The sequence below is a fragment of the Nyctereutes procyonoides genome, unplaced genomic scaffold, assembly GCF_905146905.1.
Source record: "Nyctereutes procyonoides isolate TBG_1078 unplaced genomic scaffold, NYPRO_anot_genome, whole genome shotgun sequence".
Classification (NCBI taxonomy): Eukaryota; Metazoa; Chordata; class Mammalia; order Carnivora; family Canidae; genus Nyctereutes; species Nyctereutes procyonoides.
This window is the reverse complement of record NW_026575047.1, coordinates 18,214,241-18,286,329: the sequence shown is the minus strand read 5'-3', so window position 1 is coordinate 18,286,329 and position 72,089 is coordinate 18,214,241. Positions and strand designations below refer to the sequence as shown.

The window sequence follows — 72,089 nt, the reverse complement described above, 5'->3', positions numbered from 1 at the left end:
CACATTACTTCCATGCTGAGTTATTGTCAGCGCATCCCAGTGTGGGACTAATATCCAGGAATACTTTTATCACCCACTGGGCTTGCTCAACGGGCATGCAAATATGAAGTTGCAGCAGCAGAGGTCGTATCACAATAAGAATGTGTCCTGTGGCATCTGGCCAGGTATCCCAGTGCAAGAACAATTGGGTCACAAGCTAATCCATGGAAAATTCTTCCAGCCATCAAGGCACGTAACATTGTAAGCAGGGGACCCATTCTCATCAATACCTGGTCCAAATGGAAGTTCTTTCCTCTCAAGAATCTACCCTTTTGTTTGTTCATTTGTTTTGTTTCTTAAATTCCACATGTAAGTGAAATCACATGGTACAGACAAACAAAACCAGACTGTTTAATACAGAGAGCTGGTGGTTGCCAGAGGGGAGGTAGGTAGGCGATGAGTGAAATAGATAAAAGGGATTAAGAATACACTTATCATGATGAAGCATTGAGTAATGTATAGAATTGCTGGATCGTGATATTTGTACAGTGAAACTAATACAGTACTGTGTTAATCACACTTCAATTAAAAAAAGGAATCTACTCAATAATGCAACAAATTACAAATGAAGCATATATATATGTCTTTCCTTTTTGAAGGAATTGCATGAAATCGATTTTTTTCCCCAGCATTTCTGTATTTATAGGATCCAAATCTGTAGCAGTTCTACAAAGGTGAGTGCTTCGGTGTGTGAAGTCACCAGGTTTATACATCCAATTATTAAAATTAAAAGACAAATTTTAATCAACCACTCTAGAGGAAAGACTGGCTTGTCTTTTTAGTCTCTCTATAAAAAAAATAATGAAATTGTTGCCATAGAAAGAAGCTATTAAAGACTCTGCATCTAAAAAATGCAGAAAATGAGCATTGTGGAGATGGCCAGCCAGTTTGCTAAGAGATACTATGATATTTTTAGAGATTTTATAATGTTTAACATATCTATTGGCTTTTCAATTTTATAGTTCATTGAAATTTCTTTTCTCCTTTGAAATAAATATTCACATTTTCACATAATCATAGTTGATTTTGTGTTTGTATTTTTATAATCACTTTTTAGAGACTCTTTCCCTTTCCCAAATATATAAGCTTCAGGTTTCATAAAACCTGGATTTAATCCTGACTGAATTACACGGCATTTTTTTTTTTTTTTTGAGAGAGAGAAAGAGGGAGAGAACTACTGGGTGCCAGGGGTGGGGGGTGGGGGTTGGTGGGAGAAAGAGAGAGAGAGAGAGAGTCTTAAGCAGGCTTCACACCCAGCATGGAGCCTGCCACAGGGCTTGATCTCACAACCCTGAGATCATGACCAGAGCCCAAATCAAGAGTCAGACGCTTAACCAACTGAGCCACCCAACAGCCCCTACACTGCATTTCTGAGACTCACTTCCCACATGGCTGCCTGCCCATCCTTCTTGTCCTGCCTCCCCTTCCAAAAAGGTTGTATTTCTCCTCGATTTCTTTTGTCATTCTCACTTACCAGGATAATCTCCTATTTAATCCCAGCCAACTTGTCTGCCCATGTATTAAATTCTTGTAAAATCAGCAGCAGAGATTTTTGCAATGCCTGACAGGCAAAATACTTGTAGGCATATTCAATTTAGTCCAATTAAAAGCTCAAATGAAACCAATTGTTTCACTCCATTCTTTATGAGGGAAGAGAGGCCTTTAAAAGAAGTTAGCCAGAAGACTCTTTCACTTCAAACATTCAGGTCAGCCATTTTCTCACATTTTACTTTTAGTAAAAAGAAAGTTCTGATCAGTAAGGTTGAAAGCTTCTGCTTATTTAAAAAAAAAAAAAGTACATACAACAAACCCAGGCTGGGTTGCACAGACTTATATGAGTTTTTAAGGAAGTGGAGGAGGAAGGCATCTAACAGCTCTGCAGCAAGTATACGAGGTACTAGGCTAGTCTACTTGTTTTCTGCATACAATTGAGTTACTCTTGTGTAGACTCATGATGCCCTGAGGCTCTGGGCTGAGGTCTTTCTTTCTTTCTTTCTTTTTCTTTCTTTTCCTCTTTCTTTTTTTCTTCTTCCTTAGTTCTTTTTTATTTTCCTACCTCCATTGAAACACAAAGTTGTGACTTTAAATATACATGTATTCATTTTTTTAAAAAGCTTTTATTTATTTATATACTTAGAGGTGGGAGGGGCAGAGGGAGACAGAATCTCAAGTAGACTCTGCAGGGAGCACAGAACCCCAAGTAGGACTTGATCTCAGACCCTAAGATCATGACCTGAGCCAAAATCAAGAGTCAGAGGCTTAACTCCTGAGCAACCAGGTGCTCCAAATAGGCATGTACTCTTATAAAACATGTAGTTTTGTTTTGTATGTATGTATGTATGTATGATATGTGTACCTACTTTATATGAATGGCATGTGATATTGTTTCCTACTTTTCTCACTCTGCACTGTTTTTGAGACTATCAGTATTTATTTACATGTGTTCTTTGTATGGTCCTTATAAAGATATTGAAAATATCTCCTTTCATTCTGTTAATTACTGCTAACTTTGCTGGAAAAAACTTTTTTTTTTTTTTTTTTTGGTGCAATCCAATATATCACAACCTTGCCACATGGTTTATATATTTTCAGTCTTATTGAAGAAATCTCTCCCTACCCAGAGGTCACAGGGATGGTCTCCTACATGTCCTTCAGTTAGCTTTTAGTTTTTTCCTTTATACCAGGTATGTGTCTTCGTAAATGATAAAAGATAGAAAATCCAGCTTATTTTTCTCCAAAGAGTGATTCAGTTCTCTTCAAGCCATTTCCTGAGTGGCTTTTCATCCATTTATGTATGGCATGGCCTTTCTTACATCACATGAGGCCATATGTGCAAGGATGCATTTCTGATTTGTCTATTAAGTTTCATTGGTCTGTTTTCCTTTGTTTCTCTAGCATATTACTAAAATGAAATCACAGATATCTAGAAACTGAATAAGACACCACTAAATAACTCTTTGGTTAAAAAAATAAAAATGATACGAACTTCTAGGGCATGCAGGTGTAAGGAACCAATGGCAAACTCTGGTGGGAACTTAAAGGCAGCCTTCACTACAAGAGGACTCCAGGAATCCTTCTGCAGTATTCGGTTTGTCCTCTCTTTAAAGGAGACTTTCCACCACGGAAAACATAAGCCTTCACCAAGAATGGTAAGTGCAGATCTCTTGATTCTTTGTGTTTACACCTGTTGAGTCCCCAGGTGCCCTCCCATATTTTCTGCATTTTCTTCAAAGGAAGACATAATATCAGTAGCACTTCTTCTACTTTCAAAGATTAAAATTACTGAGTGGCAGAATGTAGAAAAAAAAGGTGGGACTTTGGAATACATGTGGATTTATTTATATATAAAACAAGGAATTAAATTTTTAAGGACTTATTTATAATCCTATATGTGTAGTTCTTCCTTAGTTCATTGATTCATATGATATTTTTCATTGAGCCCTTCCCAAAAAGATCACTAGTGAATTTAAGCTAATTCTCTTGGAAGCATTTTTGAGATCCTGTACTTTTTCCATAAATAATTTTAAATACTTGCCTTTTTCAACTCTTCCCTATAAATCATTTACTAATGAATAAAAAAAAGTGACATTCAGAAAAAAAAATAAGACAAATAACAAAACACTTGGGGCTGAGCAAGCAACAGGCCCATCTCAGGATTCCCACCACCCTATGTGGCATCTCTGTTTGAATCAGAAAGAGGCACGTGTTTCCAGCAATTCCATTCCTGAGGGGCTATGAGAAGTGAGCTAAAGGTCCCTTTGGGCGAAGAAACAACATTCCTTCATTTATGCAGGGCCTCTGTACACCCCTTTCCAGGCCTGATGGTAAAGTAGATACACATACATACATACATGCACTGAGCAGAATGCATTACATTATGGGGCCACTTCTCCTGTGTGCCAAAATTTATGGGACCCAATTAAAGCAGAACTTAGAAAGAAATTTGTAAGTTTAAACACATTTTAAAAACAAGCAAATAAGGGAGTTGGAAAACAAATGAGTTAGGCAGTTTTCTCAAGCAGTTAAAAAATAGCAAAATGCAAACCTAGCAAGAAAGAAGGAAATAATAAAGATAAGGAAATTAATAGAATCAGGTACTAATAGAACTAACACAAAACACTCCAGAAGATAAATTAACAGAATATATTTAGCTGTTTTGGAAAAATTGAGATGATAGACTTCTGGGAAAACTGATCGAGAAAAGGAAAGAGAAGATAGAAATATGTAAAAGGTAGACTAAAAAGGAAAATAGCTATAGGAACAGAGATTAAAAGAGTTTTGAAATGCTATTATGACTATTTTCAAATAAATGTTGACTTAGAAGAACCAGATACATTTCTGGAAAAATGTGAAAGGTAAAAATTGGTGAAGAAAGAAATAGAAAGTTTAAATAAAATGATTATTTAAAACCCTAATTACTTAATAGCTATTAAAAACATAGACCTCCACTGTCCAAGATTTAGCCCAAGCAGTTATTAGAGGAATTTTACCAAGCTTTCAAGAATTTCTATCTAAGTAATTTCAGAAATTTGAAGGAAAGGGGTTCAATTCCACTGAGAGGCTGAATATATAAACAGATAATGGCCATATCACTGGCAAATATAGAACTCTGGCCCACAATATGCAATGAGAAGCCCAGGAAATGAAGTCATTATTTATAGTAACCATCCCAGGAAGCCAACATACTAGCTGCAAGTGAGATTTGTAGGAAGTCAGACCACTATCTCTAATAAACAGTCCAGGAAGCCAAACAATACCTTCTATAACAAATCGCCTCAAATAGCCTGGAGTTGATTAATAATTGACAGCTTCCCTGATTTTTGCCCTCACTTTCAACTTAGGGCCAACTGGAAAAAGCCAAATGTGTAGCCCTAACCAATCACATAGAATGCCCTGCTTGTACTTGGCCTTCCCCTGTCTTCCACATGTCAACAGCCTCCAATCAAGGAGTACTTGAAGTCATTTTTTTTTTTAATCCACCATAAAGCTTTCCCACTTTTCTGCCTGCCTTCAAGTCTCCGCCAAAACCCAAGTGATGGTGATGGACTCTTTTGCTATATTAAGCTCTAAGTAATAGCCTTTGCTTGTTCTCATCTAGTTGGTCTTCATTTGTTTCCACACGGTTTAGGAAGCTAGTGAAACTGTGATCAGGAAACTGTAAGTTCATTTCACTTATTGTCACAGATACAAAATCCTTAATAAAACATCAGCTACACAAATTTTATATTTTATTAAAATATGCATATTTATATATCCCATGTATAAGCAGCCTTTATGTAAGAAAAGCAAGACTGGCTTCACATTTAAAAAAATCTATCACTGTAACTTACCATATTAATGATTTGCCCAAATAAAAAAGTCCTATAACAGAAGTCATGCTTATTGGAGGCATTTTGGATACATTTCCATAAAGATCACAATAAGACAAGAATGCCACCAATGCTTAATACAGTGCTTCAGAAATAACCCAACAGCATAAGATAGGAGGAGAGCATAGCAGTTATGAGGATTTTGAAGGGGGGGGAAGTAAATAGTTATTATTGCAGGTATTTTAATTATCCTTACAAAAAGAAGACCGCATAGCATCAGCAGACTAAGTAACAGAGCTAATAAGATAGTTCAGCCTGTTTGCCAGATACAAGATCATCTTATAAAACCAATAGTATTCGTTTATAACAGAAACTAGAAAATATAACAGAAATAAGAAGGGATGAGTAAGCTCACTCCAAACATTTGTGATACCTGGGGCAGGAATACAAATGAAAACCATATTGTATATTTAAATATCAAAAATTTAAAAATCAAAGCTATTTAAATCAAGCTATAAAATGGGAGTGGATTTAACAATATCTATCAGCAAGCTCACCATTTCCTTATCTCACCACACCACCATGTGAAAGAAGAGACAGAAGGCCAACATTTCTTTCTGCCACTAGGCCAATTGGCACATGGTCAGGCCAGGATCCCTGGAAATAGGCTCCCAGACAGAGATTTGCATGCAGGTGGTTTAATGAGGAGCGACGCCTATGGTATAGAGTGCTCCTTGCATGAGACTGTAGGAAATAGGATTAGGCAGGGGGAGAAGCTGAGACACTTTATTTTTGGAAAAGTTCATGAAATATTATTAAATGTGTTTATAAAAATAAAGCCATCACAATTCTAGTATTTCATATCCATTTAGTTGCCAAGGTAAAAACTCAATATCACGCTTCATGCATGTTATATCTAACCCTACACTGTTTTGCTTTGTTTTTCATTTTCAGCAGTTTGATTATGATGGGTATGGGGAGGGGGGATTTCTTTGGGTTTATCTCAAGACATTGTTTTGGGATTGAGCCAGCTACTTGAATCTGATGGGTTTTTGCTGTGGTTATTGTTTATTTGTTTGTTTTGGCTTTCAATAATCTGGGGGCGGAGGTTCAGACATTATTTTTTAAAAGATTTCTTCGGGTCTGCACTTTCTTCTCTCTGTTGGCACTCCAGGAATATGAATGTTAGATTTTTTATAATTCTGCTGTGGGTCCCTAAGGGTGTGTTCATTTTTTTTCAATCCATTTTCTCTATGTTGTTCAGATAATTTATATTGATGGTGAAGTCATTGACTCTGTCTTCTGTGATCTCTGCTATTGAGCTCATCCTCTGAAATTCTTTTTTAAATACCTAAATGCACAGCATGGAACCCAACACAGGCAGGGCTTGAACTCACAGCCCCGAGATTAAGATCTAAACTGAGATCAAGACTCAGATGCTTAACTGACTGAGCTACCCAGGTGCCCTATCCAGTGAATACTTTTTATTTTGGATATTGTATTTTTCATTTTAAAAATTTTCATTTGATTCTTTTTTTGAAAAATATCTTTTATTTCTTTGCTGAGATTTTCTAGTTTTCCATTTGTTTCAAGAGTATTCATAATTGCTTTTGGAGAATTTTTATGATCGTTCCTTTAATAAAATCTTTGTCAGATAATCCCAACACTCTTTAGGCATAAGTATCTGTTGATTTTTTTTTTCTCATGCAGGATGAGATTTTTCCTGATTCTTGATATGCCAAGTAATTTTGGATTGTAGCTTAGAAATTCTGTGTGTTATGTTTGAGACTTTGGTTCCTCTTTAAATCTTCTATTTTAGCAGGCAGTCAACACATTTAGATTTAGGACACACATCCTGGCCCACTTTTGTGGGCTGTGGTTTAAATGTTAATTTAACTTTTGAACCTTTGCAATGCTATTCTGGTCTGCCCCACTGTGCACTGCTGAGAGGCCAGTCTGCAGGCTCGGTGGTACTCTACATGGTACTTAATTCTCCAAGCTTTTGCTGTGTTGATTATGGTCCGTGGCTCACTCAGAGAGGAGTCTCTTTTTTTCTGCTCTCTTCTCTTCTCTTCTCTTCTCTTCTCTTCTCTTCTCTTCTCTTCTCTTCTCTTCTCTTCTTTCTCTTCTCCTCTCCTCTCCTCTCCTCTCCTCTCCTCTCCTCTCCTCTCCTCTCCTCTCCTCTTCTCTTCTCTTCACTTCTCTTCTCATAATCCTCTCCCAACTCTCTAGTTGAAAGCAGAGGGTAAGCAGCCTCTTTGCTGCTTAGTCCTGGGTAAGCATTGTGGACAACGCTCCTGCCCACTGTCCCTGCTGCCACTGCACCAGTACACAGAGAAAGGGGAACCACTTAGTGCAGAGTATAGGATGGTGATTTGGCTCCATCCTGTAGACTCTACAGCATGGTGGGCGGTGGGGGATTGTTGCATCATTTATGGTTATGGTCATAAAGACTAGGGCAGTTATGATCATAAAGGCTCCATCAGTTATGGTTGGACAGTTATGGTCATAAAGGCTCCATCCTGTAGAGCCATCCTCTTCCTGGTTATTTGTTGAAAGAGAGTGGATTTTACTTGGGTCTTTTTTTTTTTCTCTCTCTTTACCTCGCAGTGGTTCTAGGTTGTGAGCTGTTCTAGTTCCCACACCAGTCTATATGGCAGAGAACAAACAAACAGAAAACTACCCCAAGGAATTTGCTGCTGGGTTGTCCCTCAAGTCCTAAGTTCTCTAGCTGGTCTCCCATCTTCTCTTCATCATTTGGAGTCTATTGAGAGTTGCTTTATATGTCTTATTTTAGAGTTTTCTATAGTAATTAGCAGGAGGAATAGAGTGGAATGCTTTTATTCATATCTTGACTGGAACCAGAGACTCTTTCCTTAAGACTTTGATTAATTCTGTTACGTCTTTAACTGTACTTATTTTTATAGTTGTTTCTGACAGTTCAACCATATGGATTTCTTGTGTTGTGCCATTTGCAGGGACAGCTAACTTCTGAATTCAGTATATGTTTCCTCATGTATTTTGTTAGTTTGACTTTGTAAATCAAAGTAGGGCTTTCTCTGTGTCATGGGTTATGAGTATGTTCTTCTAAAAGTGTTTGGTATTTGCTCATAGCCAGGGATTTATATAGAAAGTCTCAGTTTCAGCTACTGTAATCAATATCATGTGGTGTTGGTGAAAGGAGGGACACATAGAATAGTGAAACATGAAGCCCAGAAACTTGACCTATATGTATATGGTTAGATGATTTTTTGACAAAACTGTAAAGGCAATTTGAAGAAGAGTGACCTTTTCAAAAAGTGGTCTAGATGGGGCGCCTGGTTGGCTCAGTCAGTTAAACGTCTGACTCTTGATTTTGGCTTAGGTCATGATCTTGGGGTCTTGAGATCAAGCCCTGCATCAGGCTCTGTGCTCAGCAGGGAATCTACTTGGGATTCTCTCTCTCCCCCTGCCTCTTCCCCCACTCATGCTTGCATTCTCCTTCTCAAATAAATAAATAAATAAATCTTTTTTAAAAAAGTGGTGCTGGATGGGCACCTGGGTGGCTCAGTTGGTTAAATGTCTGACTCTTGATTTCAGCTCAGGTCATGATTTCAGGGTTGTGGGATTGAGCCCTGCATTGGGCTCTGTGCTGGTCATAGAACCTGCTTAAGATTCTCTCTCTCTTTCCCTCTGGCTCTCCATCACCACCCACTTCTAAATAAATAAATAAATAAATAAATAAATAAATAAATAAATAAATAAATAAAGTTCTGGAACATATTTAAAACAGTGGACCTTGACTCATATATTATATACAAAAATTACCTCCCCATGTGTCAAATGAAAACCTAAAGTAACGAAACATTTAGAAGAAAAAATAGAAAATTTTTGTGATCTTGGGTTAGGCAAAAGTTTCTTAGAACACAAAATGTATGATCCATGAAAGAAAAAAAATTGATAAATTAAATTTCATCAAAATTAAAAACATTTGCTTTTCAAAGATACTGTTGAGAGAAGGAAAAGACAAGTCATATACTAGGAGAAAATATTAGCACTTACATAGAGATTTTTCAAAATTCAATAATAAAAAAACAAAGAACCCAATAAATAAATAAGCGAAAGACTCGAACAGACTCTCTACTAATGAAGATATATGGAAGTCAAATAAGCACATGAAAAGATGCTTATTGTAAGTCATGAGTGAAATACAAATTAAAAGAACACTGAGATACTTTTCCACCCATTAAGATGGATAAAACAAAGAAAAACACAACACTTGACCACACCAAGTGCTGGCAAGGTTGTGGAATATACATTGCTGGTTGAAATGCAGAATGGTACAGTGACTCTGGAAAATAGCTGAACAGTTTGTTAATGGAACTAAACATTACTGTGGCACCTGGGTGGCTCAGTTGGTTAGGTGTCAGACTCTTATTTTCACTGAGATTGAGGCCTAGGTTGGGCTCTGTGCTCAGAGAGGAGTCTGCTTCTCTCTCTCTCCCACTGCCTCTCCTCCTGCTCATACTTTCTAAAAGAAATAAATCTTTTTTTAAAAAAAGAACTAAATATTACCTACCACATTTATCAATCTTAAGCATTTGCCCAAGAGAAGTGAAAACTTACGTTAACACAAAAACCTTTACATGAATATTTGTAGCAGGGTTATTTATAATTGCCTCAGACTGGAAACAATCCAAAATCCTTCAGCTGGAGAATGTATAAGCATATTGTGGTATATCCAAATAAATAATGAAAAGGAACAAACTATTGAAACATATAACAACATAGAGGAATCTCAAATACATGCTGCCAAGCAATAGAAACCGAACTCAAAAGTCTATAATCCATTCTGAAAAAGGCAAAAGTACAGGAAAGCAAAATAGGGCTAGAGATACAGATTAATTGCAGAGGGCTATGGGAGATCATTAGGGAGGATGGAATTGTTCTGTTTTTTGAAAAAAATTTAATTTAAGGGGCATCAGGGTAGCTCAGTCAGTTGAGTGTCTGATTCTTTTTTTTTAAATATTTAAATTATTTATTCATGAGAGACAGAGAGAGAGAGGCAGAGACATAGGCAGAGGGAGAAGCGGGCTCCATGCAGGGAGCCTAATGTGGGACTTGATCCTGGGACTCCAGGATCACACCCTGTGCCGAAGGCAGGCACTAAACCGCTGAGCCACCCAAGAATGCCAAGTGTCTGACTCTTGATCTCAGCTCAGGTCTTGATCCCAGGGTTGTGAGTTCAAGTCCTACATAGGGCTGTACCCTGGGTGAGAAGCATATTTAAAAAAAAACAATTTAAGTATAATTGGCACACCATGTTACATTAGTTTCAGGTGTACAACATAGTGATTTGACAAGTCTATGTGTCACCACGAGTGTAGCTACCATCTGTCACCATACAATGCTATTATGATACCATGAACTATATTCTCTATGCTGCGTGTTTCATCCCTGTGATTTATTCATTCCATAACTAAGAGCCTAGATCTCCCACTCTCCATCACCCATTTTGCCCATTCTCCCACCCTGCTCCCCTCTGGCACCTACCAGTTTGTTCTCTGTATTTATGTTCTTTGTCTTAATTGTGTTGACTGCATGACTGTACGTGTTTGACAAAACTCATTGGAATGTGCACTAAAAAGAATAATTTTATTTTATGTAAATGATTCCTCAATATACCTGATGCAAAAAAATGTATTAAGCCTCATTTATGGAAATTAGCAAAATGTTGTCCTTCTGTACCACGTGGAGTGTTGTGGCTGTGCGATTATTGAAGAATTAGTAGTGTTTTTGCAGTTAGACCTGGGATGGTAGGGGCAGGCATCCCAGAAAATGACTCCATATAAGCAAACATAAGCATGTGTGGGACACTTTAATAAGAGAAGGCACCAAAATGACCCGGAGGTTACCTAGACCAGAACCAATGTAAGAGCTAAGAGAGCAAACTCGAGTTGGACAGTCTGAATTTGAACCTGGCTCTTCCACTGCCTATCTTTGAGACCTTCGGCAAGTTACTTAACTTGACTATGCCTCAATCTCTGTATGTACAAAGAAAATGATAATAGTCACATGCCTTGGGTGCTAAGAAGTAAACAACTAATACAAAGTGCTTAGACTCATGCTGAGCATATAGTAAATGCTCAGTTAATGTTAGCTACTATTACCCACTGGCTCCTTCAACCCACCTAAGTACCACTTTGTGCCCTGCCCTGAGACTGGACTTTGGACACTTGGAACAGAATCATCTTTGGATGATTTGAGATCTAGTGAGGGAAGGAGACAGGCAAACAGACAATGCAGAGTGATAAGTGCTAATAATTGACGAAAACACAGGATTATGGGGACACAAAAGGAATGAAGGAGAAATTGATCTCTGCAGAGAAGAGGAAGTAGAATTCACCCAAAAAAAGCCCAAAGAGAAGGCAACTTTTGAGTAGCATTTTGAAAGATAACTAAGAGTTTGGAGACTATCTTCCTGAATACCTTGTGTACCTTTTAAAGACAGAGCCCAGAGAGTGTTTTGAGGATTCTTTGGGGGAAAAAAAGAACAAGAAAAAGAAAAGTTTAATAACTATAGGTGAGACTTTAAAGGGAGTAGGACTGAATTCAGTAGAACCAGAATCGCATGATCAAAGTTTTATTTTGGAAGGATGGTCCTGGTGTGGAGGACGATGGTCAGAGTGAGATAGTCAGTGAGGGGACTTCTCTGATAGTCCTGAGGGATGGGCTTGGGCAGGGAACCGGCTATGGACATTCAGGAGAGATTTCAGAGGGGGCTAGCTGGATGTGAAGGGGTCAGAAAGATGTTAGTGCCTGAGCTGGGACCAGAACTCAGATTTACCTAATCTGTCAACCACTGTATAATGATGTCTGTCTCGCGTGCTGCGGAGGGTACAGAGGTGAACAAGTCTCACCCCAGCCCCTGGGGTTCTCATTCTGGTGGGGAAAAAGTCTTAGACAAATAATCAGAGGGTAATGAGTGATTTCAGGGAGGGTAGGCCCAAGCTGTAGATCATGAAAGGGGTTCGAGGATGATGTGGGAGAAGCTGGATTGAATGTGTAGTGGGATTTTAGTTTGTCGAGGGATTGCACGAGCACAGCCATAGAGGCAAGTAACTGACAGGGAGGCAGCTGGACTTTGCTGGGGAGATGAGATCTGGAGCAGGGGGGCAAGCCTTGAAGGTCCTCAACAGCTTCCTCTTTGAGTTCTTTAGAGCTGAGTTCTGAGCCTGATGGGTTCCCAAGAGTAATGGTTACTTGTATGTCAACTTGACTGAGCTACAGAGTGCCCAGATTAAACATGATTTCTGGGTGTGTCTGTGAGGGTGTTTCTGGCTAAGATTTACATTTTTGAACCTCTGGACTCAGTCAAGTAGATTGCCTCCCCCATGTGGGTGGGCATCATCCAATCCATTGAAGGCCTGAATAGAACAAAAAGGTGGGGGGCACCTGGGTGGCTTAGTCGATTAAGCATCTGCCTTCAGCTCAGGTCATGATCTCAGGGTGCTGGGGTCAAGTCCCATGTTTTGGGCTCCCTGCTCAGAGGGGAGCCTACTTCTCCCTCTCCCTCTATCCTCCCTGCTCTCTCTCAGATGAATAAATAAAAAAACTTAAAAAAAAAAAACAAAAAGAACAAAAGTGTGGAGGAAGAAGGAATTTGCCCCTTTTGCTTTCTGCCTTTGTGCTTAAGTTGGACCATTGGTCTTCTCCTGCCCTTGGACTAGGACTTACACCATTGGCTCCCATGGTTTTCAAGTCTTCAGATTAGAATTAGATCACTGTTTTTTCCATGTCTCTGGCTTGCAAATGGCAGGCAGATCATGGGAGTTCCCAGCTTCCATAGTCAAGTGAGCCATTTCCTCATAGTAAATCTCTTTCTGTGCATACATATTCTACTGGTTCTCTTTCTCTCTGGGGATTCCTGACTGATACACTGGGTCAAGAAGCATGAGAGATATGGTCTAGGAACCTGAAGAGCCAGCTTCTGTCTTCTATACTTAGATCACTCTCGATGCCCATAGGAATGCATAACCAGGGACATAATAAGCCGAAGCACTCAAAGTAATAAACACGTCTATATTTAGTAAGAACTGCCATCCACCAAAGTAATAAATTCAAAAAGAATTCTAATTTATAGCATGTATCACTCTAATTTAGGGGTCGCTGCCTTTACCAAACACCATGATTATGACTGGATCAGAAATAGGAAAAAGTAGCAGGTTCAGTTTACACATTTTAAAATGAAATGTAAGGATGCCCAAGTGGCTCAGCAGTTTAGCACCACCTTCAGCCCAGGGCGTGATCCTGGAGTCCCGGGATCGAGTCCTACATTAGGGCTCCCTGCATGGAAACTGCTTCTCCCTCTGCCTGTATCTCTGCTTCTCTGAGTGTCTCTCATGAATAAATAAATAAAATCTTTAAAAATAAAATAAAATGAAATGTACCCTCGAAGAGCAATTTGTTGTTTTGTGCACATACAGGTTACTCTGGTCTCTTAACAGTTTAACTTATATATCTCTAGGTATGTGTTTTTACTACCATCTCAACTTGTCCTTCCCATTTAGTTTCTTTTTTAAAAAATATTTATTTATTTATTTATTTATGATAGACATAGAGAGAGAGGCAGAGACACAGGAGGGAGAAGCAAGCTCCATGCAGGAGCCTGAGGTGGGAATCGATCCCAGATCTCCAGGATCACACCCTGGGCTGCAGGTGGCACTAAGCCGCTGCACCACCATGGCTGCCCGAACTTGTTCTTCCCAGAACAGAGTCACTTCTTTCCTTTTAGGCACACTAGAACTGGTAACTTGTCCCCAGTGAGGCTCCTAATCTCTTCTTCAATCTGACAGCAAATAGTGGACCAATGATTATGTATTTGTGTGTGCATGTGCATACACACGTGTGTGCTGAACATCCTTCAACCATTCCTCAAAGACTTTGATTTCTCATAAAATTTGCATTTGTCACCCTTCAGATCACTTACCCACCTCTCTCATGTACTATCTCCTTGGAAGAATGGGTCTGCGGGGCACCTGGGTGGTTCAGCGGTTGAGCGTCTGCCTTTGGCTCAGATCCTGATTCTGGGGTCCTGGGATCTCCCGCATCGGTCTCCCCACAGGGAGCCTGCTTCTTCCTCTGCCTGTGTCTCTCATGAATAAATAAAATCTTCAAAAAAGAACTTTAAAAGAGGATGGGTCTGCTTTTGAACTCAGCAAATGTCATATCACTCATAGTGGGAGGATTATAGCCAATCACCTGGACTAATCCAAGCCAGTGTTCCACTGGGATGTAGCAGTGACATATAATACATTGAGTTTACAGTCAACTATCTCAGTGTAAAAGCAAGGAAGTTTCCTGGAGAAATCTGATGGAGAGTGCTCCAACGTTTGAGTTCAGCCTTCTCCCCAACTCCTTCTCTTCTCCAAGTTGTGGAGGGGTCATGTAGTAAGTGCCAGCCAGATATTTTTTCATGTTATGCTAAAATGAAGTCCAGGCTCAAGGTGGCTGTTGTGAGATCTAACAAGCCAGTATCTTAGTTTCAATTACATTTAGGGGCAAGGGGAGAGTAAAGATGTTCTTACATTTTGCTCTAAATAAGAACTCTAAATCCCCATCAGAAACTATTTGTTGTTTCTATGATGCTGAGAATATACCAGTGTCCACGGACATGGCTTACAGGCTTGAAAAGTTTATTCAGAATCATTTAATGCAGTTACTGTCCTGTTCCCCCACTCCCCAAGTTATGAATCCTAATCTTTAAAAAAAATTAAATATTATATATATTATACATTGTATCCTTTAATACAAGGCACTGTAAATCCTTTTTGGAAGAAGGTGGGGGTCATAAACAAAAAATAAATATTCCAAGAATGTATTAGGAAAGTTTGTGGATTCAGGGTGGGTTGTCTACAAGTTTATAGTTTGTGGCTTAGAAGACTTTGTGCTGCTGTTATCAAAAACCCAGAGACATAACTTCAAGGCTAAGTTAACTCATTCCATGCCAATATCTGACAGATTTGTTTTGTTTTTCTTTCTCTCCAACAATTGCCTATCAAAGAATGACTCACTTTGAAATTTCTAAGTACTGTCTCTTACATGTTACATTGCTAAGTTTTGCTCCTAGTGATCACTGCATGTATAGTAATCACATGATCATGCTTAATATTCTGATGGTTTTATTAACAAGTATATAATACATATATTGCATACTGTATATAGTATATGAGGACTGTACAGTACAAATTTATGTTCACAGTTTGACATGACAAAATGTCATTACTGAATTCCCATTGGACTACAGAGTAGAAACAGAGAAGGTACATTAAACATTCACATCTTTAGTAAGAAAGATTACCAAAATGTTTCAGTATTTGCAAGTATACTAATGCATGCTAAAAACCTTTACCCATTCAGTCTTATTAGCTTATAAAATATATTACACTTTATTAAAAATTTCTGCATAGTTTATACAAGTATTAAAGTATTGTAAATGTAATAATCCTGCTATACTTGCAGGTATGGTTTAAGAGATGCTAAGCAGAAAGATTATTTTGACCCTCTAACACTAAGTACATAACAGCAAAAAAAAAAAAAAAGTGCTAGTATTTGTAAAACATAGTATTGTTGTAGCCCTCGTTTAATGCATGTAAAATGGCTTTGTAAATGTATTAAGTGAATTTGCGATCATTTAGAACTTGTTAACCTCGACCAAGAAGAGAATAAAGACAACTCTGAGCAACTTCATGTATAACAGCAATTCCTTCAAGATGACTGTGTATTTTCTAACCAAATTATTTTAAAACCTTACATCTTTGAGATTGTCTTTAAAACAATCTAATCAGGAATGACGTGCAGACATATAGTATCAGCAATAAAGTCTTTCAAATTCCACATTAGTGCAACACTGATAGTGCAGATGGGTGTTTAATAAAATATACATTTACATCTATAGTTCCCCTATAAATCTGTTCCAAGGCTCTTGAAACTTCCATGTATTTAGCATTTCCTTAGTTGAACATAGCTATGCTGCTAACATGTTCTCCATACCAGATGATTTAGAATGTTAATGCCCATTTATGATGTAGATTCACATTTTAGAACTCTAAAATATGATGGATCCAGCCTTAATTTTTCTGACTTCCCCAAGATGACACTTGGACAATAAAAAGAAACTCTATAAAAAAATTTATACAACACTAACTTCATGTTTACAAATCATTCTCATCAATGTAAAATATTGCAATTAAAACCACCATAGCAATATGGCACATCATTAAAACCACATGTTCACGGGCATCTTATCTTGTATTTGAGGTCTTCCACAATTAACACCTAAAAATGTCTAAGAGACTAAATTTCTCAACTATCATAGTAAAATACAAATATATATAAAAAAGGAAAATTTGGTTAAGAGCCAATTGGTAACTAAAGTATACAGACCAGAATGGGAACAGAGAATGGCCTCTCTGGGTTGCTTTTCTTTCAGAGTTAAAATGTATCTTTGTTAATGAACTGTTAACATAACCTAAGTAAGCTGAAGAGTAATGTAAGTCTTTGCAGGGTCTTGCTTGCTCTTTTGAACAAAATTTAAATATGCATAACACATCAAATTTCATGAGAACCTACAAAGCTTTCTATCAACTGGACTCACACTCAAAGCTAATTATGCAAAGATGATCAATTCTACCCTTTCTTGCCTTTTTTCCTACCTTCTATATGGGTTGGAACACATACACAGGTCATCTCCATCTCCTTGCATTTCAACTCGATTCTTCAGTGTGTCATAAAAGAATCACTTCTAGAAATAAACACTTTGGCATAAATGTGACTGAGCATTTACAGTACGGACAATACCTACTTTATCCCTCAAATCATGTCATAGTTGCAAAAACACAAACAGAAAAAAAAGCCCAATTAGGAGATTTTAATATTCTAAATTTCGCAGTGCTTACAAAAAAAAAAAAAAAATCAAAACCAAGTGCCAAGAAGATAACAAATCACTTTGCATTTCTCAACTACATTTCCTTTCAGCTGGTTCAGAGGGCTGAGTGGGATCTCTTAGGTGCACAGTCCCTACAACTAACTTTTATTAACATAGCGTCATCAAAGTAAGCTCCCCACATGATACACAGGCCTCCAGAATCACTCATTCACTGATGTTTTAAAAACAATTGAACAATGTGCTCCTCCCAGTAAGGTTGTGCTGGATCCTGAGTTGTGGCTGGGATGAATCGTCAGGATTCCACTCTTCTCTTCTCTTCCATCCTTTATTGAGGGATGAAGGCGCATTTGGTGATATGCACCTACATTTGACCACCGTCGCCCACTGTCTTCAAACTTAGGACCAATGACATTTCTATGCATGAATTATTTTTATTGGCATTTAGACTATGGTGCTCAAAAGCCAGCTTTTGGGAAAAAAAAAAAAAAAAAAACTTCCCCCAAATAATGACGCTATTTATTTTTAACATAAACACGAGTCATTTTCAGCTTCTTCTGATGGGATAATTGAGAGTGATAAATTTCCAGCTCTTTAGCAGTAGATGTTGGGGAGATTGAGCTATAAACATATGAATCCCTGAACTGTGGTTTTCGTATTTTTCAGAAATCTTTCCCCCAAATGAAGGTATGTGTGCTTCACAACTAGTTGTATTTACAAATAGTGTCACTCAGGTCTTAAATTGAATGCATCTACTAAAGCATTAGCAGATACTTATTTATGGTATGTATCACAGACACAATTGACAGCCAACTTGGCACCTTACAGTTCACTCGGAAGAGTTTCTGTATAAAAGCTGTATGATTAATTTGATACGGGAATACAATTACCACTCAACGTGTCCCCGTTTGAAAAAAAAAAAAAAAAAGCTGTTAAGTAGGTTGGGGAAAAAAGGACCATCCAGATTCTTACCCAAAAGATTTCTTTCTTTTTTTTTTTAAACGATTACTGGGCAAATATTTTTGTGGTGTCCCTACAATCAACGCTTGATGACTCACATTAAGGACATTGGAGGAATAGTGACAGGTACATGGATAACTGTCAGTTTTCGGCTTTGCTGTATGGTTCTGAACAGTCGGAACACAAGAGCCTGGAGCTCTGGGAATGCACTGCATAGCTAACCAAACAAACTGAAACCTCACCAAAGAGCCCTAGCCCAGGAGGAAGGGCCAGCTTCCTCCTCGGCCCCTGCCGCTTCTCCCCTGCGCAGTGCCCCTTTGTTCTGACTCCATGCTAGACAGATAGAGCATCCAGCCCTTAAGTGACACACCTCACCTGCCTGAATCAGCAGCTCTGGCTCAGCTCCAGTGGTGGCTGAGACCTTCTTGTCAGCTGCAGCCACAAAGGAGTGTAAAGGACTTAATTTAGATAATGTGGGAAATCCAAGTTGACAAGCAGGATCTGTGAAGGGCAATGGAAGAGTGGACGGTCCTACCTGAAATCTTGCTGCACCTCTAACTAGGCTGTGAAAGGGTGTCCACCCTTTTTGCTGGCGAGCACAAAATACGATCACTGGGCACAGAGGTATGAACGTCCCTGGCAAGGACTAGCAGGCTGGATACTGTATTTCTAATACATTTACTTTGACATTCTTTTGAGAAATACATGGAGAAACTGACAATTGGTTATTTGAAGTTTACATGTTCCCTTGTTCTCATTACATTAAACGTATCTGTAAGAAGGGTTTGCTTAGCATCCCCGGAAAAAAAAAAAAAAAAAAAAGTGTTCACATTCTTTAGGTCTGACCCGTGGTAAGGAGAGGAGGATTAGAGAACGTCTACTACTGACCATATGGAAGTTTGAATGATATAAATTCAGAGATTCAGACCAGCTGAACCAAAATTAAAATGTACATGTAAAAAATGAGTTAGATAATGGGTGGGAGGACAGAGAGAGAGCCGGGAAGAGTGGGGAGCCAGGCTGAGGTGGGGGACGGAGGCATTCAAACTAGCATGTGGCGTTTCCTATGCAGGGCAAGGTGGTCAGAACGGGAGAAGCTGCGGTCACAGTCTGGACACTGGAAAGGTTTGATTCCAGTATGTTTTCGGAAATGTCTTGTTAGTTCATCGGACCGAGCAAACTTCCATGTGCATCCTTCCCATGTACATTTGTAGGGCTTTTCTCCTGCAAAAAGGAAAAATGGGAGAGCTTATTTTTTTTCCCTGAGGGCAAAAGGCGATTCATTAGTAAAAAAAAAAAAAAAAAAAAGAAGAGAGAGAAAGAAAAGAAAACATTGGTGAAATTAAGATCTTTGAGCTAAAACACTGGGCAAATATTATTTTCAAGGTAGGTCCATCCATTTGTTTCCCAAAAAACACAGCGCCACAGAAACCACAGCAAGATAAATGAGAAAAGGATGGCTTAATTCTCTTAATATTTAACTGGCACTTTGCCAATGAGAAAAAAAATTTTTTTAAGAGTTCTTAAAGCATAAAGCCACTGAAATCCATTCGGAGGAGCTAGCAAATAATATTTTGGTTTGCCCTCAATAGTAGGGATGAATAACTTAAGAAACAACTCGTGATCTGTGTTTATCTCCAAGTCTTAAAGTTACTGGGGTGCTCAGTTTTATGTATTGCTTTCCACTTAATGAAAAGTCCAAATTGAAAGTCTGTGGGATTTTCTTATTATTTTAATAGTTTCCTAAAAATGAGAAGTGTGCCAGACACTGGCAGGGATTTCAGCATCTTTTGTTTAGTCAACAGCAATTACGCTTCAGTATAATGCTCTAATTCAGACATACTAAAAATACAGCAATTTCTCCCCACCCCGGCAGAAGCCAGGTCTCTCCAACCCCCTCCTGTGGGATGATGACAGGCAGGAACAGGAGCTCCTTGGGGGAAATCATAGGGAGAGCCAGGATGAAGACCCTTACAAATAAAAAGGCCATCAGTGGCAATCTGAAATGTTTGCATTAGTAATCATGGGCAAATGGGCATCACAAATCAACTCCCGTCTACTATCCCTTGTTTTCTAGAAATTTTAAGGATTGACATTCCTTGCTATTTCAAGAAGATATTCAGACTTGTATTACCTGCTTTGCTTCACAGAACATAAGTGCTGAGGTTATTTTCCCTATACCTCAATTGTTATTCAAATATTTAGTGTCTGGGGCAGTTGGGTGGCTCAGTGACTGAGTGTTTGCCTTTGGCTCAGGTCGTGATTCTGGGGTCCTGGGATCGAGTCCCACATCAGGCTCCTAATGGGGAGCCTGTTTCTCCCTCTGCCTATGTCTCTGCCTCTCATGAATAAATAAATAAAATCTTTAAAACGAACAAACAAACAAAATATTTACTGTCTTTTTAATCTTAGGCTGAAAGTTGGTAACATCCACCTCTCAGGTTCTGTCAATGCCCTTGGTGGTGCTTTTACTAGTTACCTTGGCATCACCAATTGGATGTTCCTCTAAACACAAGGTGATCACCCTAGTTCCCTCTGTAATAACAGGGACAGCCCAAGAACTCAGCTGTCCACAAGCTGGTGTCCCCTCTCCCAGGGAGTCACTGAAAAACTTCACTTCCATACCCCTATTTCCCTTCCCTTTTCTCTTCCAAATCCCAGATTTTTCTTTTTGTCAACATCCCTCATTCAAATGAATCATAAAAGCTCAAAAGCAAACAAACAAACTACATTCTGAGTTAAGGAAAAGGTGCACCCAGGACAACTGCTGTTGTACTAGAATTTCACATGGAAGGGGTTTGAGGTCAGGTCAGCTGGGACTTACTGTCAACTGTAACCACCAGTACTGACTGGGATTAATCAGGCCATGGAAAACATTTTTACACCGATTCCTTGAGATATTTTGCACATGAATGTTCAAGAGCAAACGGAACAGTATTCCTCACTGCTGTCATCATTTTTGTAAGATATGGCTGCCTGTTCTGTATTCAGTCCTGGGCAGAATAAATAATACCCCGGGACAAATAGGGCAGGCAATGGCATAGAGGTTCCCTCAGTTTTAGAAGACATGAATCCCCCAAAGACCTTTACTTTTCTGTATTTGTTCTGCATACTGAACTGTGGGGGTTTTTTGTTTTGTTTTGCCATTGTGAATTTGATGATGTACAACACTTATTAAATGATGGTCCCTACGAAGGCCACATCCTTGATGAAACAGGCCTATGGCTAGGAGCCCTTCCCCTCCGTTCCAGCAGCCTTTCCAACCTTTTCTCTCTCCCTGAAACACAGAATATAGAGAACTCCACGGGACTGGGAGGGACCCTGTCACGGAGATAACCCAGAATCGAACGGAAGTATAAAAATAAATCTTGAACCAAAAGTTCGTTTTTCAGGACCAGCAGAGAGCTATATAGCCCAACTCGGCTGGCTTGCACAATGTCTGGACCATTTCATTAGAATCACCTTGGAAAGCTAGGATATCTATTTCTAACATCCTATTTTGCTATTTGTGAAGAAGAAAGCTGGAGGGAGTGTAGTATGTCTGATACCTGTGTGTGTTCTTCTGTGCGCTTTCAGGTGAGAGCTTTTAGTGTACACCTTGTTGCATCCGTCATAGTCACATCTGTGTATCCTTCGTTTCCGCTGGGTGTCCGGGGACTCCACAGGCAAAGGTCTCTTCCCTGGTTGTACTATGACTGATGGATGATTCCTATGAGAAAACCGACGTTAAATATAAGGTATCAGGTCAAAGTCTCTTCCTCTCCTTCAGTCTACCAAAGGCATTAACAACACTAGGCGAAAACAAACGAACAAAAAAACAAACAAAAAAAAACCCAACAGAATAAACAAAAAGAAAATTAGCGGATCAACCCAAGAAGCACTGCTATATTCATTCAACAAACATTGAGTGAGCACCTACCATGAGCCAGGCACTGTGCTTGGCACCAGGACACAAAGATGAATAAAAACAGGGTTCCTGCCCTCGAGGAGCTCACACTCTAGGGGGAGACAGACATGTAGATAAGTAATGACAGCAAGAAGGGTTAGGTGCTATGCTAGAGGGAGATGCAGGTGCTAGGAGAGTCTCTCGCCCTCAGTAAAAAATTGCCTGTTCAGAAAATCTCATGGTACTTTATAAAGCCATGCTGAACCCTGTTACCCTGTCTTGTCACTGGCTGCCCTGAGTGTCACTTATTGCTCTTTAGGGAAAAAGGTAAAAGGCCAAATTCCTAAATCTCTGGCAACCCCCACTAAGTTATCTACATTTTTAGCCTTTACATAACGGGCAATTAATTAGCTTCTCTTCAAGATCACCAATTCACATTGGAGTTTCAAATTTTGGCTCTTCAAAAATCAAGAAAGAAAAAGAAAGAATGGCACTGCTGAGTTCACAACCTCAAATACCTGTTGCTGGTATTCCTGCGTGAGGGCGAATTTTGGTTGGTGCCATGCTAGCTGTCAGGCAAGGAGGAGTCCCCTCAGCCCCGACAGTGGCTCTCAGGGGCCCCTGGGTCTCCCAGCTTTCCTGGCTGCTCCCCCAGACCCATGCCTGCGTCGGCACACCTTTCCAGGGTGGGTTTGCAATCATGTCAAACACTATTGCTCTGAACTTTCTTTTTCAGAAAGGGATCTGGTGGAAAGAGGAGGCAGATGGGGAAGGGCTGGGGAAAGTCTGCAAGCCTTCCTCGGGCTTCCTCTGCTGATTAATGTCTGTAATTAAAAAATTCTAATCTGTTAATTTGCTTTCCTAACGACTAATTACTTGATACATCACAAGCTTATGGAACTGGCCTCAGACGGTAATGAAAACTTCTTTGTCTTTTAAATTGGAATCTAAAGTTCTTAAAAACGTTCCAAATAACATATGAATTTTCTGTACAAGCATGGATGAAGAGAAAGGGAATCTGATGAAGGCAAATACTCAAGCTTGGGAAATTAAAAAAAAAAAAAAAAGAAAGGATAATAAAATTTCACCATAAAAATCAAAAGGGAGCCCCTGAAATGAAACTTGTTTGGATCTGGGTAAAAATCTCAACATATGTCCCTTATCGGTAACTCTTCCAGGTAGGCTAAGAAGTAACTAGGAAAAGAATAAAAGGTGCATTGACTTTAAGTGACTCTACTTATTTCTCACTTCTATTATTAGCAAAGAAAACTGGCAGTTGAGTCTCACTTTACCTTCCTACCTTGATGTTTAGTGGGGGTGATATAGAAGAATAAAATAGCCAAGATGGAAAAGTGAATATGGGTGGGTGTGTGTGTGGGAGGGACAAGGACTTCAATTCTATATATATGTACAAACAGAGAGAAAATAGAAAAGTGACAGATCTATGGACACGTACAGTTTTCAGACAGCTGAATCATTAATTTAAAATCCTTCAATAGAAAGAAAAGAGTTATCAGCTTATTTTTAACTTTCCACCTTAATGCCATGGATTGAAAGGTTTCATCTTCATTAAGAGAACTTCAAGAAATAAAATGCTGGGGGAGAAACTGAATGTTTAAATACATCTCTTCTGCCTCTGGGATACCGGGGGAGTATCCCAGGTGATTTTAGAAGTCTCTCCCAATTATTAGATTTTATGGGTTGGGAATCTGTCTAATAGTCTCTGTGCAGCAGTTACGATCGCTTTTCCCAGCTCGTTTTGCATATAAAGGTATGTTAAAAGGCTGTGTGCTCCAAGGTCAAATCCCAGCTCTGTCACTGATTGTCCTTGTGACCCTGGGCAAAGGATTTACCCTTCTGTGCCTCCGTTGCTCCTGTAAAATAGGGATGATGGGAATAATATGATCTCAGGAGGTTGTGAGTAATGTACACAAAGCAGGATAACATCTGTTCCAGATGTAAACCCACTAAACGGTAGCTGTTAATATTTTGAGGTTCAGAAACCCATTTGCAAACTTTGCCCCTTCAGCTGCTTAATTTCATAAGGTTTTTTTTGGGGGGGAGGGGGAGTCCCAACACTAGAAAAGGAAATCTCTGCTCAAGCCAATGTCTACCTTAACAGGTAGCATCACTGAGAGCCCATGGCAGCCCCATCTCTAAGAAAGCCAGATGCTGGCAGAAGGTGGAGAGCGGGATCTTGAGATCTCGTCCTTTTTGGATTCTCCACTGCTCACTTTCAAAAAGGCTATTTGGGACCATTACAGCCAAGAAGTTAGAACAGCTCTTAAATATCAGATACCTGGTCATTGTTTTGAGTTAAGCCGGACCCTCTTAAGTTTGTTAAAATTCACACACACAATTAAATGAGGAGATCGGATCCTCAAGCTTTTTGTTCTAAAGACATTGCACATGTGTAAATATTAAAAAAAGGAATCTGACTGACAGTTGAGTGCCTTTAAAAATAATTCTGAAGCTGTAACTCTTACATTCCAGCAAATGGATTTCAAAGCTGTATTTTAAAGTCTGCCTTCGGAAAGGAAGGCCTTCCGGAAGGCAAATATTGGAGCTGCCTCATCGCAATGGTACTATGCGCTTGGTTTCCATCGATTCTTTCCTGGCTAGCTGGTTTCCTATGTGGGCTGTGACTGGGCACACGCCAAGACATTACTTAATCACATCTGTGAGAGAATTACTTAAAGAGTACATGTCCCAGTTGTGGCTAATCTGTTGAATTTTTTGAGGAGCAAAATGCATTCTTAGGTCAGCATTAAAATAAGCATATTACTCATTAATCATTAAAAGCCATTGAGCTTGAGATCATCAAGAACTTAAAGTAAGCAAAAAGCATTTTCTTTTCAGCAGTATTTAGAGCATAGAACATTGCTTTCAAATATTCCTCTTTTATAATGGTTTACATTGTAATTCGTAACCACCTTGGAATAACCCTTTTCCGGTCAATGGATCATCCCTCTCTCTGTGGGCACTTGGCTTTATTTAGTTGTAAGGCATATTCATCACCTGTGCAGGAATAATGACAAGTGCAAGTCATGTTGCCAGTTATCTTGCCAGAGACACCTGGCATCATAAAAAAAAAAAAAGAGGTAACTTAGCCTACAAGGTGTGTCTATTTTGGCCAGTTCTTCTGTGTCTCCTTTCACCTGAGAGTGGGAGCGGGACGCACTGGTTAGACAAGGATGTGGCAAGATGAGTCCTCACTGGGTGGCAAGAGATCAAGCCCGGACCCCCTCTGCTCTTCATAGTGTGATTATAGGCGAGTTATCTAATGTCTTGGCTCATCAGTCTCCTTTTGCTCTGACTCCCACGTGCTTGTTGCGGGGGAATGAAATAATTCCTTTGAAAACATGTGGGAAAGTTTCATTGGGGGGGGGAGTGCATTATGCAATTGTGAAAGGTAATAATGTACAAGTTCATCAGACACACTCTCTCCCTGCTGATGTGGCTGGTCGTAGGATTCAGTCTCTTCTTCATTTATCAGTGAGGAGGGGACAACCGCCTCCCTCGCAAAATAACTTACTATGATTTGGTGCAATGAGCCATTAACATGACCTACTAAGAAGGTACCTACTTGGGTTGAATGTGGGTAGAATTAGAATGTACTCTAAGTTCCAGAAAACAGCTGTTTGAAAGCCAGAGGATTCACACTCTGTTGCACAATTAATTGGGTAAGGGAGAGGGGAAAAAGTGGAGTAGAAACGAGGGCAACACTGTTTCAAGTTGGGAAAAAAGTGCTACGGGAGAATGATGATGGAAGGCACCTGGAGGGAACGAAAACTACCACCTCTGTACTAGGAAGCTGGCCATTATGTCCAACCTTGAAAGTGCCCCAACCCAAGACAATTACAAGAAAAATAATTACAACTGATAAGGAAAATAAAGAGGAAACGGAGGCACCAAGATTAAGTGACTCGGCCAAGGTCATCCATATAGTGGAGAGCAGAGCTGGGATCCAAGATGTCCGATCCAAAGGTCACCTTCTTGGTTCCTACAAACACAGCCTCCAGTGTAATCACTGGTAGAAGGCAAGGCTACCTATTGTAGTGAATCCCATCAGTGATGCTATTTAGCTTGTGTATGACACCGTCACATTATAGACCTAAAATAGACCACTGTTCAGTGCATGGATGTAGGCCAACACAGAAGCTTTCCTCCTGCATGGCAGTTCTAAGGCACACTGAATATTTTAAGGGCTGATGTGATTAAAAAGACCAGAGAATAACGGGTCATTCCAACACTGAACTTGTCTGAGCTACACGGACAACTTTCTGTGGCCACCACGATTTACAGGTCTTTACTGGAGTGACTTCTTTGGGCTGTGGTTGGCCTGAAAATTCTGATTCAAGACACTCCCCATCACAGAAACAGACTACTGGAAGGGCGAGGTGTGTCTTAATAACTAAAGTTTTCATGATCCAACCTTAAGTAGAATATCTACAATCCCAAATTCAATCCATATTGGAATTAAGATTATGGGAAAATTATGTATAGTCTGGAAGGATTAAAAAAAAAAAAAAGAATCCCAAAACACCAGGATAAATCATGAGTGATCCAGATGCTGCAAACTGGCGTCAAGGTCATAAAGCAGTCCACATAGCAGAACACATTGCCTCTGGAGCGATTTCCCCATTTTTCCCAGTGGCTGCCCCTACTGCAAGGTATTCCTGGCAATCACACCACAACACCACGAGCTGGAAGCCTGTGCTTCCAATCCAGGTCCCAAGATGCACGCTGCTACGCAAATGTCGGGTAGACCTGAACATACTTACTCTTGCAACAGTGCTTGCGGGGGGGACACTGAGTTCATTAAAGGGGGTGACATTTCTTCAGGATAATAATCTGTCCTCTGTGGTTCAATCCCAGGTTCTATTTTAATTTTTTTCTGTAATATAGGCTTCTCATATGATTCAATTACAGGTACTAAAAAAATAAAAATAGAAAAGTCACTCCATGTACAATTTACCAATTTCAGCTTTTAAAAGTCTACTGCACAGCTTCTATCTCTAACACCGGATTATTTGTTTGCCTTTGCCAAAATTACAGCAGAAACAAATCTGGGTTTGGGGTGGGGGTCGGGGTGGAAGGGGACGACTCTCATTTCGCCCCCACCACTATTCTACTAGCAAGCAACATGCATAGGAAGCTGGACTTTGAGCACCTCAGTCCTCAAACGGTTCTACTTTAGGATTTTGGGTTAACCTCTTTTTAACCCTTTCGTCTCCTGCCTACGGCGAGCCAGTGAAGGAGGCGGCTTTTAGCAACCATTACTTATCACCACCAGCAGAGGCGAGTATTAGATGCCGTTTTAACAGAGCCACATCCGCATTCAATAAAGCAACATAGAAAGTTGGGATTTTTACCGGCCCGAAGTTGCCGATTATGCAGTGAAAGTAATGATTTTATGGCATTAAACAGCTTGACTCCTGGGAGCTCTTCCAGGATCAACACTTAAAAAAAAAAAAAAAAAAAGGCCACGACCAGGGAAAGGAAACGATGCCTGGGGCAGGGGTCCCTGGAGGGCCCGAGGCGGGGCAGGTGGGGGGCAGGTGGCGGGGCAGGTGGCGGGGACAGGTGGCGGGGCAGGTGGCGGGGTACCTTGCATGCTGCTGTTGGAGTTCTCCATCTCCTCCGACAGGGAGACCATGAGCGGCTGCTGGAGGTGGCTGGTGTACATGAAGGGGACCGGCTGCACCACGACGGGCTGGATGACGGGCAGTATCCCGGGGCTGCGGATGCCGTGCCGGGACAGGGCCGCGGCCATCACCGGGGGCATGGACAGCGGCACCCCGAAGGGCTGCACGCCCGCGGGGGGCGGCGAGTACTTCTTCACGGGCGGGCTGGAGGAGGGCAAGCTCAGGCCGGGCGAGGCCCTCCGGTGCGACGGCTGGAACTTCAGCGACGACGGCGAGTTTCCCGCCGAGGGCGGCGAGCTGCGCTTGTTCACCGTCAGGTCCACCGGCTCCATCTGCATCCCGTGCGACAGGCCCTCGGGCGTCTGGAAGAACTTATCCGGTAGCGGCGTCGAGTAGATGACTCCGTACTTGTTGGGCTTCATCGGCTCCATGTAATTAGACGGGTAGGACTACCGGGAAGAAGGACAGAGACGGCTCAAGCCACGGGCACAGGTGCGCTGCAGCGCCAGCTACCGACGCCGTCGCTACAGGGCGCTCCCGAGGGCGCGCACCCCGCGAGCGCTGTACCTGGATGTATGCTGAGCCCCCCAAAAACGCTGAGGACAAGCACCCCGCAAGCGCTGTACGTGGGGGGTGCATGCTGACCCCCCCAAAAGAAACGCTAGGAGGAGCGCTGTACCTGGAGATGTATGCTGACCCCCCCCCAAATGCTAGGACGCGCAACCGCGAGCGCTGTGCGTGGAGATGTATGCTGAGCCCCCCCCAAAAACGCTGAGGACGCGCAACCCGCGAGCGCTGTACGTGGATGTATGCTGAGCCCCCCCAAAAGAACGCTAGGAGGACGCGCACCCTGTGAGCGCTGTACGTGGATGTAAGCTGACCCCCCCCAAAAATGCTAGGAGGACGCGCAACCCGCGAGCGCTGTACCTGGATGTATGCTGAGCCCCCAAAAACGCTGAGGACAAGCACTCCGCAAGCGCTGTACGTGGGATGCATGCTGACCCCCCCCCCAAAAGAAACGCTAGGAGGAGCGCTGTACCTGGAGATGTATGCTGACCCCCCCAAAATGCTAGGACGCGCAACCCGCGAGCGCTGTGCGTGGAGATGTATGCTGAGCCCCCCAAAAACGCTATGAGGACGCGCACCCCGCGAGCGCTGTACGTGAAAATGTATGCTGACCCCCATAAACACTATGAGGGTATAATGAATGTCCGGGGTAACGATGTTACATGAGACATCTCAGGGTTTTTTTTTTTTTTGTTTTTAAATTCATGAGAGACAGAGGCAGAGACATGGGCAGAGCGAGAAGCAGCAGGTTCCCTGTGGGGACCCTGATGCGGGACTCGATCCTGGGGTTCTGGGATCACACCCAGAGCCGAAGGCAGACGCTCGCTCAACCACTGAGCCACCCCAGGCACCTCGAAATCTCAGATTTAATTCTATGATGATTCCCATCCAAAATATTAAGGTTGAGGTTGATACCTGGCAAAAATTTTAAAACAGGTGATACACAGAAGATTTTTCATGGGCCTTGATCCCTAGGAGTCAGCGGGGCTTCTCAGTGGGCAGGAAATGCGGCTTTCCCCCTAGCGGTGCGGAAGTGCGCAGTTCTCACCATATGCTTGCGCGTAACACAGAGAAACGGAGCTGCAGTACATATGGAGGGGCTTCCGCTGCCGACCAATCGATGCCTAGGGTGACCTGAGCAATGGTCCTGTTTGCACTGGACAGTCTGGTTTCAGCACTAAAAGCACTAATAAGCCCTACTACATCCCAGGAGACACTCCGTCTCAGGCAACTGAGATGGCCAGTCACTCCCACCCACCTATATATCGAGGGCCACCCACTATCTCGTAATTATGTCCTTGGCCCCAACTCATTCAACGGTCTTATTCATGGTTTGAATGAAACTGCAGGTGGTGACTTGATGTCCAAATTTGTGCATGACACAGAAGTCTAAGAAATAGCTATATGACTCAAATAAGGACACGTGGTGCTTGAAGTGACTACTTACACACAAATTGAAGCGTAGTGTTTCCTCCAAATCTAAGCTCTGACGATTGACCTGACTGATCTTCAAATACCTTTCTCTCATAGAGAGAAAACAGTCATAATCATTGCATTCTATGGGTGTAGTCCTCGGCCATGGAATTCACTAGAATTACTTCTATTCCTTAACTAAAATTGAAAAAAAATTCTTTGCTGTAAGATGCTTTAAAAAAAAATTAGACTCAACATAAACTATTTTCTTTACTCGTAGGTATTTTAGGGAAACTGAAACTTTTATTAGTGATAACATGTCTGCTAAAACTACTTGCATTTAAAAACTTTATATTTTAAAAATTAATTTATAAAAAAAATAAAAAAAATAAAAAACTTTATAGTCAAATTGATAAGCAACATACTATGCCTTGCTTTCAGTTCTAAAATCATTTTGAAGCAATACTAGCTCATGGGACAACGACGAAAACTTACCAATGGGGTCTTATCATTGAAGAGTTTACATGCATGAGAAATTTCCAGACTGTCTCCAGTGCCCCAGTAGCCACTACTGTGAGTTATAAATGACGGTGGGACAGCAGTAGTTTTTACTGGGATTACAACTGAGATCATACCCCTTCTTCTCTGGGCCTGCACTAGGTAGGTGCATCTTCACCTGGCTATGCATCCCCCGTGCGGTTTCTAAAACTTCCTTCTCTGGACCTACCAGGCAGAAGTATCGGACAGTATGGCCGATATGGGACCAGGCAGTATTTATCTTTATCTGCTTCTGAAGTCAGTTTCTCGTTAGGATTGTGTGTTTTGTTCTTCTGCCTTTCTTTATCCCTGTCAATGCAATCTCTATCATCTAGAGCAGTGATTCCTGCAACACGGTGCACATCTCTCTCTAGGGGTACCGGAGACACTTTATAGGTAGTACACAAAGAATACAGTGCTTTAAAAGAGTTATATGTTTATTTAAATGCATAAGAAAAAAACTTTTTACAGTGCTGGTACAAACTTCCTTTTCAGAATAAATTCATTAAAAAAGCAATTCTACAGAAGAAGGTAGGAAAGCTTACTAATATTTAGGGAGAAGTGCAGGTGCCATGAGTATAAGGCAAAACTTGTCAAGGTGATATTGAAAACCCACATTTTAGGAGGTTGTGAGGCTAAAATTAAAATTGGATTCAGTGAGATAAGCCATGTAATGAGCTTAACACACACTGTAGTGCTAGAAGTCTCTTCTCTTTCTAGACAAGAAGTGGCACTGTAATGGGTCTGATCCTCTCAATCAGGGCTTCTCAAACTTTACTGTGCACAAATGTACCTGACCATCTTGTCAAAATGCAGATTCTGGATTTCTGGAGTGGCCGGCCCTAGGTGCACAGACCTCTTTTGAACAGCGTAGCTCTCAATGACAAAGAGAGAATAGAATAAAAATACTAATTTTTAGTATTAAAATTTGATAAACCATTCAAAAACAATTTAAAAGTGCAGGAAGAATTTTTCACTAACAATACTGCTTAAAAACAAGGATGTAGGGATCCCTGGGTGGCGCAGCGGTTTGGTTTGGCCCAGGGCGCGATCCTGGAGACCCGGGATCGAATCCCACATCGGGCTCCCGGTGCATGGAGCCTGCTTCTCCCTCCGCCTGTGTCTCTGCCTCTCTCTTCTCTCTCTCTCTCTCTCTGTGACTATCATAAGTTAAAAAAAAAAAAAAAACAGGGATGTGAAGGATATAAAATCAGGAAAATATTTATTTATTTATCTATTTATTTATTTATTTATTTATTTAATTTTTTAGACTTTATTTATTTGAGAGAGAGAGCCCATGTGCACACATGAGCAGAGGGAGGGGCCGAAGGGAAGGAAGAGGGCAAGAACCTCTAGCAGACTCCACAGAGTGTAGAGCCTGACGTGGGGCTTGATCCCAGGACCCTGAGATCATGACCTGAGCTGAAACCAAGAGCTGAACGCTTAACTGACTAAGCCACCCAGGCACCCCTATAAATTGTTGTTTTTAAAAACAACAATTGTTTTGAGTTATGTATCAAGAATCAAAGGAGGAAAAAGAATCTTCCTTTAGAACCAGGCACACATAAGTACACCACAGGGTAAGAGGCCCAAAACATACAGCCATACTAATATTAAATATATTTACACTTAAATATGAAAACAGGTAATGTTAAGAGGCACCAATCTGCTAACAAAACAAAAAAATTCTAGTATGTTCAACAAAGGTTTAAAGAAATAATTAAATATGGGGAGAGAAAGATTTCTCCTAGTTCTAAAGGTTAACTCACTTTATAGAATTTTCAAAAGGGCAAAAAGTTCTTGTATTAGAAACAAAAAGTTAGGAGATGGGAGGCGCATTAATTGTTTCTACTCACCAAATGTAGCTTCTCCCTTATTTTCAGCCTTATTCTTCAAAGACCTCCCTATGACCTAGATTTTAATGCCAAGTTATTGGCAGCTAAATAGAAAGCAGAATGAGGACACATTTTTATTGCTGTCATTGCTGGATTTTTCTAACTGTGGGGTGAGTTTAAGGAAAGTAGGAATTTAGAACCTGGGAGATTTGCAAATTTAATAATATTCTCAGGTTTCTGAAGCCATAAAGAAAGAGAAAGCCACACATAAAGCCAAGTTTTATAAACATTATGCACTTTTCTGCTGACTTTGCTCCCCAATGAATGCCCCCCGGCCCCCCATACCCAACCATGCAGTTTTTGCAAGGCTTTGGGGCTAAAAGTAGGGAGACACATTTGGATACACATCACAGTAAACAATTAACTATTTCCAGTCTGACGGCCTTGTAAAAGGGTGAAGAAATGTGGTTCCTCATACCATCTCACTAGAAATTTCCATAGTGATGTTGATCAGAACCTTCTGTAAGATGTGTTTGCTTTAATTATTTGGATGGAGCACATGAGCTACTACAATCAGCTTGCAAACAATCTGGTTCTCCACAGTGTAAGGACCAATACAGGGTTTGCTCTGGGCATGTGCCTTAGGTGAGTACACCCTGGTAAGAGTAGCTTCTCCTCTGTTCCAGACTTTTCCTATCTTCTAGCAAAGCAGTGCAAATAAGGGCCGCATTAGTCCCAAATCCCAATCAGAGGCAAGTGTTGAAGAGGCAGCAAAAGCTCCTCTGGCCACAGATGGCTATCCAATCCCCCTGTGCACACAGCTTACCCGAGGAGGCCTCATATCCTCGAACAGAGCAGCCTGAAGACAAGGCTCCAGCAAGGGTCTCTCCCATCTTGCGGCCCTCACTGGGGGTGGTCATGAGTTGTGCTTTTCAAAAAGTTCTCTCCTGTTGTAATATACATTCATGTGTTCAACCTCCACAGCATGTGTAATTTCTTTGCTGGCAGCCTCCTCTTATGTGATGAATGAATGAAGTGAATCAATGCATACTCTGAGCAAGATTTTACTACATTATGGATAGCATCAATTCTTTTGATTCTCAAAAACAAGGACTTTAATTGTGACAGGGAAAAAGGCACAGGGCTTGGACGATTTTTCCAAAGTGAGCACTTTAATCATCTCTTGTTTTACTGGGAATCGTTTTGGTGAATTTTCCATCACAAGACAGTTGGAAGTGGATGGACTGACTGACTGCATGAAACATGGGCAGAGTCTCTATTTCACTGCTTATTAATATGAAAACCGAGCGAACATCCGTGATAGGGCAATGGCAAGTCAAAAGCATCTTCATACCAAGGGTGGGGTTCCCACTGCAGAAAGGCGTGGTGCATTTATAAACACACATTCTGGAAACAGCAAATGTCATACTCTTCTACGCAAGCTAAAGTAGAAAGCTCTCTTTCTACCAGGCTCAGAAAGTCATGAAAGTTTCTGTTAGAACAGAGGTACTACTGATTTTAAGTAAAATCTCAACCTGTAAAGAGTCTGTCAGAGGATAATTTTCATTACAAGAAAGGAAGGGGAAAAAAATACACTTTTTTCCAAAAGTAATCTTCCTAAAGGAATAAAACATGAATACTTTTAAAAAACATTTTCTTTCTCACTTCCTGATTTAAATTCTTTCATTTCCGACCTTCTTTGAAAATATATTGGTAAAAGCAATTCTTTGATATGTGCATTGTATATTCACATCTCATATTTTGCATATTTTCATTTCCAATTTTACAAAAAAAAAAAAAAAGGGCTCAGGGAACTGCTGGTGGTTTGCCAATATCACACTGATAGTAAGTAGAAGAGATCCACAGCACGGGGAGCGGATGGTGGTCTATGCTGTTTCCACATCAGGGCCATCCAAAGCCTTACTGTTTGCCTCAAAGCACAAGGGTTAGCAGAGGAGGGTACCGAAAGCTTACATTTCATTAAGAGAAATGACACTTCCTTATTTTTTCTAAACTTTAGCAAAATACCAAATAGGTAACTCAGCCTTCAGGTCAAAGGTGGAATTAAAAAAGAAAAAAAGAGGAACAAGGGAATAATAAATTAGGCTTAGTGTACTCCACCTAAAGAGACAGAAAGGATAAAATCTGAAGATTCAAGAGTGGAAACAAAAGCTTTTTATTTAGTTTTGTAAAGTAAAGTAATCACAACACCCCACACTACCCAAATGTTCCAGTTAACTGAGGTTTTGCTGAATTAAGAAAAAGAAATGTAATTGTAAGGACTGTCACTAACTTTTGATGAAATGATCTCATCAAATTCTTTAAGTGTTAGCTCGAAGTTGAAAACTAGAGCGTGAAGGAGAAAAAGACCATTAATTGCAAAAATACTTCTATATATTTTAACTTCACATATTTATGTAAGGTAACAGCATTATAAGTATATCTGTTACTTCAAATTCATTTTATTTCCTTTTTTTTCCAGTCAAGTGCATTTCCTTGCACTTAATTATATCACACCAACTTAGCAACGCGGATCTTCATTTGAGCTTTAAATTGGCTCTTCAGCCATATTTTCATGCTTGATTAAAAGCATTGGAAGTATACTGAATATTAAAACGCATCAAAGATGGTTCTGCATCATTTAGAAAATTAATCATATTCTCCAGTACTAAAAACCTATTCATATTTCAAGGATATAATTAATAGGGAAATTTTATAGCTCAATTTTCCTCCAACGTGATCACGCGATAGTTTGGAGTAAGGGGGCTGATGAATATGGTGACAGCACCAAATAACATCAGAAGTCAATTTAGTTTTTGATTAATGAAGTTCTTATTGCTCAGTTATTATCACCTTCAGACACTTGGGTTATCCAGCTCGCACGCTGGAATGTAAATGTTATTTCCTCCAAGCCACTTGGACCTCACTTTTCATTGTACCCAGTGGTAAACACTCCGCTGGTTCAGTCATGCCCATGGCGACTCAGCTCCAAGGGCCTCCGGGTGACCCCTGTGTCTTGTATAAACATTTTTGGCAGGAGCCTCAGTGGCCGATGCATAAGGATGATCTAATTTTGCAAGCGTGTCATTACCAACCTTCAGATACACAACTCAGCCAAGTTTTTCCCCTTGTGACTATTTTCCAAGCCCATGGAAGAAACGAGCAAGGCAGAGTGGGAGCCTTGCCCTGTTATTTCCTATTGGCCCATCCGATCGCCAGGAGTCCAAACCACTCCCTGCCTGGAAGTCCCTGGACCCCTCTCTGTCACCGCCCCTGTCCCACTTCCATAGCACAGCACCAGTGCTGGCCCTCTATAAACCCCTGGACTAACTCCTAGCCGCCTGTGGCCCAGAAGCTTCCCGAGGGGTTGGCTTTGCACTAAGGTGTTGAAAAAGACAACAAGATTCCCTCCCAGCCACAGACTCTTCCATAGTGGAAAGGAATCCCATCCTCATGGCTAGGTCCTCTCTCGTTAGCTTCTCCTCAACCATCTCACTCAGGCACAGCTCAGTATAAGGTGTTGTCATCGGCTTTATTCTGAATATGTTTGTATTTTATTTTTTTAAAGATTTTATTTACTTTAAAAAAAAAAAAGATTTTATTTACTTATTCATGAGAGACACAGAGAGAGAGGCAGAGACATGCAGAGGGAGAAGCAGGCTCCCCATGGGGAGCCTGCTGTAGGACTCAATCCCAGGACCCCGGGATCACAATCTGAGCCAAAGGCAAACACTCAACCACTGAGCCACCCAGGTGTCCCCCGAATACGTTTTTAGATGCAGAGCTGAGAATTTTTTTCTTTCCCAGGTTTCATCTTTTATTTAATCAGCTCCAGGAAGGACATGCTGAATACCACAGGACACAAAACGGAATATTTTTTTTCTTCCAGTATTGAAAAAAAAAAAAAGGACATTCACAAACATTTTTAAGAAAATATTCTTTATAATTGGGCTGGTGATCTTGAGTAAAGAACACCTCATGGAAACACATTCTTGATGCAGATTTCTTGTAAAAGTACAGCTGAAAGCTTCTTAACCATGATAAACATTGAGTATGGGATTTTTTTTTTTTTAATATCCTGGATGCACATTAATTTTTAAAAATCAGTCTGGTCAGGCTTTTTTTTTTTTTTTTTGAGGGGGGGGCAAACCAATAATCCCAAGAGCCCCAACAAAAAAGCTGGTAACTGAGGAGTTTTTATAAACCTCCTTCTGTCATGACTAGATTCACCTGTGACCCAAGTTCTATGCTGATCACATCTTGGGGGGCCTGGGGTACTGGTCTTGAGGAGACATGGATCCCATCTATTGAAGGGTATATGGTATTAAAGGTGTTAGGAGGGTGTTTAGCTCAGTTACCAACCGTGGCTTTGAGAAAAGTGTGTTTACCAAATGCCTGTCAAGTGATGAGTAACTTTAAGGAATAACACAACACACAATAATGTTATTGCCACTTGCAGTAAATAGGAAGAGGTGTTCAATTTTGGAAAACTTACCACCGACACGGAGTCCATGACCTCTTGCTTGACAGGGACCGGGTCAAACATGAGCATTCTTTTAGTTAAGCTTTCTAGGGTGCTCTGAGGTTTAGCCTAGAAAACAAAACAAGGTGTCCAAATAAGTCCCAAGGTCACTTTAAACATAAGTGAGTAAAAATAAAACCTAATATTCCTCAAACCCATTCTCTGCTCCTTCCTCTCCCCTGGCCCCAGAATGGCTGGAATTTATTTTCCTTACCTATGAAAGATGCCATTTTATATAATTAAAACCAGATTCCACGGTCATAAGTAGATGAGAGCCAACTGGCATTTCTAACTCCAATACATAAACCCTGACATTTTCTGGAACAATATGTACAGCCCCTCCTGAGCAGCAAAGCTTGCATAACATTGCTGTGCAATTCACCATCAGTTCACATGATATATGAATGTTAAACATTTTTCCTTATGTTCATTACAGACAAATCAAGAAAAAAAACAAGACAGGCAAAAAGAAAACCTAGAACCAACCACCATTCATAACTTTGTTTTTATCCTTCCAAACTCTCTTTTAAAATAGATTATAGTATACATACGATTTAGTACCCATAATTTCACTTGACAACGGATTCTAAAAATGTTTCTTTTTCAGTAAGTATGGTTCCATACTGTGGAATTCCGTGTGCCACTGTGTGAACACAGCTTTTTTTTAAAGTATCCCTTTTTACTGGGCACTTAGATTGTTTCTAAATGTTCATCATTATGGATGGCAGTATCTTTATACTTATGCCTTCCTGCACACCCTTAATTTATTGTTAAATAGCATAAGGGTAAATCTCACATGGAGGAATTCTTGGGTGAGAAGCATGTACATTTTCCAAAGCAGCTGATCTATCATCCAGCAAAAATGCTCTATTATTTCCATGAATAAAACAGAACCCATTTCTCAACATGCCCACCTGCAATGTGCATTACCGCTTAAAAAAAAAAAAAACTTGGTTTGTCAGTTTCAAACTGGCAAACTATTTTTATTCTAAATTGATTTTGTTGAAGTCGAATTTTTTCAATTTTTATTTTCCATTTGCATGTCTCCTCTAGAGAAATGCCTATATTCAGGTCTTGACTCCTTCCCCATCCCCAGGCTGCCCATTGTTTCCTAACCCACTTTTTATACATGAAGACTCATTTTTTGGTATTCACTCCCAATTCTTCATTAGGAAATAAGCTAATCTATAGCCTAATGTAAAGGAAATGTCCATCTTAATCCCATTTGGCCTTTCTCTTCTCTTCTTCTGTTGTTATGCTCGTGTTATCCGTCCCTTTTCTTCTGTGTTCTGTACTAGTTCACTGCTGGCACTAATCTACATCAAGCCAACTGCTTCCTCACAAAACAGAATATTCACTTTGCTCAACATCCAACTGCATTTCACAGGTTTGGGAATCACTGCCCAGCTACTACCCAGATCTTCGACAACCTGCTTTAGGCACCTACTATCCAAATTTGGTTTCAGGCTTCAGAGCTTTGGTTGAAGGCAAGGTCTTTACTGGACCACTTTGGTTTGTGTGGGAGAGTGAACAAGTTCTGGACTGCAATCTACCTGAAAAAGCTGCAGAAGTCTCTGGTTCTAGGTTACCTCCTGTATTTCAGGATTAAAACTCACCAGCCCCAGCCCCACCTCCACAATAGCAGTTGTATCCACGCTCTGTGGGTTTTACTACGAAATCTTCACATACAATTATAAAAGTAATACTGTGTCGTTCTTGTGCTCCCTTGCTCAGTTGAAGAAAGACTGTTCTGGGTCTCATGACAACACGTGAGTATCGTCATTAACTCAACATAAGGCTCTGACTTCGAATTTTATTTTCCTACACCACAGTATGTATTATAATCTGTGAACACAATTTGATACCAGGCTGCTCAAATCAATGGTGCTAATACCCTCTTATGTATGCCAGCAAAAACAAACCCCAACAGCCAGTGAAAAATGGATGATTTCATAATGAAGGATGAAAACCCCTTTTGTGTCTTAGGATCTATTATTAACCAGTTCCCAGCCTAGCAGCTGCAGAGATGGATATGGTTCTAAAAAATACTGTCCAGTGCCTCACAGCAGACTATAAACAAAAGATGTGAGATCTTCTGCTCACATCAATGAGGTCAGGTAATTCAGTAGCCCTGACCTTTGGCTGGCCACCCTTCCCCCAAGCCTTTTAAATTTAATTTAATGGCTACCCTTCCCCCAAGCCTTTTAAATTGAATTTACTCTTAGATTCATCCACTTGACTGAAGGGTATCTTGATGCAAATTCTTCTAAATATAAGCAGTCCTATTCTCAGGTGCATTAACAAAAAGAGCTCTGGTCTTGGTCTCTCTTTTTTTTTTTAAGATTTTATTTATTTATTCATGAAAGACACACAGAGAGAGAGAGGCAGAGACACAGGCAGAGGGAGAAGCAGGCTCCCTGCAGGAAGCTGACATGGGACTCGATCCCAGGACTCCAGGATCATACCCTGAGCCAAAGGCAGAAGCTCAACAACTGAGCCACCCAGGTGCCCCGGTCATGGTCCTGAGACTCGAACAGGAGAGCTGCATCCTAGCTATGAAATTTAAAGCAAAACAGAACCCTTTGCCCTGTAAAGAGTTTGTATCAATAAACACATACGCAATTTCTGGATATACATAGGTGTGTACACGGCACTAACACTGTTGGTTCCAACTTCAGGAGCAAAGTCAAGCATTTGTCTCTTTGCCAACGTAGGTAGGCTTTTAGAGGTCGGTCCCCTCTGCCCTTTAAAAGACTCAGACTGAATTCAGTTTAAAAGTGACTAGCAGCCTACATCCTGCCTGAGAGCTCACAGAGGGGCTTGCCACTTCCCAGCTGCATATAGTGCAAGTGTATGCCTCACGGTACCTTACAGCCTTCACTACCAGTAAGAGCACACAGTGGAATTAGGACGGGCTCTGGTTCAAATTCTAACTCCACCATTTAGCTCATAAAGCCATTAACAACTTTTCCTAATGCCCAGAGCCGTGGCTATTAAATCCATTTAGAAATGAATGACACATTAACCTACTCTATCTCTTATCATTTAAAGACGTTATTTAAATCGCTTGCATTAATGTTTATGCTTTATCTGAATTTAAGGAAATGAATGCTCCACAACTTGAAATCATAAATGAAAAAGGTAAAGTCTAATATAGAGCATCTGCCCTAATAAAAAATTTTTTCCTAATAAAATTTTTATTAAAAAATAATTGTGAAGGTATGTTTATAATATGTTCAAAACTGTACCTCAAGAGTAACTCAATCCCTGGTGAACTGATAGTTCTCATTATAGAAGTATTTCAGCTAGTGAATGAAAAAGGAGTGGTACAATTAGAAGACCTCATTTTGAAAGACTTAAACAAGGCAACGCTGGACAAAGTCTGCAACATTCAAATATCATTATGAATAGAACGAAACTCACTCACTGTCCATTTGCACGCTGAACAGTATTCTGTTCCCGACCTGGCTGCCTCTAAAAGGACCGATCATACTTTCAGCGGTAGTCACAGGATATGGAACAAGAGGTGAAGGACGTGCAAAGAAGACTGTACACTCTTAAACTGTCAACCAGACTGCCCTTCTTGGGAGGGGGTCACGGGGTGGGAGAGCTTTAAACACACATCTGTGTGCCAATGTTTAAATGTATCAATTCTAGAATTAAAACTCAATCAAAGCACAGGAGGGAAGCTAAGCCAGAAAGAAACCAAATTTAGGAAGAGAATGGAACACAGGAACACAAATCAGGCATTTGTTTATTTATGTGCAGAAAAATTCTATAGTCTGTAACTAACTCCTGGGCCTATCTCTGGTCCTGACCGTGTCTTTGGGTTCAGGTGTAGGATAGGAGGAGTGACTGCAAAGTCTCCAAGGTGCCTTGCATACGACTGAGAAGTAACTTATGCATTGAAAGAACTAGAACGCAGTGGATCTTGTTACACGTGGACAGCTCAGGCTCGGGGGACACTAACATCCTCGGTACAGTACACTAAATAAAACACAACCGCGCAGGAAAGCTCTTACGCCACACGGACCGCAGTCTTGAGCAGAACCAGGAGGTGGCGCGCTACGACAGGTATTAGGGGCTAAGGACACGCGGGAAATGGGAGTTTGCCGACCTCACCGTCCTTAAACCCAGTGGGTTTTAAGCGGGCCCAGGAATTCTGTTAACCACTTTCTGTGGGTGCCACGGAGATGAGAAGTCCCCAAACGTGGTTCTGTTTTTTGTTTTTGTTTTAATTTTTGTCCCACACTGCTATTTTCCAGTCATTAATGCATTTACATCGTAGCCCTACTGAACTTGCCAGAATGATTTTCCATAACCGGAACAAATGTCATCCCTCCCTAACTGGGTTATTTTGCTGGGAAGAGCCATCCGACTGAATTTTTCGCCAAAGAGAAGAAACACATTTCCCTTCACTCTCTCTACTTACACTTCTGACTTTTCCCAAATTAAGACATGGGTCAGATTTTTTTGTCAAAATGCAAAAACGTGTGATTTAGGTATTTAAAAGCTTTGGTGCATCATTTACATAAAGTTTCAGAAGGAATGCAGTTCCATCTCACACTCTTATCCAGTCCACCAGGAGGCCTACTCAACAGCTGATTTAGGAGGATACAAATGAGCTGCAGAGCTCAGAAGTAAGCACAACTCTTGATGTAAGAGGAGCCTATGATGTCACCAAACCTCCTTTGAAAGAAGCTTGTCTTGAAGCAGGAGCAAGTTTTATTATAGAAACAATCTTACGATTGTCCCTTACTTAGAAGCATCACACACACACACACAATGTGTGTGTCTGAAGCTAAGTTTCTTGTGATACAGCAGGATTTGCTCCTGACCTTCTCCCTTCTTGGGTACATTCCAAATCTCACTCCTCAGATCCTCAAAGGGTCCCTGCATTATCCTCCCCCAACCCAGCCTGACCCTTAGACTCCAAATGACCTGCCAGCCTCGGAGCAATCTTTGTCTCCTGCTGACCTCAGCAAGGTGTAAGGAGAAAAACAGTAGGAACAAAGCATGACGTCATCTGCAAGCGCCCTTAATTTTCCCAAGGGTTTGGATGTTAAAAGAGAAAGTGTACTCCCCCCTGCCCCCACCACCATTTACTGCCCAAAGGAACTGGGGAAAAAGAAAACACTAAAAAAAAAATTGTGTGTGTCTGTGTGACTCCTGGTCAGGAGAAGGGCCAGGCCAGGCAAGCAGGGGACATCTCTGCAGCTGAACTTCCTTTCAAAAGAAACACTTCTTTCTTCACTTCTGTACCCAAATGCTTTTAAGAGCTCCTGAGGAGTCACATTTTTATGGCAGTTGCCTTGGCCAGAGACAGGGCGGGTGGGGTGGGGGCAGGCAACAAATGTGGGAGGGCATTTTTAGGTTGCAGGCTGCTTTCAGAACAGCCAGATGCTGGCCCCTACCTGGAAATGTGCATTTTCCTAGGGCTGGATGATTTTCACCTATCTTAGTCTTCTATTGTTGGTTTGAAAGGGGGAAAAAAAAAAAAAACGCCATGGAGCATTTCTAAATCTTTGCCCCTCACAAACTGGGTTGGCCATTTTGCATCAAAATGTTTTGTAAATGGAAAGAAGTTAATTATTTAGTTTTAGATTAAATATAATGATCCAGTGAGCAAACAATCCGCCCTCTCTCCTCTCTCTGCTAACAAGCCACCCAATTTTACTTTCCTGCCTCCACCCATCTGCTCCACCCTATGGAGAGTTGCCAAGGCGAGTCCAACTTGTCCAAACAGGACATGGCTTCAGATAAGATTCTGTCCACACCCTGTACCTCGGAAAAGACCAAGTGAAGCAATTGATTTTGCATGTAAATAGGGACAGGTGCAAAGGTAACAACCAAGCAAAATCCCTACACGTTTGCAGACTGAGGCCCAGCTAAAGCAGGGCTGGGGGGTGGGGGGTGGGGAAACCCAAACCCATACTCTCTATAGGTAAACTCTCAAGTTCAACGCTGCCACCTGGCTAGTAGCATTCATTCCACACCTTTCTGAAAGACATTTTCGCAAATGCAAATCATTTCGCCTACTAAGGTTACGCGCTTGTTTTCCTTCTTCAGGCTCTCTGGCAATTCTGTGTTTTAGTTTGAAGGGCACAGAACCCAAGATCAATTGAAAAAACGCCCATACTGTGTAATAATCCTGCTGTGTACATATCTTACAAGGCCGGCCGCAGCCCTCACAATTCTCTTCCGTGAAGCGTTATATAATCAAATCCAGAAGGGCTGCGCGAGGCCACACGGCCTCTCATCTGCCTCTGCGCTGGTGCCCTATCACTGGAGACCCACCCCGCTCTCCCCCAAGGGGCCTCCACCCATGGGGCCCCACCCAGCAGGGAGTGGGAGGCAGGGAGGGACCAACTGGCTCGGGTCAGCAGCCAGTTCCTGGAAATTCCGGCCTGAGCAGGGATGGCTGGGACCTTACAAATAACCAGAAAGAGGGACGCCTGGGTGGCTCAGTGCAGGTCGTGATCCAGGGGTCCTGGGATCGGGTCCCCCATGGGGCTCTCCGCAGGGACCCTGCTTCTCCCTCTGCCTATGTCTCTGTCTCTCTGTTGTCTCTCATGGATAAATAAATACAATTAAAAAAAAAAAAAGAAAAAGAATCATTAGGGCGGTGGCAATTCCTGGGCTCCCAAGGAGTCTCCATTAAAAGCTGACCTCACAGGGCCACCAGACCTTTGGATATGAAACCATGAGCTAATACTGCCCCCTCCCTTCAAAAGTACACGAAAAAGAAAGAGGAAAGCATTTTGGGCCACTGCCATGGGAGAGAATTAACTCAACATGTCCCCAGCACAATCCTCCCTCTCCGGCTCCTGCCTTGAAAAGCCTGCCTGCTGCCCCCCACCTCCCCGGTGCCTTATTTTCTGGTCATTCGCCATGGAAACCAACCTAGAGGTCATCTTTCAAGTCTTCCTCACCAACTTTTCTTTCCATTCCTGCTACTGCCACTGGGGGCCAGGCCTCCGGTGTAAGACTGTGTCACTGGGTTCCCTCCACCACGCTCCCCACGGCGTCCCTGGGTCCCTCCAACTCATCCTGACCCCTTGCCGCCCACATTTCTCAAAGCCCAGCCCTCACCGGTCTGGCCCAAGCTCGCAAACCTTCCTCCAAAGGGGTCCCCGGGGCTTGCAGAGTGGGTTCAAGTGCCCATGCTCCCCGCACCCCGTCTCTAACCGGCTGCCCCTTGCTCCAAGGGCCCTTCACGCTGGCCGCCCCGTCCATTCACCCCCACCTCCCACCCCCATGTCTTTGTTCATTTTTGGCTCCGATGCTGGGCAACCAGCATGGAATGCCCCATCCCCTTCCGGCTTATCTAAATCCTCCTAATTCTTCAAAGACCTGCTCAAGGCCTCTCCACTCCGTGCAGCCAGCTGATTGCGCCCCAGTTGAGCTGAGGCCACCCCTTCTTACCTAGATGGGCGGGGCCTGTTAAATGGTTTGTGGCAGACCACCACCTGGATGGGGAGCATCGCCTTCCATATCCTTAGGGGAGCAGAGGGGGGCCCCTCCCATCTTCCCCAAGGGGGGGGGGGTCAAGCTTGCTCACTAGAGGGAAGTTTTCTGCCAGGCATGAGGGGTGCTTCCAAGAGCACTCAGCCCAATGTAGGACTTCTACAGCCGTCCCTTTCCCCTTTGCCTTTGAAGACACTTGGAATTCTCTCCTAAAGTAAGTTAATAGGGAAGAGGGGCCCTAACTTTAAAGCAAACTTGTTAAACCAAACTTCCTTTAAAAAAAGTTACTGCTCCTAAACCTTAACCTCCTTGCCTGTTATGGGTCCTCCAGAGACTTTATTAAAATCATCCTCCCAGAATCTTTTATTAGCTACCCAGAGAGATCTTCTAAACAAATCTCGTGTCAATGTCTCTTCTCTGTTGTAAAACCTAAAATAGAAGAGGAAAAAGAGAAAGAGGGAAAAAAGAGACGGGGCAATTTTCCATGAGGAGAGAGTGAGAAAGAGAGTGTGTGTTTGGAGGGTTTTCTTTGTTTTGTTTTGCTTTTTCAGGATACTTCTATTGACCAAGGAAAGCAAGGGGCTACGTGATGTCACAGGTTTCCTGCAAATCATCACCACCTTCATGACTGGTGGTCTCCAGGTGCTGTCCTTTACATGGACTGTGTCACTGATGCCTATCGGGTGGGTGGGTACCAGTTTCCAGTTTCCTATCACTTAGGAGAACTACGGAACAGAGAGGTAAAGCAATCTGCCCCAGGATCACACAGCTGTTAAGTTGTACAGCCAGGTTTTGAACCCAAAGCAGCCTGACTGCAAAGCCAGTGGCCCCGGCACCCTACTCTACAACCCCCCCCCCCCCCGGCAGAGGACCACATTACACCACGGACAGCAATAGCAGGCCAGCACGTCTGCAAACACATCTGTCCACGGGGGATGTGGAAGGCAGGGACAGAGTACCTCCAGTAGCGGCAATTCCACCTCCTTCCAACTGGCCCCTGCTGCCTACCCTGAGTGTGCACACTTGGACGCAAGATCAAAAGACACATTCTGAAGGCCCCAAATTAGGCCATTATTCTTCCTAGCCAATGCACCTGCAATTGGTCCATAAAACTGCTCAGAAAAAAACTGGCAGCTCTACCCAAGTAAATACGGAAATCCTCATAATAACTGTACAAAGGTGGAAGGGTCAGGTCCTCATCCCCATTTTAGAAATGAGGAAATGGAGGAACAGAGGTGAAATGACTTGCCCAAATTCACAGAGCTGGTTGGAGCTGCAGCCAAGAACAGAAATGTGTCTGCCGGCAGACCCAGGGCTCTTTCTGTTCTGCTTCAGGGGCCCGTGCGGTGGGACCGACTTATAAGCAAAATCCTCTCAAACTGGGATCACTCTGGATACAGAGGGTATGCGACGTGTACAATACCTGCTGGCCCATGTTGGCCCGTGCCCTGGGGAGGTTCCAGAGGGTAATTAAGATTTCAAAACGCCTTTTCAGGTTGGATCACTCGGGACCTACTCCATCCTAGTGGCATAATAATGACTGCACATAATTTGAGATTAGCTCTAATGAGTAGGTGCTCAATAAATACTTGTGAGATGAATAAATGAATGGATGTCAAACTACCCTTCTTACACGTGAGGAGAAAAAGAAGGGCAAGGGCCTCTATAATGATTGTACACCAGGTGGCACACAAGGAAAACTTGCCCAGGGGCCAGCGAAGCTAGCCTGAAAATCATCTTCTAAAACCTAAAACACAGCCAGTGCGAAAACTTCAGGAGGCTTTGCAGAGAAAACCTCCCTCGTTTGGAGAATGGAGTGGAACAGGGGCTTGAACTTGCTAAGGAGAGTAGTTTTGGAGTGCAAAGCTTGGGAAGGAACCACGGTCTAAAAGCCTAAGAACAGATATAAAGGGGTGGATTTCAGTGATTAGACTCAAAGCCCAGTAGTTAGTAGACAGAAGGTGTACAGGCCAGGGGGGAAAAACCCAGTTTGTTCACAGGTCGCTCTCCAGGGTAGAATGCACTGACCTCAACGTCCATTTGATCTCTTCTGTCTAGATTTGGCCAAATTCCACTGAACCGGATTGAGAACTAGCCACAGGCCATCCCTGGAGATCCCCAGGCCTTCCAGAGATTGGAACCACCTTACCCATGCCCCATTCTAAGCTGAGCTTTCTTCAGTGTCCTCTGGTCAGGGGGCTGCCTCGGGAAGCACCCACTTCCTAAACGTCAGGGTAGGAGCTAGACCCCAGGTTTGCTCAGAATGCAGGAGATGAAGGGCAACTTCACTTGCTACAGTTGGTCTCCAGCTCCCCTTAATAATTGGATGGAGGAAATGATAATGAATTCAGCCTGCCAACACAATGGAGTGAGTTTCAAAAAGCTCCAGGAACCTGTTTTGCTAGAAAATGAACTTGACTATTAAAAACCCTGACCAAGGGATACAAAATATACTGATTTAAATTTTTTTTTTAATGTTCCACTGAACTATGATGACATTCCAGAAAAGGCATAGATCCAATTAAAAAGATATTTTTGCTTTAGGAGAAAACAGTCCTAGTTCTGGGGTAGAACTGTGTCTATAGCATTGTGTCTCTTTTTCATTACTACCAAATTTCAAGGAAGGAGAGTTCAGGGGGGGAAAAGCAGGGCTACCTCCTTTAGACAATGCTCTCCCTTATCAGGGTAGACTGCTGTCTGGTTTCCTGTCTCGAGCTCTGGCATTACTGCTTCAGATGAGAACAGGGGTCTAATAAAGGGGACCGATCAGGCTTGAAAATGAGAATGCTAAAAACCACCATAATCCTCTTGCAACTTACTCTGAGATGTATTTTGACTAGAACATTACACATTAGCAAACCAGGTATCAATGGTTTTATGACTCTAGGGATTTTTTTTTTTTTTAAAGCTAGAACCAATGAGTATGAAGCACTTCAGAAAGAAACCTAATTTCCAGAATAATGTAATTCCTAGGATTTCAAGGATGAGGTTGCTTATATTTTTTTCTTAAATACAACCGGTGTGAAAAAATAGTTAAGAAATACTTCCTAAGAAAGCTGTTCATTATAGCAAAAATGTTGACTTGGAAATAAATAATGATTTACATCATCAAGAGATGAAACCATTATTCCCATTTTTTTCCTTTTGTAATTCTAGTAACTATCAGACAGATACAATCTTTCCAAATTGTTCAGCTTGGTATTTAAAAGCTCGCAAAGTGTATTTAATAAAATATATTAGACCCTAATAATCACATCTATTAGCCAACCACCTCCCTCTCCCCCAATGCAAAGAAAATAATTACCTGAAGTAAGCTAAATAAAGATTCTGTCTACCAAATCCAGTTGGATTGTTAACAGCCTTAGAACTAAATTGGAAAAGTTGCTTTGATTTGGGTTACTCACAAATTTTAGTTTTAAGACCCCTTGCACTACAAGTCAGCTTTATATTTCAAGTTTGCTTCTCCCAAAGGAGAAAGAACAGCTCTTACTAAAAGCTTCCCAAACACCCACCATTTTTTAAAGGAAGGTTATCAGTAACCTTCTATTTGATTCTAATAGTTTTCTTAATATCATATTATATATCTCCCTTCACCCATTAAGAAAGAATGTAGTAGAATGTGAAGTTAAAAACCCAACTACTATTATCATCAATTTAGGGGAGGACAGGGTCTGATTTGCTGCCTTAGCAACTCTAAATTAATTCCATTAGAGAACATCACAGATAATCCCTTTGGATCTTAAAGAAAATCCAAAAATAAGTTTAGAAAGAAACTTGCCGGAGTTTTCTTATCCAACTATCTAAAACTTAGTTTCTGAAGAGCCAAGAGAAAAATGTAGTAGGTTTTAAATAGTTAACCCAGAAGTGTTAGCCCACAACTAACAGAATTTACAAAAAAAAAAAAAAAAAAAGAAGAGGGGGATTATGAAAAAGTTGGTGTTGTAAAACAATGAAAACAAGAGGTCTCCTTCTGTTTTCAAAATACAAGATTAAAATTTTCCAGACTCTCATTAAAATGAATTTATTTCCAGTTCTCTTTTTCTTTGAGCTTTTTATTCTTAAAACAGGTCGGAAATCAGATGGGAGAATAAATACATCTTTGTCCTTGGGAAAATTATCCTAGCACTTACATCTTTGTCTTTAAGAGATGATCCTGGGATTTTCTCCATATATTTTATGCCTCAATACTTTTCCTCAAGATTTCTTCCTTAAAACCTAAGCAAGATTTCCAAATCAGCCCAGTCTGCCAAGACTGCTTAAAACTCTCCATCCGGTAGAACCTCTTCTGCCTTGAGCTCCAGTGTTACTTGGGAACAAGGGTGGGCCAGAGCCTTTAGGTAATGCCAGGTCTTCTAAACTGTAAGGTGGCAATCCCCCCAACTCCAGAATTGACAGCTTCAGGGCAAAATGCCTACCTCTAAACAAACACCCTACCCACCTCCAAACAGGAATGGAAAACAAACAAATGCAACCTCCTTTAGACTTCTAGCCAATCTGCACACAAATTTCTCAAAGTCACAATTTGGCAATGATGAATTTTAAAAGGTACCAGTATTTATTCACTCACAGAAACACACTGGAGCAAAGGGTATATGTAAAAAGGTTAACTGACTCCTCATTATGACATAACACAGGCATCTTAAGCAATTGCAAGTGTGTAGAGACATGATAACTCCCTGGGTGGGGATCGGGAGTTTAGGGGCAGGGACCACGGCCTGGTCTGGGCTACTGATCTACCAGAAAACAGCCTGAAACAGGAAAGAGCACACATATGCCACTTGGAATGTATGACGCAAACCCCAGCCTTGAAACAAAGAACAGGAAACAGCTCTGCTGGCTGTGCTGGAGAGCAAGCACAGAGAAACATTTAGCCGGCCCTCCCTGACCCTATATTCATGAGCAGCTGGAGTTTTTTAAAACAACAACAGGGGGGTGGAGGTGTTTGTTCTATGGGTGTGAATAATAACACCAGCTTTATTCAGGGGACCTGCCCTATTTACAAATAGGAGCTTCCACATACAGTAAACATCATAAGTGAACATGTGATTTTATCATATTCAGGCAGCAGAGACCTTCCTAATTAACACCAGCCTCCTTTCCGATTTCTTTTGTCTCTTTCTCCCCCATCCCAATGGCTGGTCTCGAGCCATCATCAAATTCTGGGTTGGGGTAATGAGTATTGTTCAGCCTCAGCATCATGACGAAAATGAAAAGGGCGCACTCTTAAGAATTCAGATGACAACTGGGTTATCCCACAGAACTGAACACCGGACCAGTTCTAAGCGTCTCTTAGCTACACAACTACATTCCTAGACACAGAGTCTGGGATATCTAGAGTCACCCCAAATTTCACCATCTTTTTCAACTGCATAGTTAGAAACCTATCTGCACACAGCTGCACATCTGTTCTCCATGTACACACACCTAAAGAAATTCACCTTTTGAGAACGTGAATCTCTCTTCCTGACATTTCATTTAACCCAGAAGTGTTACACGATCTGTAGAACAGAGTATCAATTTTTATAAGATGCCCGAAAATGTCTATCTTACTTTAGGTATATTTAAGGTAGTAAAATCCATTCAGTCTTTTCCCCATTATGTCTCTTTATTTTGTTATAGTGAGCCAGGACTGCTCAATTCAGGTTTCCATGATCAGAGATTTAACAATCTGTGTGTAGACAAAACTACAGGTAAAAAAAAAAAAAAAAAAAAAAAAAAAAAGGCATCACTGTGTCCATAGCAACCAAAAGATTGGGTTTTAATTTAGAAGTTTGCAGTGAAAAAACAATAGCGTTTTATAATTGACAAGATTTTGTGGTCTTAGCAGCTACTTTTCTTTGTTATTCTCACACTAAGGTTTTTAGACTTGCATTCTCCTTCATGAAAGCCAAATGTTCCTTGCAGTGTATCTTTATTGAACTTCCAAGAGTACATTGGGCTTTTTTCTTCTAATACTTCTGCTGCAAACCCCACTGACTGTAGAACTGGAGACAGTTTCTCTAGGGAGTTTAAATTCATCAAACATCTCATTTTAGGTTTCTGTTAACAGGCTGAGGTCACCATACTCCATGCTTCCAGCCAGAAGAAACTCATTTGTCCATTCCTTAAAAAACACTAACTTGCAAAATTTTGGAGATGTTAATGTTATCAGATTGTTTTCTTTTTCCCTAAAAGCAAGTCTTCCCTCCCGTTAGGCAGATTATCATCCAGATGGATTTCTTATAAAAATGCTGCTCGAATGCACTTAAAAAAAAAAAAAAAGTACAAAATTGCTCAGTGGAAAAACCTGTAATGAACAACTGCCCTATTCGCCTACTCCATTTTGCTAATAATTATATGCTCCATGTAAATGAAGTCAGAATACCACTACACACTGCTCCGCAAATCCAGGCTCTCGTGAGGATATAATCAACACATTTAAAGTATCTTAGGTGATATTCGTGGAAAAATACATTCTGAGCTAGCAAAAATTCGGTGTAAAATGTTTATTTTGGTGCAATACAAGAAGGTGAGCGATTTCCAATTTCCGTTTAACCTGACTTAACAACAACAAAAAAAGTCCAGTTCACACGTTCTCCGTCTATTATTATTGCATATTGCTGTAAAATTTAAAGCAGAAGATGCGCCCTGATATCTCCCAGAGAAGTGGACAGGAGGACAATTCCAAGTATTATCTGCCATCTCCAAGAAAGCCACTCTGAAATGTTAGGTCGGTCCCCAGGGTCCAGGTCCAGGGATCAGTCCCTCGGTCCCCACACGGCTGAGTCCCTAACGCTGCAGGCAGTTGCCTAAGGCGCTCTCCGCCTCCAGCCTCGCTGCAATCCTTGCTCCAGGCAGGCACTGCGGCAGGTTCCCTCCGCGCCCCCGAGGAGGGCTCTCCAAACCCGGCCGGCTCTTTCCTCCTGCCCCCGGGGATCCAGACGCCCCGGCAGCTCCTGGGCTCCAGGACCGAGAACGGGATGCTGCCTTCGGTCCCCACGGCCCCAAGTTTCTTCCCAGAGGGCCCGGGAGGCTGCTCCAAGTTTGCTCCGGCGGGCGAGCGGTCGCGCGCGCCCCGTCCGAAGAGGGGGGCGGCGGGGGGCGGGGAGGGGAGGGCGCGGGAGCGGGGGTGGGGGACCCGGAGGGGGAGGAGCAGGAGTGCGCGGCCTCCGCGCTACCTTTCTCCAAACAACGTTGCCACACGCGGAGAGCACTGAGGTTTCTGGGGCTTTGGAGGGAATCGCGAGCGAGGGAGCGAGCGAGCGGCGGGCGGGGGGACCGACCACACAGGTGAGCCCCCGCCCGCGCCCCCGCCCGCGCCCCGCCCTCGCCGCGGGTCTCGCTCCCCGCACCGCGGGCTCCGCACGGCGGCTGCCCCGAATCCCACACTCTCGACCGCCGAGCCCGAGGTCTCCCCCCGGCCGCCCCCAGCCCCGGCCTCGAGGAGCTGTTGCACTTTCCCAAGCCCACAGGCGCCCCCGCCCCCGCCCCCGCGCTGCGCCCCCAGCCCATTCGCTGCGCGCCCCCCCCCCCGGCCCGGGCGGGGGGGAGGCGAGGAGTCCGCAGCAGCCGGGAAGGGCGGCAGCAGGAGCCCGGCCGGGGGAAGGTGAGGGAGGGGCACTTACTTTTGGAGGCGCGGTGCTGGGCGCTGCAGACGAGAAATAAAGGCCCGGATCCGAGGCGCCTTGAACCCCGCGAATGCAGCAGTGTCAGCGCGCCAGCCCGGGCGGCGGCGGCGGCGGCGGCCGCAGGGCACGGGCACGGGGCCGGGGTCGGGGGCCGGGCCGGGCACGGGGACGGGGACGGGGACCGGGACGGCCGCGCGTGCGGCGGCGGGCGCTCGCGCTGCGCTCCGGCTCGGGCTCCGGCTCGGGCTCCGGCTCGGGCCCCGGCTCCGCGCGGCTCCGCTCCTGGCTCCCCTCTGGCTCCTGGCACCAACTCCGGGCAGTCACATGACGCCGGCGCCGCTCGCTCTGCGAGCCTCCCGGGGCTGGCGGGGTAAGTAGAGGCTGGGACCCGGGGTGGGAGGGTCAGGGAGGGGAGAGGGAGCCGCCGCGGCCGCCCGGGCTGGGCGGGTCCCCACCCACTTGGGTGGAGGCTGCCGCCGGAGGGGTCGGCCGAGTCACTCGCGCAAACACGCACCCCGCCCTGCGCCCTTCCCCCGCCGCCCCCGCCTCCCGCGCCGCCTCCGCCCCGCCCCGCCCAGTCACCCGGGGCCGGCCTCACAGACACTCATTATTCCCCGGAGCCGGGCGCCGCCCCGCCCCGCCGGCCCAACCTGTCCGGCGAGGCGCGGCCCGGCGCGGGAGGGGCTGGGCGTGCGCGGCGCGGCCCCCGCCCCGGAGCCCCCGCCCCGCGCCCCCGCCCCGGAGCCCCCGCCCCGGAGCCCCCGCCCCGCGCCCCCGCCCCGGAGCCCGCGCCCCCGCCCCGCGCCCCGCGCCCCCCGCCCCCCGCCCGCGCGGGACCCGCCGCCGCGCCGCCGCCCCAGCCCGGGGGGAAGGAAGGGCGGCGCTGCCCGCTCCGGGCGTCACGGGGCTGCAGCCCGCTGCGCCGCTTCCAAAACACACAGCCGGGCGCGCGCGCGGGCCCGCGGGGCGGGGGGCAGGCGGCCCGGCCGTCCGTCAGCCGGCTCCGGCGGGAAGGGCGGCCCCGGGCGCGGCGGGAAGGGCCGGGCCCCGCGGCCAGCGCGGCCCCTCCCGGGCCGAGGGCGTGCAACTCTCTTAAAGGAAAAGCCGGGAAAGGCGCCGCCGGTGGAGGCGCGGGGGCCCGGGGCGGGGCCCGGGGGGCGGGGAGGACGGCAGCCCCGAGACGGCCCCGAGACGGCCCCGAGTTCCCAAGGTCGTCGGACGCACGGTCCGGGCGCCCCTGCTTGTGCCCGCGGCGCGGAGGGGCGGCCCCGGAGGCGAACTCCGCGCCGGCCGGGCCTGCCGCGGGGGGAGCCGGCCGCGGGCGGCAGCGGCATCCGCCCAGCCGGGCCTGCCTGCAAACTTGGCCAAACTTCGGAGCGTCCCTCCCCGGCGGGAGGCAGAGCTCGGGGCCGGCCCGGGGCGCGGCCGGGGACCGAGCGCGGGCGAGCTCCGTGCGGGGCGGCGGACACGCGCTCGCCGGCCCCGCCGCTGGGGCTCAGCCCCCGAGTTGCTTGCTTTCTGAATCCCTCTTAAACAGTATTAATGTCATAAAGGATGCAATAAAAAGAACAAAGGACAAATTGGTTCAATTGTTTTAGTCCGGTGTGATGTTTCAAAACGCCCCGCTTCAGCGTAAGGCTTGTTACTGCTTCAAGATGTCTTAAAGGCCCTTTCGGTTCACCCTTCTCTTCTCACTTGGATGCTTCATCCAGGCATGGTGCTGCTTGAAACGGAGAGGTACGGAGAGGTACGGTCTATACCGAGCCCCACCCGGGAGCTGCGCAGTATTGGAGGATTAGTACCCCGTAACCTCAAGTAGTGGAATTGCACGGTATAAAAAAAGGCACATAACATAGAAGACCACGTGGAGAGCACCCAGAACTGACACTGGTTCTTGTGCCATCGGGCTGATCCCCAAGATGACTCTTTAAAGGGATGAGAGGTTTATTTTATTTTTTGAAGATTTTATTTATTTATTCATGAGACACAGAGAAGAGTCAGAGGCGCAGGCAGAGGGAGAAGCAGGCTCCCTGCAGGGAGCCCTGTTGCAGGATTCCATCCCAGGGCCCCTGCATCACCACCTGAGCCAAAGGGAGATGCTCTGAGCCACCCGGATGCCCCGAGAAGTTTCTATTAATGAGTAAAGGACAGATCCTGGAAAATAAGTTGGATTCGTGTCAATTACTAATTGCAGTTCATTGATCACTGACATCGAATGTCTGATTGGATGGCTCAGCTTTGTATTAGCTGAAAGACCGTAGTATTAGTGATGACTGATGCAATCATTTTTGCATTTGGATGTGTGGCTCGCAGCAGCTGCTCCAAAACTCCAGGCTTTGCTCAGAGGCCACAGTGGTGAAAACCTAAAGTACATTAACCGTGTTCTTCACCTTGTTCGTGTGGGTGTGGACCCAAAGGAGAAACGTGAAATAGGTCTGAGAAAAGTGTGATCCAAGATAAGTAGGGAGTGGCTTCAATATCAAAGGTGGGGGAAGGAGGAGAAAAGTCATAAAAAAGCTTAATTAATGAACACACTGCGTTCACTGCCCTGTGGAGGACAGCTGAAACACAACTTGTACAAGAATGAAGGATCAGTGAAGGAGACCAACAGCCATCTGTCCAGGTACCCAGAGCAGAAATGCCTGAGGTCATCATCCTTGACTCCTCCCTTCCCCTAGCAGGTCAGAGCCCTGTCCTTCACAGAATCTTGGACCTCCTCCTCCCCACCCACTCCTTGACCACTCTCCCGGTCCAGCCCATAGCCACAGGGTCTTGTTGGTCATCCTGCTTGTAGCAGGGTTGAAGTGTGGGAAACGGATTGGAGCAAAGGAATAAGAATATTTCTTCTAAAATACAAGCCTAAAATGTGTCAATGTCTTCATTACATTCCCTCCAGAAGACCAAGAGTTTACTACCAGTGCTGACCTGGCCTCCATCTATCTTTAAAGACTCATCTCTTCCTGTTACCCCCCACCTCACTCTTCCCTGCAGCAACAATGAACTTTTTTCCCTCCAGCTCGTTCTCCCCACCTCTGGCCCTTTGCATATGCTAATGTTCCTAAATGGGCTTAGTTAGCATCCTTGCCTTCTCCCCCAACTCCTCACCTCCATTCTCATTCTGTCTATTTTATCCGTCCTTTAATTATTGACTTAAGTGACGTCTTCAACAAAATGTATCTTGTCTTACCACCACCCCTCACCCCTCCTTTGGATGAGTGGAGGCACTCCTTCTTGGTGCTCTGATAACACCCATGCTTCACCTCTTGTAACTCTTTCTTATGGTAGATTATGTAACTCTCTTTCAGTGGCACTGAAATAGAAACTCTGTGAGGGCACAGACATTGTCCTTTTAAAAGCAAAATTGTATCCTCGTGGCCCAGATGTTCAATGAATATGTGTAAAATGAATAAATGTCAGCAATGAATTGGGAAGAAGTCATTCAGAACTAAAGAGAGAAGAGTGGGGAGCTTCCGGGTGGCAGTGGCCAGGAACTGTATGTACCTTTGAGATAGTGAAGGGGAGGGAGGAGGGAGTTCTTCCCGAATGTCTTTGAGCAGTAGAGTGAGATGGTAAAAGTGGTGCCCGGGTCTCCTTTTTATCCTTAACGTTTTAGCACAGGGACCACATATACTCAGGTGTTCAAGACATCCCGCACAAATGAAGTATCTCAAGCCTGGTCCTTGTGGTGGCAGCTTTACTCTTGTTCTTCAAGGACCGTAGGCCAGTGTGGTTTAGGTTTGGGGCAGCACGTACTGGGGGAAGGATACCTCTCCCTGGCCCCAGCCTTGTTGCTCCCAACCAGTCGTGGCAGCCCCAGCCTCTTTTGCCAGATATATGACCTAGTTCTGGCCAGCAGGACATGAAGGGAAGTGTGCTGGAGCTTGTTTTTCCTAATTAAAGGAAACTCTTGCAAGGATAAATCCCCAGGCCTGCTTTGGAAGTTATGTGAGGACATGATTGTTGAAGCTGTGGCAGCCATCTTGTAATCATGAGAGGAGAGCAAGGTTTCAGAGTTCCATACGGATAGCTCTTTTTTTCATCATTAGTTTCCAGTTCAAATAGTACATCTTCTGGGATGACTTCCTTGACCACACAACCTAAAATATCCCTCCCTTCTCCAAATCTCTGTCTAGTTGTTCTTGTTAATTTTTTGGATACCTCTTTCCCCACTGGGCTCCATGAGAGCAGGGACATTCTATCCTTCGCTTGTATTTCCCACCAAGTTCCTACAACAGTGCCTAATAAACAGAAAGTGTTCCAAACGTATTTGTTGATTAATGGCTGACAACTAAATAGTAACTATGTTGAAACTGCGTCAGAGCTCAGTGGACACAAGCCACCACAAACCTCCATTTTACGTTCCGTGGCTTGTATCATAGATAGTTCCATTTCAGGAGGTCTCTTTTGGCTACACAAGGGCATGTTCTTGAGATTCCTTCTTCTGATCCCACTCTCTTCCAGAGCTTTTCCATTCCTTCCCTCAGGGAAGTTTCTCCTTTTCATTTGAGGACCCAACGTCATGAAGGCAGAAAAGTGTCATGTGCTTAACAAATTAATGAGCCAACACAGATAACATCTACCTTAAAGGGTAACAAAACCATAGGGTTTTTTCTTTTTCTTTTTTTCCTGCTAGCTTTATTGAGATATGATTGGCTATCATATATATATGTTCAAGGTCTACGACATGATGGTTAGACATACCTATATTACAGACTAACCACAACAAGGTCAGTTAACATTTCCATCCCCTCACATAATTAGTATTTAGTATGTGTATGTATGTGTATGTGGTGACAACATATAAAACTACCCTCTTACCTCTCAAGTATATAATATAATATTGTTAATTATATTTATCTTGTTGTACATTGGATCCCTAGACCTTATTCATTTTTATAGCTGCAAGTTTTTGCCCTTTGATATCTTCCCACTTCCCTCTTTGCCCCCCCAAACCACCATTCTATGGCCTGTTTCTATGAGTTTGGCTTTTTAGATTCCACATATAAGTGAGATCACACAGTATTCGTCTTTGTCTGAATTATTTCACTTAGCATGATGACCTCAAAGTCCATCTGTGTTGTTGCAAAAGGTAGGATTTCCTTTTTCCTTTTTTTAATGAGTGGAAAATATATAGCAAGAGAGAGTAGATGTATGTACACACACACACACACACATATACAGTGAGACAGAGTGAGAGAGAGACGTTTTCTTTATCCATTTGTCCATCAGTGGACACTTTGGTTGTTTCAATATCTTGGCTATGGTAAATAATGCTGCAGCGAACATTGGACTGCAGATATCTCTTTGAGATAGTGATTTCGTTTCCTTCAGATACATACCTAGAAGTGAGGTTGCGGATCATATGGTAGTTCCACTGTAAACTTTTTGAGGAACTGCCATACCGTTTCCCATAGTGGTTATACCAGTTTCCATTCCCACCAACAGTGCAAAAGAGTTCCCTTTTCTTCACACCCTCACCACCCTCACCCTCTCTCCTTTCTTTTACAAAAGCCATTCTAACAAGTGTGAGGTGCTATCTCCTTGTGGTTTTGATTTGCATTTCCTGATGATGAGTGCTGTTGAGCACCTTTCCATATACCTCTTGGCCATTTGGATGTCTTCTTTGGAGATGTTTATTCCTGTCAAGTCCTTTGCCCACATTTTAATCCGATGGTTGGTTGGTTGTGTTAATGAGTTATATGAGTTCCTAATACATTTTGGGTATTAACCCTTCATTAGTAGGTGGTTTGCAAATAGGTTCTCTCATTGTGTAGATTGTCTTTTCATTCTGCTGATGGTTTCTTTTGCTGTGTGAAGAAGCTTTCTAGTTTGATGTAGCCCCATTTGATGATTTTTGCTTTTGTTGCTTGTGCTATTGGTGTCATATCCAAAAAACTGTTGCCAAGACCATGGTCAAGGAGGTATTTTTCCTCCCATGTTTTTTTCTAGTCATTTAACAGTTTTTGGTCTTATGTTTAAGTTTTTAATCCATTTTGAGTTAATTTTTGTGAGTGGTGTTAAAATAGGGGTCCAATTTCATTCTTTTGCATGTGAATATCCAGTTTTCTTAATACTGTTTTTATTCAAGAGACTATCTTTTCCCCACTCAGTACTCTTAGTTTTTTTGTCAAATATTAGTTGACCGTATATGTGTGGATTTATTTCTGGGCTCTTAATTCTGTTCTATTGCTCTATGTGTCTCTTCTTATGCCAAAACCATACTATTTTGTTTGTTATAACTTTCTAATATAGTTTGAACTCAGGAATTCTGATGCCTCCAGCTTTTTCTTTCTCAGAATTGCAAAGCCATGTGTTTTGAGATAAAATTAGAAACGCTAGACTAAGGGTTGTCTGTCTCAAAAGCATTACAAAGAGTCCAGTGATTCTCTTTGGCTTTTCTACAAGTTCTACCAATATTACCCATTGATCCATCAATCTGTCCATTCATTCAATTAAAGTTTGCCAGGAAGTACTGAGGTAGAGGTAGGTGACCAAGAGTTATTATTTCATAATAAATATGAAACCAAATGTATGATCTCCCTCCCCCATCCCACCCCTCTAGGAGCTCTCAACATTTCCAATACAGGTGGGCAATGAAAACAGTTCTGGATTATGTTTGGCAAGACAATGCAATTGAAGGACAGTGGTGCAAAAATAATTGAAATTGTTGGATCTTGGAATCTAAGTTGAAGACCTAAAATAGAAGGAGGCTCTAAAGAGATAGCCAAAGGATCAGTGACCAGGACATTTCAAGTAGGTTGTAGAGAGGGCAATAATGAACGACCTGAAAGCTTAGGAGTTGAGCAGTTAGAAAGTGGGGACATGTGGCCTTAACATTTCAAGGTGTCACAGTGCCAGAGATGACAAGGCTCGGGGTGTACCTGTGGGAGTGGGAGACTAGAGGAGGTGGTGAGACCAATGGAAAAAGTGACTAGGGTACTGCGCAGGTTCTTGGAGCCTAAAATTATTCAAATTGTAGCTAGACTCAGGGTCAAGAGCAAGACCTAGGCCCTCAGGCCACATCTTCAGTCCATGAGAAGAAGACTTCAAGAAACTGGTGAACGATAGCAACCAGTAGAGATACAGCCTCCTTTTCTATGGTTAAATTTGCTTTAATGCATCATGATTATTTGAGTTAAAAATAACCATTCAATATGGGGTTGCTTATTGGTTATTTTACTAAAATAAATATGTCAGTAGCTTTATTTTCTACTTTTTATTGCAAATGTATTATTTCTGCTTCATTGAGAGTTCGAAACCCCCTTTGGGTGGGGGGACTTGTCAAGGATCATAAATATTATTATATCATTTCAAAGGGAATATGTTATTATATTATTTTAAAGGGAAATAAATGTAATTTCCAAATCAATGACCTACGCACATAAAGATGTAAATTGTAACTAATGTCTAAGTTGGGGGCTATCTAGATTTCCCCTGTGCTGGGAAGCAGAGGTAGTAAAGAATGAGGGAGCCCACAAAATGAGATAAACTACTTGCCATCTTTCAGCTGGTTTTGGAATAAGCCTGGCTCTTTATGTTTCCAGCCCTCACCTCTCTTGGAAAAATTATCAGCATTTAAGTCTTGGATTTAAGTTAGTTGAGTAAGTTCTGGTTGAACATTTACCGTAAGTCTGGGGTGGGTACAGGAGTAATGAAGCAAGCAAAGAGAGGGTGTGTGAATTATGTTCTAGGGAAGTGGCCTTGCCACCTTTCTTCTGCTCATTCCAAGTATGCTGGATGCCTGTACTCCAAACCCCAAAGACTAAAGTGCCCAAGACTTCAGCCTTTAGTTCCTTAGCCTCTCAAGCCGGCAAGCCAGTAGTCAGTCCACACTTACGAATGCTTTAGAAGTTTTGCTGATACATTGCAGGAAACAGTAAGCAGGTGGTAGGATCATATGAACAGTAGAGAGTTCTTTATTATCCTTGTAATTCAAAAAGATTTGCTAACTGGAGACAACATTAAAATGATATTTTATTTTAATCAAATCGTATCAAAGTGATAGGAGTGGGGTGATATTTTTTTTCTCTGCCTTTGAATACTTTTTTGTTCTTTTCTTTAATGAGCATATATTACTTTTGTGTGTGTGGGGGGGGAATGCGCTTTTAAAAGTAGCCAAGAAAGAAACATGCACATTGTGTATGATTACATGTGAGCCTTCAAGCACAATTTTGCTGGAGGGGTCCTTGAAGGCGCCCTGACCTCAGAGGTGTGGCTGTTGCTTGTGAATTTTGAAGCCGGGTGGGCTAAGAAGGCACAAGGCTCTAGGAGGTGAGGGCCCTGGGAGAGAGTGAACATCTCCTTTCATCGCCTCTAGCTTTTTAACTGCTGCCTGAATAGCTGGACCTGTGCAGGTTCTTGGAACTGGAATTCTTCCTCAGAATAATATGTATTTACTTTAAAAACCACTCCAAAGAGTAAACGCTAAAAAACAAAAATAGAAAACCCAGCAAATTGGACTGAGTAGAGCCCAAGTTCCCATTTCTCAAAAGATAGAAACATACTTCCTGGAGCCCAAGGTCCACTCACCCTCTCCCCCTGGTCTTTCGCCAGGATCTGTTGATTCAGCAGGGGAAATGGGAGTTGTCAGCAGTTGTGCTGGATGAGAACATGTGCGAGGCTACCTTCAGGTCCCCAAAGCACCATTAATCCAGGGGAGACTGTGTCGTCTCAGCTATTGGGGTTCTAGCTTCTCTGGGATTTCTTTCTAGGCTACGTTTGTTTGTCTGTTATTGTTCTTAGGGTTTTCTGGGTAACTATAAGCAACAGACTTTGTTAGTTCCTCTTGAGATTGGCCACTACTCCCCACCCTTATTTCTCACCTCCCAGCATCCTGTTTGTCTCCCTGACTCTGTCCCCCGCCCCATCCCCACCCCCGCTCAGCTTTTAGCCATGTTTTTCTCCCCTCACTTAGTTAATTTTAAATTTCTGTTTTTATAAGTGTTCTCAACACCAAAAGAGGCATGCCACATATTCACTTTTTATTCGCTGATTTATGATTTCTTCTCCTGTGGATACCTTTAAAATACAAGTCATGCATATTCCAATGTGTGTCTCCCCCTACCTTACCGGAGGACACTGTATTTCCAGAAAATTGGAAAGAGTAGGGAGGATTAAAGGAAATATGGGAAACTTTGAATTCATGGATGGGATCTTTTTTGGTGAGCTTTGCCTATTTAGAATTAGTCTGTTATAATAAGAGCAACAACAACAAAAATCTGCAATGTGTACTGTGTTCATACTCACATTGGTACAATCTTTAGCTTATTAAATTTTATTTTATTTGTTTAAAAGATTTTATTTATTTATTCATGAGAGACACACAGAGAGAGGCAGAGACAGGCAGAGGGAGAAGCAGGCTCCATGCAGGGAGCCCGATGTGGGACTCGATCCCGGGACTCCAGGATCATGCCCTGAGCCAAAGGCAGACGCTCAACCACTGAGTCACCCAGGCGCCACATAATAAATTTAATAGCTTATTAAATTTAAAGGACATTTCAACCTGTCCATGATTTTATATGAACTATTTAGACTTATATTTCCATTTTGCTCAGTATTGTTGCAAATGTCTCTCTAGCTATGAAACACTATGGAATCCAGCATCTCTTAAGTCTTACAGGCTTAGAGAAACACAAAAATTTTTTTTAGAATACCACCATAAAAAAGTCACCAGTACCACGAATATATAGTTCTGCCTAGTAATAACATCTTCACAAAAGAGAAACTTCATTTTCTTAAAAAAGGAGGAAAACACTTTCGAACTCATTGAATACAACTCTTGCTACACAATAATTTATCTAATCAGTTTCTTTTTCCATATTGAAGTCAAGAAAAATAGAGACTCAAAAGAAGATATGGATGATGGCATATTCCTATTCTCCTTTCTCTGAATACTTTGTAGTGTCAGAAAAGTTAAGATTCACCCCAGATGCACACAAATTACTCTCCTTCCCATGTTTGCTTATTTGGCAAATTTCTCAAATACAATTTGCTTTTTTTCTTTCAATTAGTGCTGAGAAGACCAGTGCATCTTAAAGAAGATCCCAAGAAGATTCAGGAGGAGGCAGGAAAGGTCTCCATGAGGATTTATTACCATGTCCCAGGGGAGATGATTTAGGTAGAATCTTACTTATTTTGCTTCCCCTGCGTCCTCTTCCCCTTCAGATATCTCAAGATGTTCCTGTTCTGGTGCCTTTGAAAGTACTTTGCCAAAAATTCAGTCTTCGGGACTTGGTTTTGATTAGATGGTAGTGCTAGGAAACGAGTAGCGCCATTTGGATGAGAATGTTTGGCACATTTCTGAATGTATTTTCCTTTACTCTCTTCTGTACTTCAAGCAACACTTAGAGCCAGAAAGAAAAAGAAAGAAAGAAAGAAAGAAAGAAAGAAAGAAAGAAAGAAAGAAAGAAAAAGAAAAGGCCCAGGTAATTTAATCTAGACCATTTGGTACAGATGACCTGACGAAGATGCATTATCTAATTCAGACACAGTGATTGCTATGTCTGATGCCCTCCTAATAACACTGTTGATTATGTTGTTTTAAGTCTAGATAACAGCCTTCCTGTTGCATAGTCTCTAAAAACTAGAGAAGGAAAGCAGTTTGTTTACCTTATTTTAAAGAAAATATTTCTTGTATTACTGTTTTTTAAATTGAGTATAATTCAGATTTTCCTTTTGAATCCAAGAAATAAACATTCCAAAAAAAGTTCTAAAAATTGTTTTTTTTTTTAATTGTTTTTATCCTCAAGAATTCTCCCTCTTCAGCTTCCCTGTGAAATTTATGTTTCTAGATAGCTTGAAATCCAGTAAGTTGTTTGTAAGCTAATTAGGGTAGGGGCTTTATCTTTTTACAGCTCCTGTTACAACTCTTTATATTTAACAGACAGTTGTATATTATTCCAACAATGAATTGCCTTGACCATATAAATAATGTTTTTCTCATTGGAACTTATTTATCTACATAAGAATGCCAATACTCTGATTTATAGAGTATTGATTTGCATTTTTATATTTTATACCTCATTCATATTATTTTGCTTTAGTATCTCTGAATTGTATTCCTGAAAATGCAAGCTTTGCTCAAGAGAGTGTTTGTTATTAGAGCCTAATTTTTCAGGGAAAAGATTATAATTAAATATTATATTTATTTAAAATATTGTAATTAGGGATCCCTGGGTGGCGCAGCGGTTTGGCGCCTGCCTTTGGTCTAGGGCGCGATCCTGGAGACCCGGGATCGAATCCCACGTTGGGCTCCCGGTGCATGGAGCCTGCTTTTCCCTCTGCCTGTGTCTCTGCCTCTCTCTCTCTCTCTCTCTCTCTCTCTCTCTCTCTGTGACTATCATAAATGAATAAAAAAATTAAAAAAATTAAAATATTGTAATTAAAATTCCATTCAAATATATCCTCTTTATATCACATAAAAATGAAAAGAAAATTAGACTGGGGGGTTAAATAAGAAATGTCCACAAAAATAGTCAAAGATGATGATATCCGTGCTTATGTGCAATGTTAGGTCCCTCCTTCTCCAGTTATCTTTATTTATCATTATTGCTTGGATCCAATTCAATGAAAAGAAACATAGTAAGATTTTTAAAGGTCGTTTGAAGATGGGATCACATGGCCAGAAAGCAATGTGAGGAATATCACACTCATTTTTCCTAAAGGCTTTGCCTTAGAGCAAGAAAAAAGGCTTCCTTACACTGACTGGCTCATGTTTCGTATCAAGGGAATCCAAAAAAATCACTGACTGTAAACAATGACAACAACAACACAAAAAGTAATTAATTTTGTACAGTATTTCTTTTCCGTGTGGTTGGACATACTCTAGCTGTTTGCCGAGCCCACAGAGGCAGGGATCAAAAGAATTTCCGCATCCTGCTGCTGATTTGGTTATCTGAGGTAAGTGGCTATTCGATCAGAAAAACTCCCAGAGGAAAGAAGAGTAAGAATTCTTGGAAAAGAAACTCCTAGCATTGATTAAATAGGCATTATTCAAAAATAGGGCGTGGTGGATATTTATTACCCTGATGGGCATTGGTGATGCTATACTCTTTGGGGGCCATGGCACCATACTAATGACATCATTACTATTCTCTATTTCCCACTTGTGGGAGGATTTGTACCCAAGTTGTCAAAAGAGATTTAGATTTGTCAGTGCCTTCCCTGGCTCTTCATACCCTCAGGGCTGTGGCTGGGCACGAATGCTCATTCGCTGTTTTCCAGTGATTTAATTAAAAATCTATTTACAATATGTGCCGGACCCCTACTTAGATAGGGGTAGGATTAAGTACTTTTCAAGGTTCCTGTCCTCAGAGACCTTAGCCCAAAATGGAAACCAGACACATATCTTCATACAAAGATAACTAACGGTATGGGAAGTAAAGGATATATTTTTTGAAAGGTAGTCCAAAATGAGTGTGGTATCACTTTGGCTTCAGAGGGTCAGGAAAGGCTTCCTGTGAGGGCAGCTGAGCCTAGAAGGATGATGCACCCAGAAGTGATGCACAGGCCACTCTGGTTCCAGCAAGGGGGTCCTGTGGACTCAGAGAACAGGTTGGAAAGATCAGTGAGAGGCACATGGGACAGTGCTTAAATTTAGGCCAAGGAAGAGAGATGTCAAACAATTAACACTTTACCAAAGTTGGATTTTCCAAGACCAGCGTGAAAATCATGACATTTTGCCCTTTTCTTTCTTTCTTTTTTTTTTTTTTTTTAGAGATTTTATTTATTTATTCATGAGAGACACAGAGAGAGAGAGGCACAGACACCGGCAGAGGGAGAAGCAGGCTCCATGCAGGGAGCCTGATGTGGGACTCTATCCCGGGTCTCCAGGATCACACCCTGGGCTCAAAGTGGCGCTAAACCGCTGAGCCACCAGGGATCCCCAACGGCTGAGCCACCTGGAGATCCCCCATTTTGCCCTTTTCAATTCAGGTATTTGCCAAGTGCAATTTAATATTTAAAGTTTTACACGCTTACATAAATACATTTACATAACTTGTTTTACCTCAGATAATATCCTGATTTGGTATTTGGAAAATAAAATAATTTATTCTGTCCTAAAATATTTGCTGAATATCTTGTGCCAGGTACAAGAATTGAATAGTTATGTACTATTTCAACAATTGTTTATTAGGGGGGCACTCAGGGTACAATATAGAACAAAAAGAAAAGTCTCTGCCCTCACAGAGCTTGTATTCTAGTGGTATATTAGTTTGCCAGGATTGCCACAGACTGTCTTAAACAACAGAAGTTTATTTTCTCACAGATGTGAAGACTAGAAATCTGAGATCAAGGCTCCGCCAAACTGGTTCCTTGTTAGGACCGTGAGGGAGGGATCTGTTCCAGGGCCTGTCTCCTTGGTTGGTGGATGTCCGTCTCTCCTTGTGCCTTCACATTATCTTCTCTCTACACTTGTAGGCATTCCAGATTTCCTCTTATAATGATATCGGTCATGCTGGATTGGGGCCCATCCTCATTCTAACTTCATTACTTTGTAAAGACCCTATCTGAACCTATAGTCCCATTCTGAGGTACTAGGGGTTTAGGATTTGAACAGATGCATCTTGGGAAGGACGCAATTCAGCCCATAACAAGTGGACATTGATGACAGAGCAATGAATAAAGTCTAGAACTGGGGTGGTCCTGGTTGCTGTGTGCCAGGCACTGTACCAGGTACGGTCACGTGCCTCACTGCACTGAATGCTGTAACCAGCCCATGAGGTAAGTATTGTTATCCAGACTTTACAATGAGGAAAATGAGGGGGTTTGCTTTAGTGGCACTGTGCTTAATGTTTTCATTAGTCAAAGCCTTGGAAATGAAAATTAAGCCATGGCTGAATGTGTAGGGTATATATTTGTGGCTAATTCAGATTCAGAAGCAATTTCTGAAGGTAAAGAGGGAAGGTCTTTTTTTCTTTTTACATTAGATTCTAAGAAAAAAGCCCAAGATAAAAGTAATATTTGATAATTAAGTATCTTTTTTTTCTCTGTAAACAATCCAATATATTATTTTATGAATTAACACTATTATACATAATAACACATTATTATATATAACCATAACTATTTATAGTAAATATACAACTATCTATTAGGTAAATCCTACATTTTTTTATAGCAATGATCACTTCCTTTGGATTTGCTAGGTTTAAATAAGGTTCCAGGTCACTTCTGGAACTATTTGATTCATCTTCAGACCAGAAGCTTGCCTCAGCACTGCTTCTATGGAAAGAATTCCCATATTACCTGTTTTGCCTGTTTCAATCATGATGTTCCTCTGGTGGACAGATTCAGATTCAGCAAACTTTTATGGAGTTTTCAGATTCAGATTCAACAAACTTTTATGTCGTGTGGCAGGCAATTTCACAGTAATCCATGCGTTTCTTAAATATGGAAAGCCAAAGGATAATATGGTGCATTTATGAGCATCAATTTTTTTCAATTATTTTATGGGAAAAAATATTTAACTTTTTTTTTTTTACTTAAGGTAACCAGTGGATAATTTAAAACATAATTTAAATATCGAAACAATACAGGTATATATTATAGTGTAAAATGCAACATTTGCATGAACTTTCCAGATGAAACTTATTTCAAAGAAGTTGCTTTTGTTTTGAGTTGTGCCTTTGTTCAACAAAGATGTGAACCTGCCCTTCTCCTTCAGAGGCCTGGGATTGGGGGGTTATCTGGAGAGAAAACCTTTGCAAAGTTCTGAAATTTTCTTCATTCAGTCTTCGTAAGAACCATGTGAAGTATATTATGCTCATTTAAGAGATCAGAAAACAGAAGTTTGGATAAATTATCTTGCCCTAGTTAATACGGCGAGTAAATAGCAGAGGCAGATGTTAAATTCAGACTTTCTGACTCTAATTCCGGGGCATTTTATATTGCACTACACCCACTCGTTGGATGAATAGGCTTCAGTCTTCCCGAGGCCACATAGACCTCACAGTTCTGCATGTCCCCATGGTCCAACCTCATTGACTCATGGATTCATGCACTTATTTGTGCATTTAATAAATAAATAAATAAATCAGTAACTTTTGAGAGCTTACTATGTACCAGGCTTTATGCTGGGTCCTGAGGACACAATGGTTAGCAACAAAGGCATAACAGTTTTTTCCCTCATGGAGCCTACAGAGTCGTGGAAACACAGATGTTACACAAATACCATAAGACACTTGTTTATAAACTTGATTGGTATTATAGAGGGAAAACATAGGGTGCCATGAGAGGGAAAAAAAACCAGATGTGTTAATTTAGTGATCAGAGAAGACTTCTTTAAGGAAATGAGTGACCTTTGATCTGAGGTTTTAAGCACGAGTTAGCTAGAAGAAAACTTATTTGCATGTAAAGTAGTTATAAATTGCCATCCTACAAAACCCATCACTAGAATTCCCTCTATCATCGTTAGATTCCTTCTTTGTCCACAGAAAGATCAAATTCTTGTCCTCAACCATCACATTTATTCTTTTCTATTATATCTATCCATCCATCCATTCATCATGGAGCATCAGCTATGAGCCTGGCACTATTGTGCCCTGAATCCTTTTCTTTTTCATCTTCACTCTCTTCTTTTTTCTCCTTTGACTGCTTTAACCTTCTGATTCTTTTTCTAAGCTTTATTTATCTGAGGGGGGATGGGGCAAAGGGAGAGGGAGAGAGAATCTCAAGTGGACTCCCTATTGAGCCCATAGCTGGAAGCAGGGCTCAATCTCATGACCCCAGATCATGACCTGAACCAAAATCAAGAGTTGGATGCTTAAAAGAGTGAACCACCCAGGCACCCCTAACTTTCTCATTCTTGAAGCTATTTTTGATTCACATATTCAGTGTTATGCCTTTCCCAGACCAGTCACTTCCCTTCCCTTGGGCTAAGCTATCATTTCTCATCCTGTTTTCAACAAATGCATTCTTTCATCACATTTTTCTGAAATTTTTATATTCAAGTGTAAGAAAATTAATTAGGTTTCATTTGTTTGTTTATTTTGTCAACTACTTGGTGTTTCCATCCCTTAACACAGAAATACCACTAATATAAAAAACAAACATTTTTGGAATCTCTTTCTTTCCCTTCTTCTTTCCCTCCCTACCTTTATCTATAATCTGTCTATGTTTGGGATAATTTCTTCCCTTTAACTATGGACTCCTAGAGATGAATAGACCTTAATATAGCATCTGGAGCTAATAGTAATCACTTCTTAAACTTTTCATATGCTTTTTAAGAGGCAAGGCACATACTTTATAGGTCTGCTAATATGTTTGATGTAACTCTGATATAAATCACAAACGAATTCAGAAATGCACAGCCCAGGATTAGCCTGCTTTCAGCTTCTTCTATAAAGTCATTTCTGTCCTTTCTGTCAAAACCAGGACGTAAAAAAATCCAAGTCAGCAATAATATAGTGTATCATCAACTATTTAGGCAAACATACATTTACCTCTCTATCTCCACACAAGTCAGTCAAATCCAACAAACCTTCTTTGGGAAGTCTGAAGACTCAGAGTGCACTATCTAGAAAGTTCCACCTATCAAAAGATAAGTAGAGGGGATTTCTTTTTCAAGGCACGATGGAGTAACAAGGACCAGACTTAAATGCCCACCATAAATAATTAGAAAGCTGGATAAAATATGAAACAATGGTTTTCAGACATTGGACAATAGTCTGCCTAGGACTATGATTACTGAAAGAAGAGAAACAAACAAGTGAGTTCGATAATTCCCCTGGCTTTCTGCCTGGACGTAATTTCTAGACTGTGGACTCAGGAAAGAGGGACCCAAACAGATTCTGGCAGCTTTATTGAGTTGGTAAGATGGAGGCTAGAGTTTGAGGAGGCTGAGATGGCTAAAAGTAGTGGGAAAATTCTGGGAAGGAGGGGGCTATATGGAAAAATTCCTCCAGAAATATGTATAGGAATCCCTTGAGTCTTGTCCTCAATACCAGGACACAAATATATAGAATGACACTCCACAAGTTTGGACAGAAAAGACACTCCACAAAGTTGTAAGCTGAATAAATCTCAGGGCACACATGAACTGGGAGAACATTTGGTTAGCCAAAGAGGAGAGTCCTTGTTCATTCTTGGAACATTCAGTGGAGTCTCTAAAGTATCATATGTTAGTAATACGTCTGAACTATCCTTTGAGTGAGATCCTCTGGGCCAATGGTTGGAAATTTTTCTTAAATTTACAAATCATAATTATTTTTGGCTTGTGGGTCATATGGTCTTCACCACGACTAGTCAGTTCTGCCATTGTAGTGTGAAAGCAGCCGTAGAAAATACATAAGTGAATGGGTATTGCTGTGTTTCAATAAAACTTTATTAACAAAAACCAAGTGGTCAGCCTGTGAGCTGTAGTTTGTTGACCTCTGCTCTAGACCAGCACTATCCAATAGAAATATAATGCAAGCCACATATGTAGTTTTAAATGTCTGGTAACCAGAGTAAAAAGGAAAAAGGAGTAGGCAAAACTAGTAACATACTTTATTTAACCCTACCTACATATCCAAAGTATTATCAATTTGACATGTAATCAATATTAAATTGTTAATGAGGAAGTTTGTGTTCCTTTTCTCACACTAAGTCTTCAAAAATATGTTGTGTTTTTATACTTATAGCACATCTTAATTCAGATGAGTCACATTTTAATAGCCACATATAGCTAGTGACTAACTACCATATTGGATAGCACAGGTCTCACCAGTCTCTAGTAAAGCTTAAAAACAGATCTTGAAGGAATCAACCTGATGGGACAATGAACTTCCCTGCCTGCCAAAACAAAACCCAATGCTCTTGAAAGGAGGACAAAAAATACAGACACTTAATAATGGAACAATAGCAATGTCACCAGCAAGTTAAAAAAAATAATAAATAAATAAATAACTCGACATGCTTAAAGGCAAGAAAAAAATACAAGAAGAAGAATAAGTTAAGAGAAACAAACCTAGAAATGACAAAATAATGGAATTAGCAGACACAATGTTAAGACAGATTTTATTATGTATAATCATTTAAAGGAAAACAAAACAATAATCAGAAGAAAAATAAAGGATATAAAAAAGAACCAACTCAGACTTCTAGAGATAAAAAAAAACCCTGCAATATCTGAACTAAAGATTTAAGTGGATAAGATTAGGATAATATTGTATTAGGCACTGCAGAAGAAAACATTAGTGAACCTGTGAGCATAGCAATTAAACTAATCCAAGATGAACCACACAGAGAAAAAAGACTGAAAAAAAAATTGGTTGAAAAGAGGCTTAGGAGCACCTATGGCCTATCCGTTGAGTGTCTGACTCCTGGTTTCAGCTCAGGTCATGATCCTCAGAGTCATGAGATTGAGCCCCAGTCCCACTCTGCACTCAGCAAGCTCTCCCTCTCTCTGTGCCCTTCCCCTGCTCACATGTGCACGTGCTCTCTCTCTCTAAAATAAATAAATCTTAAAAACAAAGTAGAACAACAATAAAAAAGAAAAAAACCAAAGGTTAAATAAAAACATTATCAGACAAACAAAACATGAGGAACTTTGTTGCCAGCATATATATACTAAAAGAAATGTTAAACAAAATTATTCAGGCAAAAGCAAAAATGACAGCAAATAGCAACTTGGAATATCAGGAATGATAAGTATGTGGACAAATAGAAAAGATTTGTCTCATCATTTTAAATTTTCTTTAAAAGTTAATCGACTATATAAAGCAAAAAGAATAACAATGTATTTTTAAGATTTATCGAATGCATAGAAGCAATATATATGACAATAGCTTGAAGGACAGAATGGAGCAGTGGAGATCTATAGGGTTATGGATTTTATGTTATACATGAAGTGGTATAATACTATTTGGGTGTAAATTATGAGTTAAGATAGGTATTGTGAAGTGTAGAGGAATCACTAAAATAAAAAAAATAAATTAAAATATATCTCATCAATAGATAAAATGGAAAACTAAGCAGTACCAATTAACTCAAAAGAAGCAGGAAAAGAAAAAATAACAAAAAAAGATGAGACAAAATGAAAACTAATAATAAATGGTAGACTTAAACTCAACCATATCGATAATTATATTAAATGTAAATGATCTAAAGACTCCAGTTGGAGTCAGAGATTGCCAGACAAGATAAAAAAGTAAAATTCTCTTATATGCTGTGTAGGAGCAAACCACTTTAAATATATAGGCAGGATAAATTAAAACTAAAAGGAGGGAAAAATATAATTTATACAAACATAAATTATAAGAAAACTGGAGTGGCTATATTAATATCAGATAAAGCATACACCATAAAAAGGAATATACTAGGAATAATGATAAAGAATTCAATTTATGGGGAGACATGACAATCCTAAATGTAATAGAGCTTCAAAATACATGAAGCAAAACTTGACAGAATGAGTCAGGATTCTGGGAATCACTTAAATTCTCTGAAGTGAATTAGTTGTATGGAATTGGGGAAATCATTTAATCTATGAGTGAAAGTTTTCTCCCTTGTAAAATAAAAATAATCACACATATATCATGAGTATTTTGTGAGGGTTAGATAAAAGTATATGTGAAATTAAAAGAACAAACCCAACCTGACAGAACTGAAAGGAAATTTTAAAATCTGCAGTTACAGTTGGAGTATTCAACACTTTTCACTTACAATCAATAAAGAAAAGACAAAATCAGCAAGGAATGTTGAAGACTTGAATGATACCATCAATCAACTGTACCTAATGGGTATTCATAGAATAACCAACAATAGCAAAATATAAATTTTTTAAAGTTCACCTAGAACATTAATCAAGAAAGGCCATATGCTGGTCATAAACAAGTTCTAACAAATGTAAAAGTATTGAAATCATAGGGTTTGTTGTCTGACCATAGTGAAGTTAAATTAGAAATCAATAACAGCTATTTGGGAAACCTCCAAATATTTAGGAATTATATAACACATTTCTAAACAACACATGAGCCAAGAAAGAAATCATAAGGGAATTTAAGAAATATTTTGAACTGAATGAAAATGAAAACACAAATCAAAATTTACGAGGTGCAGTTAAAACAATGTCTTAAAGGCAATGTATAGTATTAAATGTTAATATTAGAAAGCCAGAAAGATCTAAAATCAATGACTTCATATTCTACCTTAAAAAGCAAGAAAAGAATGAATTAAATCTAAAAATAATAGAAGGGAGAAAATAACAAAGAAAAGTAGAAATCAGTGACACAAAACAAAAATAATAGAGAAAATAATTGAAACCAAAAGGTAGTTGGAGAATTTCAACAAAATTTATAAACCCCTAGCTAGATGCATTAAGAGAAAAAAGAGAGAAGACACAAATAATTTCAGTGACACACTACTTACTGATACTACCATTACAAGGATAATAAA

General features: G+C 41.8%; 1 protein-coding gene across 2 annotated transcripts; it reads right to left on the bottom strand.

The window, feature by feature from the left end:
- Positions 1–15,491: 15,491 nt before the first annotated feature.
- KLF3 (KLF transcription factor 3) lies at positions 15,492–51,834 on the bottom strand. 2 transcript variants are annotated; one of them, XM_055326703.1, is made up of 6 exons: positions 51,711–51,834; positions 36,613–36,708; positions 27,728–28,214; positions 26,902–27,052; positions 21,780–21,940; positions 15,492–19,455 (listed from the first exon to the last, which is right to left on the bottom strand). In XM_055326703.1, exons 2-6 carry the CDS (start codon positions 36,667–36,669, stop codon positions 19,274–19,276), a joined length of 1,038 nt encoding a protein of 345 aa, XP_055182678.1. In that variant the 5' UTR covers positions 36,670–36,708; positions 51,711–51,834; the 3' UTR covers positions 15,492–19,273. The 2 variants fall into 2 exon arrangements, with proteins under 2 accessions (XP_055182678.1, XP_055182676.1); XM_055326701.1 differs by lacking the exon at positions 51,711–51,834 and adding an exon at positions 29,780–29,943 and having other exon boundaries at positions 36,613–36,646.
- Positions 51,835–72,089: the final 20,255 nt, after the last annotated feature.

Bases quoted from the DNA above. Each gene is read 5' to 3' on its own strand.
- KLF3 (XM_055326701.1), bottom strand. From the start codon at position 29,860: ATGAGAGAAAGGTATTTGAAGATCAGTCAGGTCAATCGTCAGAGCTTA. The intron at 28,215-29,779 runs GTAAGTAGTCAC...TCTTCCCGGTAG, and splicing joins CACTACGCTTCAATTTGTGT to TCCTACCCGTCTAATTACAT. The intron at 21,941-26,901 runs GTAAGTATGTTC...GTTTTCTCATAG, and splicing joins CCGCAAGCACTGTTGCAAGA to GAATCATCCATCAGTCATAG.